The sequence below is a fragment of the Podarcis vaucheri genome (assembly GCF_965113315.1).
Source record: "Podarcis vaucheri genome assembly, chromosome: 13".
NCBI lineage: Eukaryota > Metazoa > Chordata > Lepidosauria > Squamata > Lacertidae > Podarcis > Podarcis vaucheri.
The window spans coordinates 10,599,979-10,672,067 of NC_138751.1; the positions used below are offsets into that span (position 1 = coordinate 10,599,979).

The 72,089-nt window shown below is 42.1% G+C and overlaps 2 protein-coding genes across 2 annotated transcripts; both read left to right on the forward strand.

Annotated features, from left to right (window-relative positions):
- Positions 1–4,503: 4,503 nt before the first annotated feature.
- On the forward strand, positions 4,504–12,915 carry LOC309517412 (vomeronasal type-2 receptor 26-like; the record flags this gene model as incomplete). Its single annotated transcript, XM_082196649.1, has 5 exons — positions 4,504–4,712; positions 5,222–5,513; positions 8,353–8,787; positions 10,389–10,560; positions 11,965–12,915. The coding sequence occupies 5 exons, from the start codon at positions 4,504–4,506 to the stop codon at positions 12,864–12,866; spliced, it is 2,010 nt and encodes a 669-aa protein (XP_082052775.1). The 3' UTR covers positions 12,867–12,915.
- A 19,958-nt stretch (positions 12,916–32,873) lies between these two features.
- Positions 32,874–60,518, forward strand: LOC309517413 (vomeronasal type-2 receptor 26-like; the record flags this gene model as incomplete). The annotated part of the gene is made up of 2 exons (XM_082196650.1): positions 32,874–33,650; positions 60,396–60,518. The coding sequence occupies 2 exons, from the start codon at positions 32,874–32,876 to the stop codon at positions 60,516–60,518; spliced, it is 900 nt and encodes a 299-aa protein (XP_082052776.1).
- Between the last annotated feature and the right edge of the window lie 11,571 nt (positions 60,519–72,089).

Sequence of the window (72,089 nt, forward strand, 5' to 3'; positions counted from 1 at the left end):
TATAAATAAAAGTTTATTATTATTATTACTTAGGGAGCCAGTTGAATCTGTTTCATGGGATGTGGCTGCTGTTGCATGCTGACCACTTCTAGGAGACACAGGTGAGAACTGAGTGCAGGGTGGGGATCTGAGGTAGACAAACTATCCCAGAAGGAGCACGACTTGTTCCCCACTAGAGTTACTACCCCTCCCTAACACTCCATACACCCCTGTCATGTATTACTGTATATTTAAAGCAAATGGAATCTTAATAGCAAAACTCTCCGCCTTTTATTTTAGAAATGGTTAATTTCAGTAGTTCAATGTTGTACATGTACTGTATGAATGATTGTTAATAAAAAGTCTCTTATCAATTACTTCATGGAATCTGCAAATTCATCTTGAAGACAACACAGGGTACCAGAAACAAAAAACATTGTGAAACAGTTAAGGGCTCTACATTCTTTATCTCTCACCCACAAAGCAGCTGATGAATAGAAGAAGGAGAAATTTAAAACAGCCATTTCCCTTGATTTTTAAATAGTTTTAACAAACTAACAAATTAGCAGAGATATGCAACATCATCTGGAGGAAAATACATTGGATAATACTAACACTAATAGGACAAACCTTTTTTTTCTGAATTATACTTCTAACCAGTTTGAAAGAGTGGTGGCAGAGAGTATCTCAAATAAGCCAAATGGCTTCAGAGAATACAGATGTGTTGTTTCTAAAGTTGATTTAAAGTCTATTTATGCTATTTCTTTTATAATAATTTTTATTTATTTTCAATTACCATCCTATAATAGCATCATTAAAACAATACCAAATTGTAAAACTAATACTAATCGCTCAAATACCGAATCATATAATTTAGGTGCCCCCCCACATGCTAGATTTCCTTTATTTCCGCATTCCAAAATCGTATTAATTTCTATTGTATTCCAGTCAAAATAATAATCCCTTATACAACAACTGCAAAATGAATAACTTCTTTTAAAAAAATATATATATTTTTTTATTAACAGGCCAATTACATCACATTATCCATATCACATTAATTCCAAATTATACAGCCAATTTTAAATTTTGTTGGGGGTACCCATACATCAAGCTCCGCTCAAGTCCAAAACAGCATCACTTATCTTACTGCTTTAATTAGACAGTTCTGTCCAGTTTGATCCGGATAGTCCTTTATTACTTCCTTTCTCTTCTTGTTGTTATCATAAATTCCTTTCTTTGCGATCTCTGATGATTTTCACAAGCAGGTTAAAAGCTGGCATTCTATGTGGATTTTGTACTCTTCCAAAAATCATATCGATCAGGGACAGCCTCTGTACAACACTTCCATACACAAAATTAATCTCTGATCTGTACTTTATTTTTCAAATAAATCAAATGAGTCTGGGGGCTCTGTCAGGCCAAACTCACATTCCAGCATTCCTTCTCAATCGAACAATCCTGATTCTCCTCCCCCAGTCCTTCTTCCTCCAGCAAGCCTGTCTTGGCGAGACGCCATTTTTTAACTGCGTCATAATTTTTTTTCTCTTTTCTCACCGTTCTCCAGTCTTCTTTCCTATTATAATCCATCCCACATAGTTCTTAAAGTCCTGCCTATGATTCATAAAAACGCGATGATCTTGTTTCTATCTGGAGTGAAGGGTTATTAATGTCACATCATGCAGAAAAAAAGAGTTTTTTCCTCCACCCACCCCCCTTCATTCCAAACATACAGTCTCCTTGTGGTAATTCATCAGAAGATTTACTTATCCGTTCGTCACTCCTGGTTGCAGAGATCCATTAATCAGCAGTCTTCTCAGTCGAGCTTTACTTGATGTATGTGCTTTCAGCTTCATTTCCAATCATATGTTTCCAATTATAATTCCAAGCTGTAGCAACCAGCACGCGCCAATTGGAATCGGCATCAGGAAGATCTGACTTCACCGAGGGCCTGTGCCAAGTGTTCGGCACCCCCATCGCTCGTATCAGGGGGTGCATTGTGAACACTGCTGGCAGGACAGTGCTCCCCCACATCCTGGGGGAGTTTAGGAAGGCTGCATACTTCCCATAGCAGCCCCTTAGTACCTCGTATGGGTCAGAGAGATGTTATTGTCGGCCATCTTCCAACGCGCCACCTGGTAGCCCCCCGCAATATGAATAACTTCTATTCGTGTTGACACATGAAATGATTCATAGAACTACAAATGTGGCACTCAAACTACATCCTTGTTCTTCCTGTGTGTGGCAATTATTCCTTCCGTCGTGTTTCTTCTAGTCCTTGTAAAATGTTGTGTCTATTGTGACGGTAAAGTTGGTTCCACAAGTATTTTTTTTTTAACTTTTTTCGCCTTCCAGCAAATGCTTAAAGAACAGCAGCCTCTGATTGGCTGTGGTTCTAGGAGGGAGAGTTTAAAAGGAGCGGATTTCGAGGGAGATGGAGTTAGAGTGTGGTTAAGAGGGGAGCTGAGTTGAGGTGGTTGAGGAGGGAGGCTGGAGGGGTTAGGAATTAGGGAGATAGGAGGTGGAGGAGGGAGAGTTGGTTCTGGAATAAAACATCCACTCTGAGTGTACAGTGAAGGACTGAGTATATTGTCCTGCAGGAGTAAAAGGACCACATCCTGCTGGGAGACTGAGGGTGAGGCAGGAGAATGAGAAGCTGAAAGAGATAAGTCTACTTAGGTCAGCTCAAACTAATCTGGAGGGGAGAGACTCTTCTGAGGAAAGAAGAGACTCCCAAATCCCAGTGAAGGAAGGGTGTGTGTGGTGAGCCCTTAAGACTATTACTGAAAGTACATCAGGAGTTGCATTTGTTAAAGGGGTGGGTAACTGAAGAAAGTACCGCCTTAGAAAGGAGCTGAACTATAAAGCAGAAACTTCTGAAAGTGAATTGAAGTGAACTAGAGCATTGTTATTAAAGAAGTAAGCTAAGTTTCTCCAAGGTATTATACTACCTTGTTTTAAAAATAAATCTTCATTGTTTATTTAAAGAACACCTGCTCCAACTTTGTGGTTATCACCCTCATAAATATCCCCTACAGGTATTCAGGGATAGTTAGCTTTTGTTCTTAAGCCTTCAGCTCAAAGGTTGTTCGATGAGGTGGGGACAATATATTTAAGTGAGAGCGGGCACATGGGCGTGAGCGGTAACTGAGGTGCCAAGTTTGTCACAACTACCTTTTCCAAGTTGTTGCTGTTCTCCATCATGCTTTGTGTGGCTCTGATACCCCATTGGTCTATTGGTGCTATAATCCAGTGTCCCCACTTCTTCGTAAGGCAAGGATGCTATCCAGAATAGCTGCCACCATTCAGTTAATATGATGGCAAACTATGTCTCATCAGTGTTACATAAGTGGGAGGGTGGTGGATACCACAGTACTAACAAATTAAGAAGCGGGGAAAGGATGGGACCAGCTCAACTCTAGCCATCCTGCTGACCTTGTAGGTTCATTCCTTGCCTATGATTTTGTGATGTTACAAATATAATTACATTGGCAGATCCGGCTTCCTGTCTACCAGCTGCAGTAATAGATGCTTTTGGGTTCAACATCTGTGGTCTGGATTCAGACCATTCCTCCTAGGCTGGAAAAAAATGGTGAACACTGCTTTTTTACTGGAAGCCAAACACAGGACAAAGTGATGAAGTGACCTTTGGAAACTGTGGAATAACTGCTTCTCCCAGGGCAGGATGGGAAATATCAACAGTTGCAGGAATGAAGGATCCAGCACCATATATGGATGGGAAAACATCTTGGGGGGAAATTGTCACACTCAGGAAGAAATAAGGATTAAACTTAGAGTTCCTCAATTGAAACTTTATAAATTACCTATTATACCAACAGAAATAGAAATCAGAAGACTGTAGCTGTTATCTAACAGGTTGCTATATGTACATGGAATGCAATGGAAGTTATTAACATAGTGGAACACAGAAATAATGAAGAAGAATGAAGCCTTCAAATTTAGCATGCAAGGGGAAACGTTTAATTAAATTATATAATCGACATTTGAATAATTGGCATTCATAATTGCATTAATTAGATAAAATTGGTATTGTTATATTGAGGTCGCTATTGGAACAATATTGGCAGTTCCCCTACTGCTGATGCGCCATAGAATCCAAAAACACTGCACAAGTGATTCTCTCCCCTATCATTACTCAAATTACAATAATCAAACTACCTGACTGAACCGCCAAATGCCACGGTGTAAAAAAAGAATCAACAAGCAAGCCTGAAATGATTATAAGCTCCTCTGTGCTCCATAGACAACTAGGCAGGGCTCTGTTACTTATCAGTTATCACTTTCCCTCTTTCATATCAAACCACTGCATCTTATTTGGTATCCAAGGCATTCTGTTGTTACAATGTTCAAGCTAACAATAAGGTGGATACATGTCCTTTAAAGTGCCAAATTGACAGAGTCAGCTGCCACCCAATTTGTCTTGTTCATATCAGGTGGAGGAGAGGAATAATACTGTCGAGAGAAGCAGGGGAGTCCATGCACACAAGGGTATTTACCATCAGGATGTTCCTCCTGCTCCTTCTGCTGCTCCCCAATATAGTGTCCCAAGGACAAAGTGCTAAATGCACAACAAATAATCCTGTTCATGTTCCACACGAGTGGTATGAGCCAGGTGACCTGGTCATTGGTGCAATGGCATCTCATATTTATTACATAGTCCGCAAGATTTCCTTCAAGAAACACCCTTCCCAGGACTTCATTGATGCCCCACTGTAAGTAAATGGTAATTAATATTATTTTAATTATTCCTTATATGCTAAATCGGACAGAAAATAACTTTGATTGATTGCTATAGAACTTTATTTTTTAAATGTGTGGAGACATTTTATTAGAAATCTCTGTACGTATAGGCTATGTGCATACTGTCAATGAACAATAAGCATTTTTGAGTCTAATTGTGTAAAGACAGATAGAAAAGAGAGTAGGAGAAGGAGAAAAGAGATGGCATAAAAATAGGAAAAGTATATTGCAAAGTAGTATGGTACTGAAGTTTTTGATGATACCTAAATTTTCAAGGTGGCAAATACAAACACAGGTTGCTGAAGAGATGAAGAAATATGCAACAGCTTTTAAAATTACACGGTATTCTTAGATTGTCCAAATAAGTAAATAAATTTGCTGGCTTCATCCTCTCCTTATATGCAGGCAGGTGAATCTCTTCTATCTAGATTCTGTGCACTGTTTAATTTTCCCATTAAAGAAAACCTCACTTCATTTGCAGGGTGTTGACAAAGTTCTACCAGCAAATCCTGGCCTTGGTCTTTGCTGTTGATGAGATCAATGAGAATCCCAGGATGTTGCCCAATGTCTCTCTTGGCTTCCACATCTATGATAGCTATTATGATTCAAAGATGACCTACCGAAACACTCTGGACCTGCTCTTTAAATCACGTCACTTTGTTCCCAACTACAGGTGTGGCATCCAGAAAAATGTCATAGGAGTCATTGGGGGACTCAGCTCTGATACCTCCTGGTGCATGGCAAACGTCTTAGGTCTTTTCAAGATTCCACAGGTAGAATATGGATTTTGAAAAACAGAGATTTCATGCTTTCCTTGCATTAGGAATCTACTGATTCATAAATATGGAGTGGGGAAATAGACAAAGTAAAAGGGCCATAATATGCATACCCAACAATGTGTGTAAGAAGGGACTGTATCTGTTTAATAGATGTAATAGAAGATTTCTCTAAAGCTGCCAGGTTTGTAAAGGAGGCACCTAGACTGGTTCATATACATCAATCCTGAATGAACTGCACTGGCTTCCTGTGAGCTACTGAATATATGACATTGACATTGGCTTCATAGGCAAAAATAGCTGAGAACACATTAACTAAAAATGTTCCTCCCTTTAAAAAGCAAAACAGTCCTTTCCCAAAGTATGGTGTTAATCAACATTGTTCACTTTCAGAGGCTAATAGGAAACACTGTTTTCTTGCTATTGTTCTGGCATTTGTTGTCTGTCACTTCAGAGCGTTATATAGTGGTGTCAGCATTGTGCTATTCTGCTACATTGTAGTATTTCATTTTAGTTGTTTTAAATAGTGCTGGTACAGTATTTTACTGATATTTTATATGATTTGGTTTATTGTGCTCAGAGATGAATAGTATTCACAATCTAATGGAGATCTTCTGGATTTCCCAGGAAATCTTCCTGAGAGAGTTCTTAGTAGATAGAGAATCAACCGCTCCCTAGAATCATTACAAAGGTTACAAATCATAAGTACATAATCAACAATTTCTATCACTCCACTTACACCTTGGAGTTTTGCTTAATCATCCACTTAGTATATTAACATCAGCCATGATAAATGCTCCCCTATTCTTTTTTTTTTAAAAAAAAATATTTATTAAATTTTCCACTTTAACAATCCTATCCAATGATATTAAATATTCCAAATTATACATATTATTCAACAATCAAACAGTCCAAATATTATGCCAAATTATATAAAAAAATTGGAGGTATCTTCCCATGTTCTGAGGTCGGGGGTGGTTCTGATCATCTCATATGTCTGCTGCTTTCATAATTTTCACAATAGTTCCCATAAATCATTTCGATGTTAATCCTCATTACATTTCACAGCCTCTGAACAAGCTAGATAAAACAAAACAATATATTCTGTGGGGAATTTACATCCCGAGTTCCCTCTGTATGTTCACGATGTCTCTTCACAAAATGATGTTTCCGCCAAGCCAGTCCAAAAATCTTCTCACCTTGGTCAGCAGCCAAGTCAGTCCAGATAAAATCAAAGCAAGGCATCTGCCCAATGCTTTAAGACCAGCTGTTCTTCAAATGGTTAACCTGTCCAGGGAAGGTTTTGCCATATAAAACTGGAAATGCAAATATTAAGTAAGATATTAAAAGGCACCTATCCCCCTAAGGCACCACATTTAATTTGACAAGCTGATCTACCTTGGGTCATGGCCGCTAGTTTAATTGGAGCTGCATCATTCCGATTCCAATTCTATGCAAATTTCCTAAGTTTTTTTGGTGTCTCTCCAGTCATTCTCCAAATCAAAGTTGGGAAAGTCTTTATCCTCTTCCAAATATATCTGCAGCCGAATACTTTGAACTTGGTTTTCCACTTTTGAATAATTGTTATTTCCACAAAATTAATGACTAACTATTATTGTAAAGGTAAAGGGACCCCTGACCGTTAGGTCCAGTCGCGGCCGACTCTGGGGTTGCGGTGCTCATCTCGCTTTATTGTCTGAGGGAGCCAGCGTACAGCTTCTGGGTCATGTGGCCAGCATGACTAAGCCGCTTCTGGCGAACCAGAGCAGAGCACAGAAACACCGTTTACCTTCCCACCAGAGCGGTACCTATTTATCTACTTGCACTTTTGACGTGCTTTCAAACTGCTAGGTTGGGAGGGACTGGGACCGAGCAACGGGAGCTCACCCCGTTGTGGGGATCCGAACCGCCGACCTTCTGATCAGCAAGTCCTAGGCTCTGTGTTTTAACCCACAGTGCCACCCAGGTCTCCTAATGACTATTAGACTCATATTATATCACCAAATACACCACCTCCCCAGTCTCACTTGCTATAAATAATCAGGCAGTTGATTCTTTCAGAGGAGGATTTTGCCATATAGCATAGCAAAACAAAATATTATAACAAAGGAGGCTCACTCCCCCCACACACACACACTTTCAGTTCCAGCATACCAAGTCTACATAGATGTTTATCCTTTTTCCGTTCAAACCCTTTTTAACACCTCAGTGGATGAATTAATTAGAAGAGTAGTTTCTTCCCCTTCACTCAGATCATGTTCAAAACTTAAATCCAATTTTTCATCTTAAGAACTGGAAGCTTGCTGCTAAATGGAGGCGACTTAGGAGAGTTCCCAAGAAACGATCCAGGTTTTCCATCCAGCCACCCCCAGCACCCCCCTTCCTTCTGAATTTGGGGCCAGGTGTTGGGCAATCTGTGGATGAGCTGCCACTCCCCAGCCTGGGGAATGTAGGGAGGCTGATTACTCCCTTCTCAGCCTCTGATTCCAGAACGTACGGCAGTGATGGAATTCAGCAATCCTCCAACGCAGCTCACCAGCAGCACCTCCCCCAAATGCTCCCCTGTTCTTCGATACAATCAATATGTACAAGAATGAAGCTGTGATGATGCCATAATAATAATAAATATCAACAGAAAACATTGAGCAAGGTTATCTGTGTTTTCCTATGTAAGCTGGGGTTTGTGCTGTCCCTAAACTTGGTAAACCTGGGATATAGATTCAATATATATTCAATATTTTAGTGTGTGTGCGTGCACATGTTTATATACAAATGTTTTTGGGATATCATGATTTCTTCTTTCCACTTGGAAACATTTGGCTTTTGCTTTTTCCAGATTTCATATGGTTCATTTGAACCAGCCATAAATTATGGAACCAAGTTCCCTTCCTTTTACCGCATGGTCCCCAATGAAGACCTTCAGTATCAAGGAATTATCCAGTTACTTCTGCATTTCAGATGGAAATGGGTTGGGCTCATCACTTCAGCTAATGAAGCTGGGGAACGTTTCTTACAGACAATTGAGCCAATGCTTTTCAAGAATGGAATCTGTTCAGCATTCACAGAAAGAGTGGAACTCAATATACATTATAACAGTAACTTACTAGAAATGGTGAACATAAAGGTTTTGTCACCAAGTTTCACAACAAGCAAAGCTAATGCAATTCTTCTACATGGAGGAAGTAGATTTAGTATATGGTTGTCAAGTGCTTTAATCATAATGGAGTTAACTCAGCTACTATTTCCTAAAAAGAAGTCACATGAAGGAAAAGTATGGATTACAACTACCCAAATGGATTTCATATTATATAGCGTTCAAAAAAAAATTAATGTTAATATACGAATGCTCCATGGTGCTATATCCTTTGCAATTCACTCCAAGGAGATTCACAACTTTAAAGACTTTCTTCGGAGTGTATATCCTCATTGGACAGAGACAGATGGTTTTATCCAAGATTTCTGGGAAGATGCATTCAGTTGTTCACTTCCAAATGCCACTCTCTCAACATCCAATGATCACATGTGTACTGGAGAGGAGATGCTGGAAAGCCTTCCTGCACCATTTTTTGAAATGAGCATGACTGGCCACAGCTACAGTATCTATAATGCTGTCTATGCTTTGGCACATGCCTTAAATAGAATGCACTTGGCTGCAGTCATCCGCGAAAGGAGACATGATGGGGGAAGACTCTCTCCTCAATATGTAGAACCTTGGCAGGTAATGTTCTCTGTTACAAAGCATTCACTTCATTGATACATTATGTGAGATAGCATTTAATTATCAGTAAAGAAATAAAAGAATAAAACTTAAGAAATTAAAAATAAACGTTAAGTAAATTTATTGTTTGAAAGATGGGAATTAGAATATTTCCTATAATGATACTAAACAGACTTTAAATGATACAGACTTTCAGAAGCAACAGACTACCAACAACTACCTCCTTCATGCTGCAAACCCCTCAGTTTTCTCCAAATATCCCTCCCCAGTTCGCTCTGTCTCTCGTACCTGTCCAGTTACCCAGTGGTGTAAGGTTGGGGGCATGGGGCGCATGGCCCCGGGTGCATAATTCTAAGGGAGCACAAACAGGACCCCAACCCCAGGCACTGGCTTTTGCAGGGATCCTCATATCCAAGAGAAAAAAGAAGAGCAGCCCATCAGGGAGCTGCCTCTACCTGGGCACCTCCTGGAAGGCCTTCTCCCCAACTCCTCATCTTTCCCTGTCTGTCAACCACCAGGGTTTTCTGGGCGCTGAATCACTGGTAGGTCCCCAGAAGAGGCTAGTAATTGTGTGATCACTGTCTCTAGACCCTGCTTTTCTCCCTTCTCCTCTTTTGGATTTCAGTCTGGCACATCCTCTTCCTGCTCCCTTAACCCTGTTGCCTTTTTTGCTTCTGACACCTCTTCCTCCCAGTCTGCTCCCTCTTCTCCCACTGATCACTCCTTGTCATCCCACCACCAATCCCCTGGCTCTGAGCCTCCTTTCCTTGGGGTCTCCCTTGGGGGTTCTCCAGCTGCTGCTCCCTATCACTTCTCTGCATCCAACATCCAACCATGCTCAAATCCACTCTATAAACTATGGAAAGGTCCAGTCCAATGTTCTCATGTTGCATTCCTATCGTTCGAGAACATGAGCTCCCATCTCTTCTCTTACATGACTTCTGAAATCCCTTCCCTTTCTTGGATACAAACAAAGGCTAGTCTCAAGCCAGCAGGTGTATGGTCTCATCTCTCCATAATATCTTTATGCAAGTCTGTTGAATGTTGAATTGGCACTGATTTATGATTCCCTACTCCATTTGTATGTGCAACTAAAATATGGATGCTCTTCGTTGTGAACTGAAGTGTTTAACTTTGATTCTCTTCCCACTTAGCTCCACTCATTCCTGCAGAGAATCTCATTCAACAACAGTGCTGGGGATGAAATTGCATTAAATGAGTACGGAGAGTTAGCAGCTGGCTTTGATATTACCAACTTGGTCACTTTCCCAAATAATTCCTATGTCAGAGTCAAAGTGGGCAGCTTGGATCCTCAGGCCACTCCAGGTAAAGAACTCACCATTAATGAAGACAGAATCAAATGGCACAGACGCTTCACTAAGGTATGGAAATAATGGCACAGTCCCTGAAAACCCAGAATTTGTGGTTATCCACAAAATGGGATGTAACAAAATCTTTTCATACATTATTCATTTTGAAATTCACTAGCACTTGAAACCACTTCAGGCTAGTGATGAGTTAGAATAGAGGAGTGCTCCCAGACCTCTTGCTTCAAATGGAATGCAACTCCTCCCAGAACAGGTCAGGCATAGGAACCCAAAGCATGTCTCTCTGAGACAGGATGTGGCCAAACAGGGAACCACTACCCAAAAGTCATGGAATGATTTCTTATTGCTAGTTGCTTGTACTGACCCTGCAGGTAGGAGCAGAACCACTATAATGGCTTACCTTTAATTCCTTGTGCCACACAAAGGAACAGCATGTGGACTCCTTGGAGCAAATGCCATTATGTGGTGACTCCATCAAAAGGCCAAGCCAGGGGTCAAATCTCACAGAATTCTTACACAGCTGTAAGGTTGGATGGTCCAGGCATCTTCTTAAGTTTGTGCCACTTGTGTAGCTACGGATCATTTCATGCTATTTGTCCTCCTATTTACTATTAAATCACCTGATATTGGATATTTGATAAATTCCCCAAAACAATATAATAATATTAAACTCTTCCTATCTCTTTGCATAGGTGCCACCGCTTTCTCTATGTAATGCCAACTGCCATCCTGGTTACGGGAAGAAAAAGAAGGAGGGGGAGAAGTTTTGCTGCTATGATTGTGATCCATGTCCAGAAGGAATGATTTCAAATGAGAAAGGTTAGAGATGACATCTTAAGATAGTGCTGAACCTCTGGGCTCCTGGCAATTTTGTTGACATTAAAATGCTGCAGGAGAGAAGGCTTAAATTAACAGATGTGTTCTTCTCATTGTTTATAGATAACATCAGTACATTTTAAACTTTAAAACATCTTGAAGATTTCTTTTTTAAATGGAAGCTAAAATATTTTACCTCGAACTTCGACAAAATTAGGGTGGACTAGAAGTGGTGTTTTCTCCTCTAAGAATTAGGTTGTTTGACAATAGGGGGAAAGTCTTATCAAACTCACTTTTCTAAGATCCAAGAATTTCAGCTGTAAATCATTTCTCATTTTGTTGTATTGTTTATGTGGCTATAAGAAAAAGCAGGGAGACAATAAAAAAAAGATGTCACCCATGTAGAAAATTCCAGAATGGATACACGCGTTTTATTTTTGATACACCTAGTACTAAAGCATTTGGGCTTGAAGCTTGTATAAATTCTGATGTAGAAAACACTATGCTAAATGGACTAGTGATGAGGAAATTCTTAAGAATACTTTTGGTTGCTTCAAATTGTCACACACTGTTTGTGTATTTTCAGACATGGAAACATGTGTCAGTTGCCCAGCACATCAGTATCCAAACAGCGGTCAGTATCTATGCATTCCTAAGATTCCAAACTTCCTAGCCTTTGATGAAACCTTGGCCATTGTTTCAACTTTTTTTGCACTTTTATTCGCTCTGATCACAAATCTAGTGCTCGGCATCTTCATTAAGCATCGCAATACAGCCATAGTCAAAGCCAACAACCGAAGCCTCACCTATGGTCTCCTTATCTCCCTCCTCTTGTGTTTCCTCTCTTCTTTGTTGTTTCTCGGAAAACCTAATAAGGTGACTTGCCTTCTCCGACAAACTGCTTTTGGCATTGTCTTCTCTGTGGCCCTCTCCAGCATCTTGGCCAAAACCATATTGGTGGTTTTAGCATTCATGGCTACCAAACCAGGATCCAACATGAGGAAATGGGTAGGCAAAGAACTGGCTTATTCCATTGTCTTTTCCTGCTCCATTGTTCAAGTAGGTATCTGTGTCCTCTGGCTGGCAACCTCTCCCCCATTCCCAGATGTGGACATGCACTCAATGCCTGAAGAAATCATATTTCTATGTAATGAAGGGTCAGTCTCCATGTTCTATTGTGTTTTGGGCTACATGGGCTTCCTGGCCACTATCAGCTTCACGGTGGCCTTCTTGGCCAGGAAGTTGCCTGACACTTTCAACGAAGCCAAGTTCATCACCTTCAGCATGCTGGTCTTCTGCAGTGTTTGGCTCTCCTTCATTCCAACCTACCTGAGCACCAGAGGAAAATACATGGTGGCTGTGGAGATCTTCTCCATCTTTGCTTCTGGTGCTGGGTTACTGGCTTGCATTTTCACCCCTAAATGCTACATTATTGTAGTGAGGCCTGACCTGAACAACAGAGAACAGCTAACACAAAGGAAGTTATAAATGACAGAAAAAGTTGTGGTTCTGTTGGCTCTGAGGCTACATGGACTTGCTAGAGGGTATAAATTTCCAGGTCCCTACTCTGGATCTTTGTAGAGTTTGCTTCTTAATTTTTTGTCTGCCAAAGTTTCCCAAAGGCAATGGGTACAGATTTTTCCTCATGTTCTACTCCCAAAGCCTTTTTCACAAATGAGTAATGCTGTAAAGCAGTGGAGATTTAGGTTCAAAGTTTCCTTCTCCTAGGTGGGCTCCCTTCCAAGGTTTACGAGACCCATCTGCCCCTCATTTCCCTCTACAGCACCTGCAGTAGCCACCTTTTTAAGCATTGGGCCCACTTTTGCTCTCATCTGCTATATCCCGTCTTTGCATGCAGAGAAACCCCCCAACTCACTGAGGATTTGAGGCCCATTGGCTGACCTCACCCTGGTTTAGGCAGTCAGTTGAATCTGTTTTGTGGGATGTGGCTGCTGTTGCAAGCTGACAACTTCTAGGAGCCACAGGTGAGAACTGAGTGCAGGGTGGGGATCAGAGGTAGATAAACTACCCTAGAAGGAGCACGACTTGTTCCCCGCTAGAGTTACTACCCCTCCCTAACACTCCATACACCCCTGTCATGTTTTACTGTATATTTAAAGCAAATGGAATCTTAATAGCAGAACTCTCAGTCTTTTCATTTAGAAATGGTTCATTTCAGTTGTTCAGTGTTGTACATGTACTGGATGAATGATTTTTAATAAAAAGTCTCTTGTCAATTACTGCATGGAATCTGCAAATTCATCTTGAAGACAACACAGGGTACCAGAAGCAAAAAAACATTGTGAAATAGTTGAGGGCTCTACATTCTTTATCTCTCACCCACAAAGCAGCTGATGAATAGAAGAAGGAGAAGTTTAAAAAAGCCATTTCCCTTGATTTTTAAATGGTTTTAACAAACTAACAAATTAGCAGAGATATGCAACATTATCTGGAGGAAAATACATTGGAGATTACTAACACTAATAGGACAAACCTTTTTTTCTGAATTATACTTCTAACCAGTTTGAAAGAGTGGTGGCAGAGACTTCCGGAGGCGGTGCCATCAGCAATGGCGGATTCCCTCTAGCTCTGAGGGAGTAGCTCCCCGGAAATCGGGTCTTGCCGCTACGGCGAAGCGGGGACCCCTTTGAAACCAAAGGCGGGTGAAGCCTGTGACCGTGAAACTCGGCGGGCACCCTTAGCGCCCCCCCAATCTGCGAGGGAACCCTGTAAAGGGTTCCAGAGCGAAACGGGGAGTTTGGCGCGGTGCTGAGAGTCAACTGCTTCTTCCGTGGAGTGAAGCCGCGCAGCTGTTGCCGGAGAGCACTGACCTTTTTCCTGTGACAATTCAGCTAACAAACAACTACCCGTGAGTAGGTTAAGTTTGAAGATTGGGAAATTTAAGGAAAAATTTGACTAATTTGGCACTGAAGCGGGAAGGCGCAAACAGGAAGTCCGCCTTCCGTTTTTCTGTAAATAGATCAAAGCGAAGACTGTCTAAGCTAAGACCCTGAAAATCGGGTTGAAAAAGACTTAAATCTTAACATCAATTAAAAGAGAACTCCCTCCCTGAGGTGCGGGAAAGGGGAGGGAGAAGGGGAAGTATTTGTTGCCTGCAGAAAAAGAAGACAGAAAGGGAACAAAGACCATCACTTAATACCTGGGAACGGACTGTCAAGGGACAATGGAATTGCCGTATTGTGAATCGCGCAGTTAAAAGATTGCAACTTTTTGACAGATAACTCTGTAAGAGAGATACTTTGATTCTGAAGGGTCCCTCCGGACCAGAAATTGTTGCATTTTTTGGCTAAAGGGGGGATCTTTGAAAGTTGGATCAATATGGAGGCCAAATGGCCAAAATATTGGGAAATTTTGGAACAAGAAGGAGACAAATTGAAATTGCAGAGTTTTGAGAAATTAAAAGATAAAGTGTGAGACTGGCTTCATTATTATCAGATAATGGAGGCTTATAATTTGGACAAGATAATTGGCTTCCAGGTGGAAAAATCAAAATTAGAAACAGAACTGTTAGAACCTAAAACTAAGATTTTGTCAAAGATGTATAACTTGCTGTTGAAATGGAATACTCAGGATGAAACGGTGAAATCTGCTATGATTAAATGGGCACAAGATGTTGGACATAACATTATGTCTGCTGACTGGGAACAGTTGTGGACCACAGGTATGAAATTTACGGCATGTAATGCCCTAAGAGAGAATATTATGAAAATGATATACAGGTGGTACATGACACCAGTCAAGCTTGCAAAAATCTATCACTTGCCCGATAATAAATGTTGGAAATGTAAAGAGACTGAAGGTACATTCTTTCACCTTTGGCGGACGTGCCCAAGGATTAAGGTTTTCTGGGAGATGATATATAATGAAATGAAAAAGGTATTTAAATATACCTTCTTGAAGAAACCAGAGGCCTTTCTCCTGGGCATGGTCAGCCAATTGGTGCCAAATAAGGATAGAACTGTCTTTATGTATGCCACAACAGCAGCAAGAATACTTATGGCAAAGTATTGGAAGACACAAGATCTACCCACCTTGGAAGAATGGCAGATGAAGGTGATGGACTATATGGAACTGGCAGAAATGACTGGCAGAATCCGAGACCAGGGAGAAGAGTCGATGGAAGAAGACTGGAAAAAGTTTAAAGACTATCTACAGAAATATTGTAAAATTAATGAATGTTAGAATGATGTTGGATAGAAATTAAGTGGTTTATAGCTGTAATGTTATAAGGGAATATGAGAAAATGGACTATTAATAGGTAAAAACCCAATGTTATAATATTTTAAGATTGAAGACTAGGATAAACAAAGAGGGGAGGGATTTGCTGAACTAACAACTGAAAAGGGAGGCGTGAGGAGGTCCGGGAAATAAGCAAATGAAAGATAAGTTATTGAAAGATTGAATTGTTTTTAACTATTTTTATTTTGTATTTTTCTTTTTTCTTTTTTATCTTTTTGTAATACTTTGAAAACTTTAATAAATATCTTATAAAAAAAAACAAAGAAAATTAGCAGAGATATGCAACATTATCTGGAGGAAAACACTATTTATGTTATAATAATTTTTATTAATTTACAATTACCAGCCAATAATACCCTCATTATAACAATACCAAATTATAGTACTAATACTAATTATTCAAATACTAAATCATATAATTTAGGTGCCCCCCCCACATGCTAGAAGTGCTGGTATTTCTGCATTCCAGAATCATCTTAATTTCTATTATATTCCGGTCAAAATAATAATCCCTTATACAACTGCAATATTAATAACTTCTATCTGTGTTGACACATTAATTAATTCATAGAACAAAAATGAGACACTCAAACTATATCCTTTCTCTTCCTGTGTGTGGCAGTTATTCTGACCCTAGTGTTTCTTCCAGTCCTTGTAAAATGTTGTGTCTGTTGTGACGGAAACATTGGTTCCAAGTATTTCTTTTTACTTTTTTCTCCTGCCAGAAAATGGTTAAAGAGCGGCAGCCTCTGATTGGCTGTGGTTCCAGGAGGGAGAGTTTAAAAGGGTCAGCTTTGGAGGGAAATGGAGTTAAAGTGTAGTTAAGAGGGGGGTTGAATTGAGGCAGTTGAGGAGGGAGGTTGGGAGTTAGGTAGGGAGATAGGATAGGAGTCAGGTTGAAATATAAAGAGTGTTGAGGAGGGAGAGTTGGTTCTGGAATAAGACATCCACTCCGAGTGTGCAGTGAAGGACTGAGTGTATTGTCCTGCAGGAGTAAAAGGACCAAATCTTGCTGGGAGACTGAGGGAGAGACAGGAGAAGGAGGAGCTGAAAGAGATGAGTCTACTTAGGTCTCAAACTAATCTGAAGGGGAGATACTCTTCTGAGGAAAGAAGAGATGCCGAAAACCCAGTGAAGGAAGGGGGGGTGAGCCCTTAAGACTATTACTTAAAGTACCTCAGGAGATGGATTTGTTAAAGGGGTGGGTAACTGAAGGAAAGTACCGCCTTAGAAAGGGACTGAACTATAAAGCCCAAACCTCTGAAAGTGAATTAAAGTGAACTAGCATATTATTATTGAAGTAACCTAAATTTCTCCACTTATATTATACTACCTTGTTTTAAAAATAAATCTTTATTGTTTATGTAAAGAACACCTGCTTCAACTTCTTGGTTATTCCCATCACAAAGAACCGCCCCAGGATATTCTAGGATAGTTAGGTTTTGTTTTTATTTATTTATTTTAATATAATATTTTAATAGGTTTTATCAGTAGAAAAGTGTAGAAAAAACAAAAAACAAAAGCAAAGCAGATATAAAATACAAGAGTACAAAAATACAAAATACAAAAATACACACACTAAACACAAAAAAGAAAAAAAGAAAAAACACATATAAAAGAAAAACAAAATTTCCCTCTTTCTTAATCTCTCCACTTTAGTTAACTTATTTTCCTGACTTCCTCACGTCTCCCATTTTTGTATCCCTTTTAAATTTGGTTCAGCAAATTCATATTCTATTAGTTTATCTATTATTAATCCCTCATACTTTTTGCCTTGTTGCTAGAGCCCCTTCAATTCATTTCAATGTCATCAGCATTCAAAAATTTTACAATGTTTCTGCAAATAAATTTTAAATTTCCTCCAATCTTCTTCCACCGACTCTTCTCCCTGGTCTCGGATTCTGCCAGTCATTTCCACCATCTCCATATAGTCTATTAGTTGCATCTGCCATTCTTCCAAGGTTGGTAGGTCTTGTGTCTTCCAATGCTTTGCGATGAAAATTCTTGCTGCTGCTGTAGCATACATTAAAAAAAATCTATCCTTCTTTGACACCGATTGGCCAACAATGCCTAGGAGGAAGGCCTCTGGTTTCTTCGGGAAAGTATATTTAAATACCTTTTTCAGTTCATTATATATCATTTCCCAGAAAGCCTTAATCCTTGGGCACGTCCACCAAAGGTGAAAGAATGTACCTTCAATTTCTTTACATTTCCAACATTTGTTATCGGGCAAATGATATATTTTTGAGAGCTTGACTGGGGTCATGTACCACCTGTACATCATTTTCATAATATTCTCTCTTAGGGGATTACATGCCGTAAATTTAATCCCGGTGGTCCATAACTTCTCCCAGTCAGCAAACATAATGTTATATCCTATATCTTGTGCCCATTTTATCATTGCAGATTTTACCGTTTCTTCCTCAGTATTCCATTTCAACAGCAAATGTTAGGTTTTGTTTTTAAGCCTTCAGATAAAAGGTTGTTCGGTGTAGTGGGAGCAATATATTAAAGTGAGAGCAGGCACATGGGCGTGAGCAGTAACTGAGCCGCCAATCTTGGCGCATCCATCTTTTCCATGTTGTTGCTGTTCTCCATCATGCCTTGTGTGCATCTGATATCCCATTAGTCAATTGATCCTATAATCCAGTCTCCCCATGTCTTGATAAGGCAAGGATGCTATCCAGAATGGCTGCCACCATTCAGTTAATGCTATGGCAAACCCTGTCTGATCAGTGTTACATAGTTGGGAGAGTGAAGGATGCCCCAGTACTAACAAATTTGGAAGCAGGGAAAGGATGGGGTCAGCTCAACTCTAGATATCCTGCCGATTTTGTAGGTTCATTCCTTGCCTATGATTTTGTGATGTTACAAATTTTATTACATTAACAAATTCAGCTTCTTGTCTACCAGCTGCGGCAATAGATGCTTTTGGATTCACTATCTGCAGTCTGGATTCAGACCGTACCTCCTAGGCTGGAAAAAATGGTGAACACTGCTTTTTTATGGGAAGCCAAATCACAGGACAAAGTGATGCAGTAATTTTTGGAAATCGTGGGATAACCGCTTCTCCCAGGGCATGAAATTGTGGGATAACCGCTTCTCCCAGGGCATGAAATTGTGGGATAACCGCTTCTCCCAGGGCAACATGGGAACCATCATCAGGCATCACTGAAACCTGGTGGGATAAGTCCCACGATTGGAATGTAATAATGGAGGGATACAATCTATTTCAGAGAAACAAACCAGACAAGAAAGGAGGAGGAGTGGCGTTATATGTCAGGGATGTGTATACCTGTGAAGAGATCCAAGATTTAGAACCTCAAAGCCAAAATGAGAGCATTTGGGTCAAAATTAAGGGAGAGAAGAATAACAGAGACCTCATTGTGGGAGTTTACTATAGATCCCCAAGCCAAACGGAGGACATAGATGATGCCTTCCTGGAACAGATGGCCAAGCATGCAAAAGGAAGGGAGATAGTAGTAATGGGGGACTTCAATTACCCGGATATTTGTTGGACGTCAAACTCAGCCAAGAGCATAAGGTCAAACAGATTCCTCACTGGCCTTGCAGACAACTTCATTGTTCAGAAAGTGGGAGAAGCAACAAGAGGAACAGCCATTTTAGATCTGGTCCTAACCAATGTTGATGACCTGGTTAGTGGGGTAGAAGTGGAAGGATCATTAGGCTCGAGTGATCATGCTCTTCTGAAGTTTACTATACAGCGGAAAGGAGCAGCCAAGCATACTAGGACTCAATTTCTTGACTTTAAGAAAGCCGACTTCATAAAACTTAGGGAAGTGCTGGGTGAGATCCCATGGACAACAATACTAAAAGGAAAGGGAGTTCATGATGGCTGGGAGTTTGTTAAGAGGGAGATAGTAAAAGCACAACTTCAGGCAATACCAATGAGACGGAAACATGGAAGGTGCCTAAAGAAGCCAGGGTGGCTATCTAAAGAACTTTTAACTGAATTAAGATTAAAAAAGGATGTGTACAAAAAATGGAAAAGGGGGGAAACCACCAAAGAGGAATTCAAACAAATAGCCAGCACATGTAGACACAAAGTCAGAAAAGCTAAAGCACAGAATATACTCAGGCTTGCTAGAGAGGTTAAAAGCCACAAAAAAGGGGACTTCTGGGTTGGTGCCTCCGCCAATGGCGGATTTCCTCTTATCGGGAGGAATTTGCTCCGTGGAAATTTGGGTCTGGCCGCCACGGCGAAGGCGGAGACCCGTATAAATCACAGGCGGGAGAAACCTGTGAACGTGGGATTCGGCGGGCACCTTTTGCACCTCCCCTACTCGCAGGGAAACCCGGTTTCGGGGATCCGGAGCGACGTGGGGTGAGCGGTGCGGTGCTTCGAATCGTCTGCTTCTTCCACGGAGCGAAGCCGCATAGCTGTTGCCGGAGAGCATTGACTTTTTCCTGTGGTCAATTTGACTCCAAAGTAATTACCCGTAAGTAGAGCTGAGACGGAAGAATCAGATTTTAGACGTTTAATTTGGCATCGAAATGGGGAGGTTCAAAGCAGGAAGTCCGCCTTCCCTACTTGTAAACAGACTGAGGCAAGGAGGCTGTAGGCTGAAGTCTTGGAAAGCCTTTTGTAAAAGCCTAAATTTCCATCGGTAAAGAGCATAAAACCCCCCTTGGGGGTAGGAGAAGAGGGGGGGAGTTGTGGACTGAGTATGCCTGCAGGAGAGAGTGAAGGGAGTTAAAATACCGCTGCTCTGACCCTGGAAATGGGCTGCCAGTAGGACTGGCGTTTTGGAATGTTCATTGACAGCACTTAGAACATTCCTTCACAGCTAGCAAAGGAAGAGAAATACATTGTTTCTATTGTCTCCGGCTGCTTCTAAAAAGGAGTAAAAAGTAACTGAAATCTGAAATTAACTTTGGATTGTATGAGTTGCATTTAAAGGGGACATTGTTGATTATTATAAACAGAAACTGTTTCCCCCTAGTGGAAGTCTCTGAAATTGGTTACTTTATAAGAGCTGGGCTAGGGGGACTTCCAGCTGCAAGATAAAAACTGTGAGACTCTGAGATTGACCTTGAATCTCCCAAGTGTTATGGTAAATGGAAAGGAAAAAAACAGATGAAATGTCGGCAGAAGTGGCCTTAGTGGTCGCATTAGTGAAAATAAACGATTCGCTGGAACAGCTTCACAGGAAAACAGACAATCTGGGACAAAAGGTGAACACCAACACAGAAACCATTCAGAGATTGATACAGGAATTTACCTTGACACGGCAAACTGTGGATGAAGTTATGGAGAAAACCCTTGCTGCTGAATGTAAAACAATACAACTGGAGTGTGAAAGAGCCCCATCCATTCAAAGGCAACTCGATGTGACATCTGTTATTATGGAACTTAAAGAAAAACAGATGAATTTGAGGACCAGAGCCCTACCTGAATTGGGAAAGGAAAGCTTGACAGAGCTTCAGGAGGAGACAGGACTAACATCGGTTGAGAAAGAGAGGCTTTGGGGGGTCAGTATGACTGCCAAAAATGTGAATTTACTTAAGGGTAACTGTGAAGGATGTTGGATTGAAGAGAAGGAGGATTGGGAAATATGGACAAATCTGAAGTTGCTATTGTTGGGCCGAGCTGTTGTGGTGGGGTGAGGGTTGCTGTGTTGCCGGGGATGTTGCTTTTGTTCCAAATAGTGCAAGTTTTGGATGGGATGGATTGTTTCAGGAGGTGGCAGAGGGATGTTTTTGGTTTTGTTTGGCAGGGCAGGAAGCCTCGAGTAAAACTTAAGATATTGACGGATGCTAAAGAAGGAGGTGGACCTGCCCTGCCAGACCCCTAAACTTTGTTGTGAACCATCTGCTTTTTGCTGGCTGAGAGAATGGTTGTCTCTTGGAAGCATTGAAGTGTTGGATAATGGCAGATGAAGTTGATGGACTAGATGGAATTGGCGGAAAAGACTGGCAATATCCGAGACCAGGGGGAAGAGTCGGTGGAAGAAGACTGGGAAAAGTTTAAAGATTATTTATAGAAATATTGTAAAATTAATGAATGTTAGGGGGACTTCCGGGGTGGCGCCATCGGCAATGGCAGACTCCCTCTGAACCGGAGGGACCAGCTCCGCGCGAAACGGGTCTTTTCCGCTGCAGCGAAGCGGGGACCCTTTCAGAAATCACAGGCAGATGAAGCCTGTGACCGTGGGACTCGGCGGGCACCTTTAGCGCCCCCCAACCCGCAAAGGAACCCACTAACGGGCTCCGAAGCGAAGAGGGGGAAGTGGCGCGGTGCTGTGAGTCAACTGCTATTTCCGTGGAGCGAAGCCGCACAGCCGTTGCCAGAGAGTGCTGCCTTTTTCCTGGGACAATTTGGCATCTAAAGTAATCACCCGTGAGTACTCAAATATTGAACAATTTGACTTCAAATAAGAACTGGGGATTAGAAAGGAATTGGACTTAAAAATTTACCTTAATTTAGCACAGAAATGGGAAGGTCTAAACAGGAAGTCAGCCTTCCGTTTCCTTGTAGTCAGAAGAAAGCAAAGACAACGTAAACTAGAGCTTAGAAAAATACTTTTAAAGGATTGGTTTTCACCATTTAAAACCGTTGAACCCCCCTTCGGTAGCAGGAGAAGAAGGGGGATCTTTTTTGGACTGTTTAAATCTACAGAAGTGAGTTTAAAGTAAAGTAACTTTCCACCATCCTGAACCTGGAGCGGGGTGTCAGAATTGACGTTTTGAAGCTCATTGATCAGATACAAATGCTTTCGACAGATAATTAAAAGAAGAGTAACATTGTGATTCCACTGTTTCCTTTCGCATTTTAAAGGAACTAATATTGACAAAATATCTTTAAAAAAGAAAAACTTTGTTGCTATTGTCCTTAAAAGAAAGAACAACCAGAAGTCCCCCCCCCCCTTAGAGGGCGACTGTGAAATTGTAACCAATTCTAGGGAGCTTGCAGCTGCCACAGATTACAACTGTGGGAAAGGAATTGTGACCTTGCAGGTCAATGTTATCAGAAGCACTGTTGGGTGCTTTCTGTAAAATAAATGCCCTATTGGATCAGTTAAGTCAGAAGACAGATTTGATGACTAATGCGGCCAGAACATTTGAACAGGTAGTGGGAAATTATATGGAGCCCACCCAGGAACCTAAACAGGAGTGTTTCCTGACAGAGCAGATGATAGAAGAGGATGTTGCAGAATCTTGGGCGCCAGAGATGGAGGTCAAAAACACTACCAAGCTGGAATTCCCACAAGTGAAAGGAAAATATGAAGAAGAGCTGTGGAAGGGACATGGAAGAGATTTGAAGGCCTCAGATATAAGATCACCAGGTTAATGTGCCAGACTAATGGGATAAAAAGGACTGACAATCCCGGGACCAGGGGGGGAGGGGACGCTGGAAGAAGATTGGATTGTTTTTATTCTCTTTTTTTATCATCAGAAATGTTTTATGAACGTTGGAAAAATGTTGAAATGAAATTACTTGACTCTTGTAAAAATGTTTAAAGAATTAGGTAAAAAGGTAATGGTTATGAGAAGCTGGTAAAAAGATTTAAGTCTTAAGTTTTAAGGTTTTTTATAAGATAAGATGAAAATAGAGTAAGGTAATGTAATGACAGAATATTATGAATTATGGAAAGGATTTGCTATGACAATTATTAATCAAGATACAAGAGATGGGAGGAGGAGGAGGTCATGGAAAAAAGGTAATGAAAGTGGAGAATTTGAAAAGGATGGTTTTATTTTTTCTTTTTATTTTTCTGTTTTTGTCTTTTTTCTTTGTAATTTTGTCTTTTTTCTTTGTAATTTTAAAAAATTCTTTTTTCAATAAATATCATTATAAAAAAATTAATGAATGTTAGAAGAATGTTGGAATGAAGTTATATGGCTTCAGAAGAAATGTTATAAAGAATTAAGTATAAAAAGATTAATAGAGTATTAAAGGAAAATAAGGTTAAAATGTGTTAAGATAATTATAGGATAGAAAACAGGGGAAGATGGAAAGGAATTGGAATTAAGTATAAATAGATTAATCGAGCTTTAAAGGGAAAAATATGGTTAGAATGTGTTAAGACAATTATAGGATAGAAAACAGAGGAAGATGGAAAGGAATTGCTGAAACAATTAACAGAAGTGGAATACAAAAAGGGAGGTGTGAGGAGGTCGAGGAAATAAGGGAAAGAAAGATAAGATGTTGAAATTGGATTGTGTTTTAAATGGTTTTGGTTTGGTTTTGTTTGTTTTTTTATTTTGTATTGTATTGTATTGTATGTTTTTTCTTTTTTGGTTTTTTGTAGTGTTGTGTTTAATTTGTTGGAAATTTAATAAATATTATTTAAAAAAAAATAAAAGCAACAAAAAAGGCTTTTATGGGTATGTCCGTAGCAAAAGGAAGAACAAAGTAACAGTGGGGTCACTCAGAGGAGAAGATGGTGAAATGCAAACAGGGGACACAGAAAGGGCTGAACTCTTCAATGCCTTCTTTGCCTCTGTCTTCTCCGATAAAGAAAACAATGCCCGACCTGAAGAATTTGGAGCAAATGATTCAGCAGAGGAAACACAGCCCAGAATAACTAAGGAGATAGTACAAGAACACTTGGCTAGTTTAGATGTATTCAAGTCTCCAGGGGCAGACGAACTGCATCCAAGAGTATTAAAAAAACTGGCAGATGTGCTCTCAGAACCACTGGCAGTCATCTTTGAGAATTCCTGGAGAACAGGCGAAGTCCCGGCAGACTGGAGGAGGGCAAATGTTGTCCCTATTTTCAAAAAGGGGGAAAGAGAGGACCCAAATAATTATCGCCCAGTCAGTCTGACATCAATACCAGGGAAGATTCTGGAGCAGATCATTAAGCAAACAGTCTGTGTGCACCTAGAAAGGAATGCTGTGATCACCAATAGTCAGCATGGATTTCTGAAAAATAAGTCATGTCAGACTAACCTGATCTCGTTTTTTGACAGAATTACAAGCCTGGTAGATGAAGGGAACGCAGTGGATGTAGCCTACCTTGATTTCAGCAAGGCATTTGACAAGGTGCCCCATGATATTCTTGTAAAGAAGCTGGTAAAATGCGGTCTTGACTATGCTACCACTCAGTGGATTTGTAACTAGCTGACTGACCGAACCCAAAGGATGCTCATCAATGGTTCCTCTTCATCCTGGAGAAGAATGACTAGTGGGGTGCCACAGGGTTCTGTCTTGGGCCTGGTCTTATTCAACATCTTTATCAACGACTTGGATGATGGACTCAAGGGCATCCTGATCAAATTTGCAGATGACACCAAACTGGGGGGTGGGGTGGCTAACACCCCAGAGGACAGGATCACACTTCAAAACGACCTTGACAGATTAGAGAACTGGGCCAAAACAAACAAGATGAACTTTAAGAGGGAGAAATGTAAAGTATTGCACTTGGGCAAAAAAAATGAGAGGCACAAATACAAGATGGGTGACACCTGGCTTGAGAGCAGTACATGTGAAAAGGATCTAGGAGTCTTGGTTGACCACAAACTTGACATGAGCCAACAGCGTGACGCGGCAGCTAAAAAAGCCAATGCAATTCTGGGCTGCATCAATAGGAGTATAGCATCAAGGGAAGTAATAGTGCCACTGTATTCTGCTCTGGTCAGACCTCACCTGGAGTACTGTGTCCAGTTCTGGGCACCACAGTTCAAGAAGGACACTGACAAAGTGGAACGTGTCCAGAGGAGGGCAGCCAAATGGTCAAAGGCCTTATGAGGAACGGCTAAGGGAGCTGGGCATGTTTAGCCTGGAGAAGAGGAGGTTAAGGGGTGATATGATAGCCATGTTCAAATATATAAAAGGATGTCATATAGAGGAGAGAGAAAGGTTGTTTTCTGCTGCTCCAGAGAAGCGGACACGGAGCAATGGATCCAAACTACAAGAAAGAAGAGTCCACCTAAACATTAGGAAGAACTTCCTGACAGTAAGAGCTGTTCGACAGTGGAATTTGCTGCCAAGGAGTGTGGTGGAGTCTTCTACTTTGGAGGTCTTTAAGCAGAGGCTTGACAACCATATGTCAGGAGTGCTCTGATGGTGTTTCCTGCTTGGCAGGGGCTTGGACTCGATGGCCCTTGTGGTCTATTCCAACTCTATCCAACTCTATCATTCTATGATTCTAACAGTTGCAGGAATGAAGGATACAACACCATATATGAACAGGAAAATATCATGGGGGGGAAATTATCACACGCAGGAAAGAATAAGGAAAGAATAAGGATTACACTTAGAGTTCCTAACTTGAAACTTTATAAATTACCTAATATAGCAAAAACAAAAATAAAACCACAAGACTGTAGCTGTTATCTAAGAGATTATTATATGTGCATGGAATGCAATGGAAATTATTAACATAGTGGAACACAGAATTAATGAAGAAGAATGAAGCCATCAAATCTAGCATGCAAGGAGAAACATTTAATTAAATCATATAATTGACATTTGAATAATTGGCATTCAAAATTGCATTAATTAGAGAAAATTGGTATTGTGATAATGAGGCTGGTATTGGAACAATATGGGTAAATCAATAAAAATATATGTTTTTTTAAAAAATAATAGTAATATTTTGGCATTTCCCCTACTGCTGAAGTGCCATAGAATCCAAAAACACTGTACAAGTGATTCTCTCCCCTATCATTACTCAAATTACAATAATCAAACTACCTGACTGAACCGCCAAATACCACAGTGGAAAATAGGAATCAACAAGCAAGCCTGAAATGATTATAAGCTCCTCTGTGCACCATAGACAACTAGGCTGCGCTCTGTTACTTATCAGTTATCAGTTTCCCTTTTTCATATCAAACCACTGCATCTTGTTTGGCATCCAAGGCATTCTGTTGTGACAGTGTTCAAGTTAAGAATAAGGTGGATACAGGTCCCTTACCGTGCCAAATTGACTGAGTCAGCTGTCACCCAATTTGTCTTGTTCAGATCAGGTGGAGGAGAGGAATAATACTGTCGAGAAAAGCAGCGGACTCCATGCACACAAAGGAATTTGCCATCAGGATGTTGCTTCTGCTGCTCCTCAATATAGTGTCCCAAGGGCAAAGTGCTAAATGCACAACAAATCATCCTGTTCATGTTCTACATGAGTGGCATGAGCCAGGTGACTTGGTCATTGGTGCAATGGCATCTCATATTTATTATATAGTCCGCAAGGTTTCCTTCAAGAAACACCCTTCCCAGGACTTCATTGATGCCCCACTGTAAGTAACCGTTAATTAATATTATTTTAATTATTCCATTTAGGCTATATTAGACAGAAAATAACTTTGATTGATATGAAGGGGGGGTTGCTTTAGAACTTTATTTTTTAAATGTGTGGATAGGTTATATTAGAAATCTCTGTGGATATAGGCTATCTGCATATTGTCAATGAACAATAAGCTTTTTTGAGTCTAATTGTTTAAAGAGAAATAGAAAAGAGAGTAGGAGAAAGAGAAAAGTGATGACATGAAAATAGGAAAGCCTATAGCCAAGTAGTATGGTACTGAACTTTTTTGATGATACCCAATTTTTCAAGGTAGCGAAAACAAATATGGGTTCCCGAAGATATGAAGAAATGTGCAATGGCTTTTTTAATTACACAATATTCTTAGATTGCCCAAATAAGTAAATAAACTTTGCTGGCTTAATCCTCGCTTTATAGGCAGACAGGTGAATCTCTCCTATCTAGATTCTGTGCACTGTATAATTTTCCCATCAAACAAAACCTCACTTCATTTGCAGGGTGTTGACAAAGTTCTACCAGCAAATCCTGGCCTTGGTGTTTGCTGTTGATGAGATCAACGAGAATCCCAGGATGTTGCCCAATGTCTCTCTCGGCTTCCACATCTATGATAGCTATTATGATTCAAAGATGACCTACCGAAACACTCTGGACCTGCTCTTTAAATCACATCACTTTGTTCCCAACTACAGGTGTGGCATCCAGAAAAATGTCATAGGAGTCATTGGGGGACTCAGCTCTGATACCTCCTGGTGCATGGCAAACATCTTAGGTCTTTTCAAGATTCCACATGTAGAATATGGATTTGAAAAACAGAGATGTCATGCTTTTCTTGCATTAGGAATCTACTGATTCATAAATATGGAGTGGGGAAATGAACAAAGTAAAAGGGCCATAATATGCATATCCAGCAATGTGGGTAAGAAGGGCAATTTGTGTTTAATAGATGTAATAGAAGATTTCTGTAAAGCTGCCAGGTTTGTAAAGGAGAAACCTAGATGGGTTCATATGCATCAATCCTGAATGCACTGCAGTGGCGTAGCGTGGGTTGTCAGCACCCGGGGCAAGGCAAGTAATTTGCGCCCCCTAACCCGTGGATTTTAGCACTCGAGTCTCTTCCACTAGATTAGTTAGTGCGAGCGAGCGCCCCCCAAATGTTGCGCCCAGTGCAGCCGCCCCCCCCCCTGCAGCCCCCACGCTACACCACTGATGCACTGCACTGGCTTCCTGTGAGCTACTGAATATATGACATTGGCATTGGCTTCATAGGCAAAAATAACTGAGAACATATTAACTAAAAATGTTCCTCCCCTTAAAAAGCAAGATAGACCTTTCCCAAAGTATGATGTTACTCAACATTGTTCACTTTTAGAGGCTAATTGAAAACACTGTTTTCTTGCTATTGTTCTGGCATTTGACACTTCAGAGCGTTATATAGTGGTGTCAGCATTGTGCTATTCTGCTGCATTGCTGTATTTCATTTTAGTTGTTTTTTATATTGTATTTTATATTTTACTGATATTTTATATGATTTGGTTTATACTGCTCAGAGAAGAATAGCATATACAGTGGTACCTCGGGTTACATACGCGTCAGGTTATATAAGCTTCAGGGTACAGACTCCGCTAACCCAGAAATAGTGCTTCAGATTAATAACTTTGCTTCAGGATGAAAACAGAAATCGTGCTCCGGTGGCACGTCAGCAGCAGGAGGCCCCATTAGCTAAAGTGGTACTTCAGGTTAAGAAATGTTTCAGGTTAAGAACGTACCTCCAGAACGAGTTAAGTACTTAACCCGAGGTACCACTGTACAATCTAATGGAGCTCTTCAGGATTTCCCAGGAAAACTTCCTGAGAGAGTACTTAGTAGATAGAGAATCAACGGCTTCCTACAAACATTACAAAGGTTACAGAGCAAAAGTACATGAACCACCTTCACTTTGGACTTTTGTTGAGTCTTCCATTTAGTATATTAACATGAGCAATGATCAATGCTTCTCTCTACTTGGAGACAATCAGTGTGTACAAGTATAAAGCTGGGATGATGCCATAATAATAACAGTAAATATCTACAGAAACCAAGAGCAAGATTATATCTATTTTACTATGTAATTTGGTACATTTGGGATATATATACAGTGTGTGTGTGTGTGTGCGTGTGTGTGTGTGTGTGTGTGTGTGTGTGTGTGTGTTTACAAATATTTTGAGATATCATGATTTCTTCTTTCCACTTGGAAACATTTGGCTTTTGCTTTTTCCAGATTTCATATGGTTCATTTGAACCAGCCACAAATTATGGAACCAAGTTCCCTTCCTTTTACCGCATGGTCCCCAATGAAGACCTTCAGTATCAGGGAATTATCCGGTTACTTCTGCATTTCAGATGGAAATGGGTTGGGCTCATCACTCCAAAGAATGAAGCTGGGGAACGTTTCTTGCAGAATATTGAGCCAATGCTCTTCAAGAATGGAATCTGTTCAGCATTCACAGAAAGAGTGGAACTCAATATAATTTATAACAGTAACAACCTCGAAATGCTGCAGGACGCAAGGATTTGGTTACCAACTTTCACAACCAGCAGAGCCAATGCAGTTCTTGTATATGGAGAAAGTAGATTTATTATATGGTTGTCAGGTGCTTTAATCACAATGGAATTAACTCGGCTACTATTTCCTCAAAAGAATTCACAAGAAGGAAAAGTATGGATTACAACTACCCAAATTGATTTCATATTATATAGCCTTCAAAAATTTGTTAATATAAGAAATTTCCATGGTGCTCTATCCTTTGCAATTCACTTCAAGGAGATACACAACTTTAGAGACTTTCTTCGGAGTATACGTCCTCATTGGACAGAGACAGATGGTTTTATCCAAGATTTCTGGGAAGATGCATTCAGTTGTTCACTTTCAAATTCCACTCTCTCACCAACCATGTGTACTGGAGAGGAGATGCTGGAGAGCCTCCCTGCACCATATTTTGAAATGAGCATGACTGGCCACAGCTACAGTGTTTATAATGCTGTCTATGCTTTGGCACATGCCTTAAGTAGCATGCACTTGGCTGGAATCATCCGTAACAGAAGAGATGTTAAGGGAAAACTCTCTCCTCGGTATGCAGATCCTTGGCAGGTATTGTTCTCTGTTACAAAGCATTCACTGCATTGGTACATTATGTGAGTTGGCAGTTAATCATCAGTAAAGAAATAAAAGAATAAAGCTTAAGAAATTAAAAAATAAACCTTTAGTAATTTTATCAAAGATGGGAATTATAATATTTCCTATAATGCTATTAAACTTTAGATGACATAAGGAAAAAACTACACATAACTGAAGCTATGCCAACCACCTTTTCCACACTGAAAACCCCTCCATTTTCTTTCCACATCCCTCCACAATTCTCTCTGTTTCTCTTACCTGTCAAATTACCCAGTGGTGTAAGGGTGGGGGCTTGGGGCCCATGGCCCTGGTACCATTATTCTGAGGGAGAACAACAAGGACCCCAACCCCAGGCACTGGCATTTGCAGGGATCCTCATATCCAAGAGAAAAGAGAAGAGCAGCCCATCAGGGAGCTGCCACTACCTGAGCACATCTTGGAAGGCCGCATTACCAACTCCTCATCTTTCCCTGTATGCCCACCACCAGGGAGGTTCTGCAGCCTCACTGGTAGGTCCCCAGAAGAGGCTAGCAACTGTGTGATCACTGTCTCTAGAAACTTTTCTGCCTTTAAGTCTGGATTTCAGTCTGACGCATCCTCTTCCTGCTCCGTTAACCCTGTTGCCTCTTCTGTTTCTGACACCTCTTCCTCCCAGTTTGCTCCCTCTTCTCCCACTGACCACTCCTTGTCGTCCCACAACCAATCCCCTGGCTCTGAGCCTCCTTTCCTTTTGGGGTCCCCCAGCAGCTGCTTCCTTCCACTCCTCTGCATCCAACATCCAACCATGCTCAAATCCACTCTATAAACTATGGAAAGGTCCAGTCCAATGTTGTCACGTTGCACTCCTATCCTTTGAGGACATAAGCTCCCATCTCTTCTCTTACATGACTTCTCAATTTCCTTCCCTTTCTTGGATACAGACAAAGGCTGGTGTCAAGCAAGCAGGTCTATGGTCTCTTCTCTCCATAATATCTTTAAGCAAGTATGTTGAATTGGCACTGATTCATGATTTCCTACTCCTCCTGTATGGGCAACTAAAATATGGATGCTCTTTGCTGTGAACTGAAGTGTTTAATTTCAATGCTCCTTCCACTTAGCTCCACTCATTCCTGCAGAGAATCTCACTCAACAACAGTGCTGGGGATGAAATTACATTAAATGAATATGGAGAGTTAGCAGCTGGCTTTGATATTACCAACTTGGTCACTTTCCCAAATAATTCCTATGTCAGGGTCAAAGTGGGAAGTTTGGATCCTCAGGCCCCTCCAGGGAAAGAGCTCACCATTAATGAAGACAGAATCAAATGGCACAGACGCTTCACTAAGGTATGGAAATAATGGCACAGTCCCTGAAAACCCAGAATTTGCGGTTATCCACAAAAAAGGGATGTAACAAAAGCACTTCATACATTATTCATTTTGAAATTCACTAGCACCTCAAACCACTTCAGACTAGTGATGAGTTAGAATTGAGGAGTGCTCCCAGACAGTGGCGTAGCGTGGGTTGTCAGCACCCGGGGAAGGCAAGTAATTTGCGCCCCCTAACCCGTGGATTTGCACCCCCTAACCCGTGGATTTGCGCCCCCTAACCCGTGTATTTGCGCCCCCTAACCCCCAGATGTTGCGCCCGGTGCGGCCGCCCCCCCTGCACCCCCCACGCTACGCCACGGCTCCCAGACTTCTTGCTTCAAACGGAATGCAACTCCTCCCAGAACAGGTCAGGCATAGGAACCGAAAGCATTTCTCTCTGAGACAGGATGTGGCCTAACAGGGGGAACCACAACCCAAAAGTCATGGCATGATTTCCTAGTCCTAGTTGCTTGTAATGAACCTGCAGGCAGGAGCAGAACCACTATAATGGCTTACCTTTAATTCCTTGTGCCACACAAAGGAACAGCATGTGGACTCCTTGGAGCAGATGCCGTTAGGTGGTGACTCCATCAAAAGGCCAAGCCAGGGGTGAAATCACAAAGAATTCTAACACAGCTATAAGGTTGGCTGGTCCAGGCATCTTCTTAAGTTTCTGCCACTTGTGTAGCTACGGATCATTTCACCCTATTAGTACTCCTATTTACTATTAAATCACCCGATATTGGATATTTGATAAATTCCTCAAAACAGTATCATAATATTAAAATCTTCCTATCTCTTTGGATAGGTGCCACCGCTTTCAGTATGTAATGCCAACTGCCATCCTGGTTACGGGAAGAAAAAGAAGGAGGGGGAGAAGTTTTGCTGCTATGATTGTGATCCATGTCCAGAAGGAATGATTTCAAATGAGAAAGGTTAGAGATGACATCTTAAGATAGTGCAGAACCTCTGGGCTCCTGGCAATTTCGTTGACATTAAACTGGTGCAGGAGAGAAGGCTTAAATTAACAGATGTGTTCTTCTCACAGTTTATAGATAACATCAATATATTTAAATCTTGAAGATTTCTTTTTTAAGTGGAAGCTAATATATTTTACCTCCAACTTCTACAAAATTGGGGTGGAATAGAAGTGGTGTTTTCTCCTCTAAGAATGAGGTTGTTTGACAATAGGGTGAAACTATTATCAAACTCGCTTTTCTGAGATCCAAAGATTTCAGCTGTAATGCATTTCTCATTTTGTTGTACTGTTTATGTGGCTCTAAGAAAAAGCAGGGAGACAATAAAGGAAAAAAAGATGTTACCCATGTAGAAAATTCCAGTTTTATTTTTGATACACCTATTATAAAAGCATTTGGACTTGGAGCTCTTATACATTCTGACATAGAAAACACTATGCTAAATGGACTAGTGATGTGAAATTCTTAAGAATACTTTTGGTTACTTCAAATTGTCACACACTGTTTGTGCATTTTCAGGCATGGAAACATGTGTCAGTTGCCCAGCAGATCAGTATCCAAACAGCGGCCAGGATCTATGCATTCCTAAGATTCCAAACTTCCTAGCCTTTGATGAAACCTTGGCCATTGTTTCAACTTCCTCTGTGCTTCTATTCTCTCTAATTACGATTCTAGTGCTAGGCATCTTCATTAAGCATCGCAATACAGCCATAGTCAAAGCCAACAACCGAAGCCTCACCTATGGTCTTCTTATCTCCCTCCTCTTGTGTTTCCTCTCTTCTTTGTTGTTTATTGGAAGACCTAATATGGTGACTTGCCTTCTCCGACAAACTGCTTTTGGCATTGTCTTCTCTGTGGCCCTCTCCAGCATCTTAGCCAAAACCATATTGGTGGTTTTGGCATTCATGGCTACCAAACCAGGATCCAATATGAGGAAATGGGTAGGCAAAGAATTGGCTTATTCCATTGTCTTTTCCTGCTCCATTGTCCAAGTAGGGATCTGTGTCCTCTGGCTGGCAACCTCTCCCCCATTCCCAGATGTGGACAAGCACTCAATGCCTGAAGAAATGATATTTCTTTGTAGTGAAGTGTCAGTCTCCATGTTCTATTGTGTTTTGGGCTACATGGGCTTCCTGGCCACTATCAGCTTCATGGTGGCCTTCCTAGCCAGGAAGTTGCCTGACACTTTCAACGAAGCCAAGTTCATCACCTTCAGCATGCTGGTCTTCTGCAGTGTTTGGCTCTCCTTCATTCCAACCTACCTGAGCACCAGAGGAAAATACATGGTGGCTGTGGAGATTTTCTCCATCTTTGCTAACCCAAAGAAAGGTATAAATGACAGTGGAATTTGTGGTTCTGTTGGGTCTTAGAATACATGGACCTCCTGGCTGGTATCACTTTCCAGGTCCCTACTCTGAATATGTGTAGAGTTTGCTTCTTAACTTGCCAAAGATGTTCCAAAGGCAACGGATACACATTTTTCCTCAGGTTCTACTCCCTAAACCTTTTTTCACTAATGACTAATGCTGTAAAGCAGTGGAGGTTTAAGTTCAAAATTTCCTTATCCTAGATGGGCTCCCTTCCTAGGTTTATGAGACCCATCTGCCCCTCATTTCCCTCTACAGCTCCTGCAGTAGCCACCTTTTTGAGCACTGGGCCCACTTTTGCTCTCATCTGCTATATCCTGTCTTTGCATGCAGAGAAATTCCCCAATTCACTGAAGATTTGAGGCACATTGGCTGTCCTCACCTGGTATGTCCCACAGAGGAACTTACGATCTTCAAACAAAAAACATCTTGGAGGTCCCAGGCCACAGAGAGGTTAGGCTGGCCTCAACCAGAGCCAGGGCTTTTTTGGCTGTGGCTCCAGTCTGCCACAAGAGATTAGGGCCCTGCGTGACATGACATCTTTCCGCAGGGCCTGCAAGACAGAGCTGTTCTGCCAAGCCTTTGGCCAGGGCACAGCCTCACTCCCTCCTTTGGCAATCTTCACAGAACTCTAGCCCAATGGTTGCCATCCATCTGATTTTTTAATGAAATGATTTTAGAATGTTAGCTGCCCTGATCCCGGCCTTGGCTGGGGAGGGCGGGATATAAATAAAAGTTTATTATTATTATTATTTAGGGAGCCAGTTGAATCTGTTTCATGTTATGTGGCTGCTGTTGCATGCTGACCACTTCTAGGAGCCACAGGTGAGAACTGAGTGCAGGGTGGGGATCTGAGGTAGACAAACTATCCCAGAAGGAGCACGACTTGTTCCCCGCTAGAGTTACTACCCCTCCCTAACACTCCATACACCCCTGTCATGTATTACTGTATATTTAAAGCAAATGGAATCTTAATAGCAAAACTCTCTGCCTTTTATTTTAGAAATGGTTAATTTTAGTAGTTCAATGTTGTACATGTACTGTATGAATGATTGTTAATAAAAAGTCTCTTATCAATTACTTCATGGAATCTGCAAATTCATCTTGAAGACAACACAGGGTACCAGAAACAAAAAACATTGTGAAACAGTTAAGGGCTCTACATTCTTTATCTCTCACCCACAAAGCAGCTGATGAATAGAAGAAGGAGAAGTTTAAAACAGCCATTTCCCTTGATTTTTAAATAGTTTTAACAAACTAACAAATTAGCAGAGATATGCAACATCATCTGGAGGAAAATACATTGGATAATACTAACAGTAATAGGACAAACCTTTTTTCCTGAATTATACTTCTAACCAGTTTCATAGAATCATAGAATCATAGAATCATAGAGTTGGAAGAGACCACAAGGGCCATCGAGTCCAACCCCCTGCCAAGCAGGAAACACCATCAGAGCACTCCTGACATATGGTTGTCAAGCCTCTGCTTAAAGACCTCCAAAGTAGAAGACTCCACCACACTCCTTGGCAGCAAATTCCACTGTCGAACAGCTCTTACTGTCAGGAAGTTCTTCCTAATGTTTAGGTGGACTCTTCTTTCTTGTAGTTTGGATCCATTGCTCCGTGTCCGCTTCTCTGGAGCAGCAGAAAACAACCTTTCTCTCTCCTCTATATGACATCCTTTTATATATTTGAACATGGCTATCATATCACCCCTTAACCTCCTCTTCTCCAGGCTAAACATGCCCAGCTCCCTTAGCCGTTCCTCATAAGGCCTTTGACCATTTGGTTGCCCTCCTCTGGACACGTTCCACTTTGTCAGTGTCCTTCTTGAACTGTGGTGCCCAGAACTGGACACAGTACTCCAGGTGAGGTCTGACCAGAGCAGAATACAGTGGCACTATTACTTCCCTTGATGCTATACTCCTATTGATGCAGCCCAGAATTGCATTGGCTTTTTTAGCTGCCGCGTCACGCTGTTGGCTCATGTCAAGTTTGTGGTCAACCAAGACTCCTAGATCCTTTTCACATGTACTGCTCTCAAGCCAGGTGTCACCCATCTTGTATTTGTGCCTCTCATTTTTTTTGCCCAAGTGCAATACTTTACATTTCTCCCTCTTAAAGTTCATCTTGTTTGTTTTGGCCCAGTTCTCTAATCTGTCAAGGTCGTTTTGAAGTGTGATCCTGTCCTCTGGGGTGTTAGCCACCCCACCCCCCAGTTTGGTGTCATCTGCAAATTTGATCAGGATGCCCTTGAGTCCATCATCCAAGTCGTTGATAAAGATGTTGAATAAGACCAGGCCCAAGACAGAACCCTGTGGCACCCCACTAGTCATTCTTCTCCAGGATGAAGAGGAACCATTGATGAGCATCCTTTGGGTTCGGTCAGTCAGCTAGTTACAAATCCACTGAGTGGTAGCATAGTCAAGACCGCATTTTACCAGCTTCTTTACAAGAATATCATGGGGCACCTTGTCAAATGCCTTGCTGAAATCAAGGTAGGCTACATCCACTGCGTTCCCTTCATCTACCAGGCTTGTAATTCTGTCAAAAAACGAGATCAGGTTAGTCTGACATGACTTATTTTTCAGAAATCCATGCTGACTATTGGTGATCACAGCATTCCTTTCTAGGTGCACACAGACTGTTTGCTTAATGATCTGCTCCAGAATCTTCCCTGGTATTGATGTCAGACTGACTGGGCGATAATTATTTGGGTCCTCTCTTTCCCCCTTTTTGAAAATAGGGACAACATTTGCCCTCCTCCAGTCTGCCGGGACTTCGCCTGTTCTCCAGGAATTCTCAAAGATGACTGCCAGTGGTTCTGAGAGCACATCTGCCAGTTCTTTTAACACTCTTGGATGCAGTTCATCTGCCCCTGGAGACTTGAAAGAGTGGTGAAAGAGTGGTGGCAGAGAGTATCTCAAATAAGCCAAATGGCTTCAGAGAATACAGATGTGTTGTTTCTAAAGTTGATTTAAAGTCTATTTATGCTATTTCTTTTATAATAATTTTTATTTATTTTCAATTACCATCCTATAATAGCGTCATTAAAACAATACCAAATTGTAAAACTAATACTAATCGCTCAAATACCGAATCATATAATTTAGGTGCCCCCCCACATGCTAGATTTCCTTTATTTCCGCATTCCAAAATCGTATTAATTTCTATTGTATTCCAGTCAAAATAATAATCCCTTATACAACAACTGCAATATGAATAACTTCTTTTTTTAAAAAAAATATATTTTTTTATTAACAGGCCAATTACATCACATTATCCATATCACATTAATTCCAAATTATACAGCCAATTTTAAATTTTGTTGGGGGTACCCATACATCAAGCTCCGCTCAAGTCCAAAACAGCATCACTTATCTTACGGCTTTAATTAGACAGTTCTGTCCAGTTTGATCCGGATAGTCCTTTATTACTTCCTTTCTCTTCTTGTTGTTATCATAAATTCCTTTCTTTGCGATCTCTGATGATTTTCACAAGCAGGTTAAAAGCTGGCATTCTATGTGGATTTTGTACTCTTCCAAAAATCATATCGATCAGGGACAGCCTCTGTACAACACTTCCATACACAAAATTAATCTCTGATCTGTCCTTTATTTTTCAAATAAATCAAATGAGTCTGGGGGCTCTGTCAGGCCAAACTCACATTCCAACATTCCTTCTCAATCGAACAATCCTGATTCTCCTCCCCCAGTCCTTCTTCCTCCGGCAAGCCTGTCTTGGCGAGACGCCATTTTTTAACTGCGTCATAATTTTTTTTCTCTTTTCTCACCGTTCTCCAGTCTTCTTTCCTATTATAATCCATCCCACATAGTTCTTAAAGTCCTGCCTATGATTCATAAAAACGCGATGATCTTGTTTCTATCTGGGGTGAAGGGTTATTAATGTCACATCATGCAGAAAAAAAGAGTTTTTTTCCTCCACTCCCCCCCTCGTTCCAAACATACAGTCTCCTTGTGGTAATTCATCAGAAGATTTACTTATCCGTCCGTCACTCCTGGTCGCAGAGATCCATTAATCAGCAGTCTTATCAGTCGAGCTTTACTTGATGTATGTGCTTTCAGCTTCATTTCCAAACATATGTTTCCAATTATAATTCCAAGCTGTAGCAACCAGCACGCGCTAATTGGAATCGGCATCAGGAAGATCTGACTTCACCGAGGGCCTGTGCCAAGTGTTCGGCACCCCCATCACTCGTATCAGGGGGTGCATTGTGAACACCGCTGGCAGGACAGTGCTCCCCCACATCCTGGGGGAGTTTTAGGAAGGCTACATACTTCCCATAGCATCCCCTGAGTACCTCGTATGGGTCACAGAGATGTTATTGTCGGCCATTTTCCAACACGCCACCTGGTGGCCCCCCGCAATATGAATAACTTCTATTCGTGTTGACACATGAAATGATTCATAAAACTACAAATCTGCCACTCAAACTACATCCTTGTTCTTCCTGTGTGTGGCAATTATTCCTTCCGTCGTGTTTCTTCTAGTCCTTGTAAAATGTTGTGTCTATTTTGACGGTAAAGTTGGTTCCACAAGTACTATTTTTTTTAACTTTTTTCTCCTTCCAGCAAATGCTTAAAGAACAGCAGCCTCTGATTGGCTGTGGTTCTAGGAGAGAGAGTTTAAAAGGAGCGGATTTCGAGGGAGATGGAGTTAGAGTGTGGTTAAGAGGGGAGCTGAGTTGAGGTGGTTGAGGAGGGAGGCTGGAGAGGTTAGGAATTAGGGTGATAGGAGGTGGAGGAGGGAGAGTTGGTTCTGGAATAAAACATCCACTCTGAGTGCACAGTGAAGGACTGAGTGTATTGTCCTGCAGGAGTAAAAGGACCACATCCTGCGGGGAGACTGAGGGTGAGGCAGGAGAATGAGAAGCTGAAAGAGATGAGTCTACTTAGGTCAGCTCAAACTAATCTGGAGGGGAGAGACTCTTCTGAGGAAAGAAGAGACTCCCAAATCCCAGTGAAGGAAGGGGGTGTGTGGTGAGCCCTTAAGACTATTACTGAAAGTACATCAGGAGTTGCATTTGTTAAAGGGGTGGGTAACTGATGAAAGTACCGCCTTAGAAAGGAGCTGAACTATAAAGCCGAAACTTCTGAAAGCGAATTGAAGTGAACTAGCGTATTATTATTAAAGAAGTAAGCTAAGTTTCTCCACTTGTATTATACTACCTTGTTTTAAAAATAAATCTTTATTGTTTATTTAAAGAACACCTGCTCCAACTTTGTGGTTATCCCCCTCAGAAAGATCCCCTAGAGGTATTCAGGGATAGTTCGGTTTTGTTCTTAAGCCTTCAGCTCAAAGGTTGTTCGATGAGGTGGGGACAATATATTTAAGTGAGAGCGGACACATGGGCGTGAGCGGTAACTGAGGTGCCAAGTTTGTCGCATCCATCTTTTCCAAGTTGTTGCTGTTCTCCATCATGCTTTGTGTGGCTCTGATACCCCATTGGTCTATTGATGCTATAATCCAGTGTCCCCACTTCTTCGTAAGGCAATGATGCTATCCAGAATAGCTGCCACCATTCAGTTAATATGATGGCAAACGATGTCTGATCAGTGTTACATAGGTGGGAGGATGGTGGATACCACAGTACTAACAAATTAAGAAGCGGGAAAAGGATGGGACCAGCTCAACTCTAGCCATCCTGCTGACCTTGTAGGTTCATTCCTTGCCTATGATTTTGTGATGTTACAAATATAATTACATTGGCAGATCCGGCTTCCTGTCTACCAGCTGCAGTAATAGATGCTTTTGGGTTCAACATCTGTGGTCTGGATTCAGACCATTCCTCCTAGGCTGGAAAAAATGGTGAACAGTGCTTTTTTACTGGAAGCCAAACACAGGACAAAGTGATGAAGTGACTTTTGGAAACTGTGGAATAACTGCTTCTCCAAGGGCAGGATGGGAAATATCAACAGTTGCAGGAATGAAGGATCCAGCACCATATATGGACGGGAAAACATCATGAGGGGAAATTGTCACACACAGGAAGAAATAAGGATTAAACTTAGAGTTCCTCAATTGAAACTTTATAAATTACCTAATATACCAACAGAAATAGAAATCAGAAGACTGTAGCTGTTATCTAACAGATTGCTGGAATGCTATGGAAGTTATTAACATAGTGGAACACAGAAATAATGAAGATGAATGAAGCCATCAAATTTAGCATGCAAGGGGAAACATTTAATTAAATTATATAATTGACATTTGAATAATTGACATTCATAGTTGCATTAATTAGATAAAATTGGTATTATTATATTGAGGTCGCTATTGGAACCATATTGGTAAATCAATAAAAATATATATTTAAAAAATAATAATAGTTATATTTTGGCAGTTCCCCTACTGCTGATGCGCCATAGAATCCAAAAACACTGCACAAGTGTTTCTCTCCCCTATCATTACTCAAATTACAATAATCAATCCACCTGACTGAACCGCCAAATGCCACAGTGTAAAAAAAGAATCAACAAGCAAGCCTGAAATGATTATAAGCTCCTCTGTGCTCCATAGACAACTAGGGAGGGCTCTGTTACTTATCAGTTATCAGTTTCCCTCTGTCATATCAAACCACTGCATCTTATTTGGTATCAAAGGCATTCTGTTGTGACAATGTTCAAGCTAAAAATAAGGTGGATACATGTCCTTTAAAGTGCCAAATTGACAGAGTCAGCTGCCACCCAATTTGTCTTGTTCATATCAGGTGGAGGAGAGGAATAATACTGTTGAGAGAAGCAGGGGAGTCCATGCACACAAGGGTATTTGCCATCAGGATGTTGCTCCTGCTGCTTCTGCTGCTCCCCAATATAGTGTCCCAAGGACAAAGTACTAAATGCGCAACAAATAATCCTGTTCATGTTCCACACGAGTGGTATGAGCCAGGTGACCTGGTCATTGGTGCAATGGCATCTCATATTTATTACATAGTCCCCAAATTATCCTTCAAGAAACACCCTTCCCAGGACTTCATTGATGCCCCAATGTAAGTAACTGTTAATTAATATTATTTTAATTATTCCTTATATGCTATATCTGACAGAAAATAACTTTGATTGATTGCTATAGAACTTTATTTTTTAAATGTGTGGAGACATTTTATTAGAAATCTCTGTACGTATAGGCTATGTGCATACTGTCAATGAACAATAAGCATTTTTGAGTCTAATTGTGTAAAGACAGATAGAAAAGAGAGTAGGAGAAGGAGAAAAGAGATGGCATAAAAATAGGAAAAGTATATTGCAAAGTAGTATGGTACTGAAGTTTTTGATGATACCTAAATTTTCAAGGTGGCAAATACAAACACAGGTTGCTGAAGAGATGAAGAAATATGCAACAGCTTTTAAAATTACACGGTATTCTTAGATTGTCCAAATAAGTAAATAAATTTGCTGGCTTCATCCTCTCCTTATATGCAGGCAGGTGAATCTCTTCTATCTAGATTCTGTGCACTGTTTAATTTTCCCATTAAAGAAAACCTCACTTCATTTGCAGGGTGTTGACAAAGTTCTACCAGCAAATCCTGGCCTTGGTCTTTGCTGTTGATGAGATCAATGAGAATCCCAGGATGTTGCCCAATGTCTCTCTTGGCTTCCACATCTATGATAGCTATTATGATTCAAAGATGACCTACCGAAACACTCTGGACCTGCTCTTTAAATCACGTCACTTTGTTCCCAACTACAGGTGTGGCATCCAGAAAAATGTCATAGGAGTCATTGGGGGACTCAGCTCTGATACCTCCTGGTGCATGGCAAACGTCTTAGGTCTTTTCAAGATTCCACAGGTAGAATATGGATTTTGAAAAACAGAGATTTCATGCTTTCCTTGCATTAGGAATCTACTGATTCATAAATATGGAGTGGGGAAATAGACAAAGTAAAAGGGCCATAATATGCATACCCAACAATGTGTGTAAGAAGGGACTGTATCTGTTTAATAGATGTAATAGAAGATTTCTCTAAAGCTGCCAGGTTTGTAAAGGAGGCACCTAGACTGGTTCATATACATCAATCCTGAATGAACTGCACTGGCTTCCTGTGAGCTACTGAATATATGACATTGACATTGGCTTCATAGGCAAAAATAGCTGAGAACACATTAACTAAAAATGTTCCTCCCTTTAAAAAGCAAAACAGTCCTTTCCCAAAGTATGGTGTTAATCAACATTGTTCACTTTCAGAGGCTAATAGGAAACACTGTTTTCTTGCTATTGTTCTGGCATTTGTTGTCTGTCACTTCAGAGCGTTATATAGTGGTGTCAGCATTGTGCTATTCTGCTACATTGTAGTATTTCATTTTAGTTGTTTTAAATAGTGCTGGTACAGTATTTTACTGATATTTTATATGATTTGGTTTATTGTGCTCAGAGATGAATAGTATTCACAATCTAATGGAGATCTTCTGGATTTCCCAGGAAATCTTCCTGAGAGAGTTCTTAGTAGATAGAGAATCAACCGCTCCCTAGAATCATTACAAAGGTTACAAATCATAAGTACATAATCAACAATTTCTATCACTCCACTTACACCTTGGAGTTTTGCTTAATCATCCACTTAGTATATTAACATCAGCCATGATAAATGCTCCCCTATTCTTTTTTTTTAAAAAAAAAATATTTATTAAATTTTCCACTTTAACAATCCTATCCAATGATATTAAATATTCCAAATTATACATATTATTCAACAATCAAACAGTCCAAATATTATGCCAAATTATATAAAAAAATTGGAGGTATCTTCCCATGTTCTGAGGTCGGGGGTGGTTCTGATCATCTCATATGTCTGCTGCTTTCATAATTTTCACAATAGTTCCCATAAATCATTTCGATGTTAATCCTCATTACATTTCACAGCCTCTGAACAAGCTAGATAAAACAAAACAATATATTCTGTGGGGAATTTACATCCCGAGTTCCCTCTGTATGTTCACGATGTCTCTTCACAAAATGATGTTTCCGCCAAGCCAGTCCAAAAATCTTCTCACCTTGGTCAGCAGCCAAGTCAGTCCAGATAAAATCAAAGCAAGGCATCTGCCCAATGCTTTAAGACCAGCTGTTCTTCAAATGGTTAACCTGTCCAGGGAAGGTTTTGCCATATAAAACTGGAAATGCAAATATTAAGTAAGATATTAAAAGGCACCTATCCCCCTAAGGCACCACATTTAATTTGACAAGCTGATCTACCTTGGGTCATGGCCGCTAGTTTAATTGGAGCTGCATCATTCCGATTCCAATTCTATGCAAATTTCCTAAGTTTTTTTGGTGTCTCTCCAGTCATTCTCCAAATCAAAGTTGGGAAAGTCTTTATCCTCTTCCAAATATATCTGCAGCCGAATACTTTGAACTTGGTTTTCCACTTTTGAATAATTGTTATTTCCACAAAATTAATGACTAACTATTATTGTAAAGGTAAAGGGACCCCTGACCGTTAGGTCCAGTCGCGGCCGACTCTGGGGTTGCGGTGCTCATCTCGCTTTATTGTCTGAGGGAGCCAGCGTACAGCTTCTGGGTCATGTGGCCAGCATGACTAAGCCGCTTCTGGCGAACCAGAGCAGAGCACAGAAACACCGTTTACCTTCCCACCAGAGCGGTACCTATTTATCTACTTGCACTTTTGACGTGCTTTCAAACTGCTAGGTTGGGAGGGACTGGGACCGAGCAACGGGAGCTCACCCCGTTGTGGGGATCCGAACCGCCGACCTTCTGATCAGCAAGTCCTAGGCTCTGTGTTTTAACCCACAGTGCCACCCAGGTCTCCTAATGACTATTAGACTCATATTATATCACCAAATACACCACCTCCCCAGTCTCACTTGCTATAAATAATCAGGCAGTTGATTCTTTCAGAGGAGGATTTTGCCATATAGCATAGCAAAACAAAATATTATAACAAAGGAGGCTCACTCCCCCCACACACACACACTTTCAGTTCCAGCATACCAAGTCTACATAGATGTTTATCCTTTTTCCGTTCAAACCCTTTTTAACACCTCAGTGGATGAATTAATTAGAAGAGTAGTTTCTTCCCCTTCACTCAGATCATGTTCAAAACTTAAATCCAATTTTTCATCTTAAGAACTGGAAGCTTGCTGCTAAATGGAGGCGACTTAGGAGAGTTCCCAAGAAACGATCCAGGTTTTCCATCCAGCCACCCCCAGCACCCCCCTTCCTTCTGAATTTGGGGCCAGGTGTTGGGCAATCTGTGGATGAGCTGCCACTCCCCAGCCTGGGGAATGTAGGGAGGCTGATTACTCCCTTCTCAGCCTCTGATTCCAGAACGTACGGCAGTGATGGAATTCAGCAATCCTCCAACGCAGCTCACCAGCAGCACCTCCCCCAAATGCTCCCCTGTTCTTCGATACAATCAATATGTACAAGAATGAAGCTGTGATGATGCCATAATAATAATAAATATCAACAGAAAACATTGAGCAAGGTTATCTGTGTTTTCCTATGTAAGCTGGGGTTTGTGCTGTCCCTAAACTTGGTAAACCTGGGATATAGATTCAATATATATTCAATATTTTAGTGTGTGTGCGTGCACATGTTTATATACAAATGTTTTTGGGATATCATGATTTCTTCTTTCCACTTGGAAACATTTGGCTTTTGCTTTTTCCAGATTTCATATGGTTCATTTGAACCAGCCATAAATTATGGAACCAAGTTCCCTTCCTTTTACCGCATGGTCCCCAATGAAGACCTTCAGTATCAAGGAATTATCCAGTTACTTCTGCATTTCAGATGGAAATGGGTTGGGCTCATCACTTCAGCTAATGAAGCTGGGGAACGTTTCTTACAGACAATTGAGCCAATGCTTTTCAAGAATGGAATCTGTTCAGCATTCACAGAAAGAGTGGAACTCAATATACATTATAACAGTAACTTACTAGAAATGGTGAACATAAAGGTTTTGTCACCAAGTTTCACAACAAGCAAAGCTAATGCAATTCTTCTACATGGAGGAAGTAGATTTAGTATATGGTTGTCAAGTGCTTTAATCATAATGGAGTTAACTCAGCTACTATTTCCTAAAAAGAAGTCACATGAAGGAAAAGTATGGATTACAACTACCCAAATGGATTTCATATTATATAGCGTTCAAAAAAAAATTAATGTTAATATACGAATGCTCCATGGTGCTATATCCTTTGCAATTCACTCCAAGGAGATTCACAACTTTAAAGACTTTCTTCGGAGTGTATATCCTCATTGGACAGAGACAGATGGTTTTATCCAAGATTTCTGGGAAGATGCATTCAGTTGTTCACTTCCAAATGCCACTCTCTCAACATCCAATGATCACATGTGTACTGGAGAGGAGATGCTGGAAAGCCTTCCTGCACCATTTTTTGAAATGAGCATGACTGGCCACAGCTACAGTATCTATAATGCTGTCTATGCTTTGGCACATGCCTTAAATAGAATGCACTTGGCTGCAGTCATCCGCGAAAGGAGACATGATGGGGGAAGACTCTCTCCTCAATATGTAGAACCTTGGCAGGTAATGTTCTCTGTTACAAAGCATTCACTTCATTGATACATTATGTGAGATAGCATTTAATTATCAGTAAAGAAATAAAAGAATAAAACTTAAGAAATTAAAAATAAACGTTAAGTAAATTTATTGTTTGAAAGATGGGAATTAGAATATTTCCTATAATGATACTAAACAGACTTTAAATGATACAGACTTTCAGAAGCAACAGACTACCAACAACTACCTCCTTCATGCTGCAAACCCCTCAGTTTTCTCCAAATATCCCTCCCCAGTTCGCTCTGTCTCTCGTACCTGTCCAGTTACCCAGTGGTGTAAGGTTGGGGGCATGGGGCGCATGGCCCCGGGTGCATAATTCTAAGGGAGCACAAACAGGACCCCAACCCCAGGCACTGGCTTTTGCAGGGATCCTCATATCCAAGAGAAAAAAGAAGAGCAGCCCATCAGGGAGCTGCCTCTACCTGGGCACCTCCTGGAAGGCCTTCTCCCCAACTCCTCATCTTTCCCTGTCTGTCAACCACCAGGGTTTTCTGGGCGCTGAATCACTGGTAGGTCCCCAGAAGAGGCTAGTAATTGTGTGATCACTGTCTCTAGACCCTGCTTTTCTCCCTTCTCCTCTTTTGGATTTCAGTCTGGCACATCCTCTTCCTGCTCCCTTAACCCTGTTGCCTTTTTTGCTTCTGACACCTCTTCCTCCCAGTCTGCTCCCTCTTCTCCCACTGATCACTCCTTGTCATCCCACCACCAATCCCCTGGCTCTGAGCCTCCTTTCCTTGGGGTCTCCCTTGGGGGTTCTCCAGCTGCTGCTCCCTATCACTTCTCTGCATCCAACATCCAACCATGCTCAAATCCACTCTATAAACTATGGAAAGGTCCAGTCCAATGTTCTCATGTTGCATTCCTATCGTTCGAGAACATGAGCTCCCATCTCTTCTCTTACATGACTTCTGAAATCCCTTCCCTTTCTTGGATACAAACAAAGGCTAGTCTCAAGCCAGCAGGTGTATGGTCTCATCTCTCCATAATATCTTTATGCAAGTCTGTTGAATGTTGAATTGGCACTGATTTATGATTCCCTACTCCATTTGTATGTGCAACTAAAATATGGATGCTCTTCGTTGTGAACTGAAGTGTTTAACTTTGATTCTCTTCCCACTTAGCTCCACTCATTCCTGCAGAGAATCTCATTCAACAACAGTGCTGGGGATGAAATTGCATTAAATGAGTACGGAGAGTTAGCAGCTGGCTTTGATATTACCAACTTGGTCACTTTCCCAAATAATTCCTATGTCAGAGTCAAAGTGGGCAGCTTGGATCCTCAGGCCACTCCAGGTAAAGAACTCACCATTAATGAAGACAGAATCAAATGGCACAGACGCTTCACTAAGGTATCTGTACATAAAGGCTATGTGCATATTGTCGATGAACAATAAGCTTTTTTGAGTCTAATTGTGTAAACAGAGATAGAAAAGGGAGCAGGAGCAAAGAGAAAGAGAAAAGAAAAGAGATGGCATTAAAAATAGGAAAAGCATATAGCCAAGTAGTATGGTACTGAACTTTTTTGATGATACCCAAATTTTCAAGGTGGCAAAAACAAACACGGGTTGCTGAAGATATAAAGGAATATGCAACAGCTTTAAAAATCACACAGTATTCTTAGATTGCCCAAATAAGTAAATAAACTTTACTGGCTTTATCCTCTATATGCAGGCAGGTGAATCTCTCCTATCTAGATTCTGTGCACTGTTTAATTTTCCCGTCAAACAAAACCTCACTTCATTTGCAGGGTGGTGACAAAGTTCTACCAGCAAATCCTGGCCTTGGTGTTTGCTGTTGATGAGATCAACGAGAATCCCAGCATGTTGCCCAATGTCTCTCTCGGCTTCCACATCTATGATAGCTATTATGATTCAAAGATGACCTACAGAAACACTCTGGACCTGCTCTTTAAATCACGTCACTTTGTTCCCAACTACAGGTGTGGCATCCAGAAAAATGTCATAGGAGTCATTGGGGGACTCAGCTCTGATACCTCCTGGTGCATGGCAAACGTCTTAGGTCTTTTCAAGATTCCACAGGTAGAATATGGATTTGAAAAACAGAGATGTCATGCTGTCCTTGCAGTAGGAATCTACTGATTCATAAATATGGAGTGGGGAAATAGACAAAGTAAAAGGGCCATAATATGCATAACCAATAATGTGTGTAAGAAGGGCAATTTGTGTTTAATAGATGTAATATATTTCTGTAAAGCTGCCAGGTTTGTAAAGGAGGCACCTAGACTGGTTCATATACAACAATCCTGAATGAACTGCACTGGCTGTCTTTGAGCTACTGAATATATGATATTGACATTGGCTTCATAGGCAAAAATAACTGAGAACATGTTAACTAAAAATGTTCCTTCCCTTAAAAATCAGGACAGTCCTTTCCCAGAGTATGGTGTTAATCAACATTGTTCACTTTCAGAGGCTAGTTGAAAAAGTGTTTTCTTGCATTGTTCTGGAATTTGTCATCTGTCACTTCAGAGCCTTATATAGTGGTGTCACTATATTTATTAATAATAAATATATAATATTTATTAAATTTTCCACTTTAACAATCCTATCCAATTATATTAAATATTCCAAATTATACATATTAGTCAACAATCAAACAGTCCAAATATTATGCCAAATTATAAAAAAAAAAAATTGGAGGTATCTTCCCATGTTCTCAGATCAAGGTGGTTCTGATCATCTCATACTTCTGCTGCTTTCATAATTTTCATGATAGTTCCCATAAATTATTCTGATGTTAATCCTCATTACATTTCACAGCCTCTGAACAAGCGAGATAAAACAAAACAATATATTCTGTGTGGAATTTACATTCTCTCTGTATGTTCACGATGTCTCTTCACAAAATGATGTTTCCGCCAAGCCAGTCCAAAAATCTTCTCATCTCGGGCAGCAGCCAAGTCAGTCCAGATAAAATCAAAGCAAGGCATCTGCCCAATGCTTTTAGGACCAGCTGTCCAGGGAAGGTTTTGCCATATAAAACTGGGAATGCAAATATTAAGTAAGATATTAAAAGGCACCTATCCCCCTAAGGCTCTGCATTTAATTTTGCAAGCCGATCTACTTTCGGTCATGGCCACTCAGTTGATTGGCGCTGCATCATTCCGATTCTAATTCTAGGCAAACTTCCTAAATTTTTTTGGCGTCTCTCTAGTTATTCTCGAAATCAAAGTTCGGAAAGTGTTTATCCCCTTCCAAATATATCTGCAGCCGAATACTTTGAACTTGGTTTTCCACTTTTGAATAATTGTTATTTCCACACAGTTAATTACTGTTGGAATAATATTATATCACCAAATAAACCACCTCTCCAGTCTCGCTTGCTATATATAATCAGGCTATATATAATCAGGCAGTTGGTTTTTTTCAGAGGAGGATTTTGCCATATAACATAGCAAAATGAAATATAATAACAAAGGAGGCTCAACCCCACCCCACACACACTTTCAGTTCCAACATACAAATGTCATGCATCAGGTTATGGGACCCAATGTTTTATGGATGGCGAATTGCTAAAGCTGGAAAATCAGGGTGCTGTTGGTGAGGACCTCGAAGGGACTGAAGGTCCAGTGGTGAGGCCGCTTACCGAAGAAGCAGACCTGGTGCAGCAAGGAGCAGAAGTCATGTCAGCTCAGCAACCTGCGCAGTTTATTAATCTTGGCAACACTGCCCAGATGGAACGTCTGAATGGTATGAACTACCTGACTTGGGGTCTTAAGCTTGAACTGGTTCTAAAACGTGATAGACTTTGGCACTGTGTGGAAACTGGTTTGAATCCACAACCCTCTGAGCAGGAACGTGAAGCAGATGATAGAGCCAGAACACACATTTTGTTGGCTCTAGAGAAACCACAGGTCCTGCACATTGCACATTTGGACTCTGCCAAAGAATATTGGGATTGTCTACGTCAGATACACCTGTCTGACAGTGCTTCTTCAATAATTGGATTAACTAGGAGACTGTATAGAACTGTGCTACCTGAAGGTGGATGTTTAACTACACACCTCCAGACTTTGCGCATGCTATTCCTCCAGTTGCAAAGGAGAGGTAAAAGATTTCCAGACCTGAATCAATTCTATATCCTGCTATCCAGTCTCCCACCAAGCTTTAATATTGTGATAACCTCTCTTGAAAGCATGTGGCAAGAAGATTTATTGATGGCGTATGTAACAACCCGTCTACAGGAGGAATCTGAAAAGTGCGTGGAAAAGCTGAGTGAGAAGGCAGACCAGAGGAGTTTAGTCGCCCTGCTAACCAGAAACCCAGATTCTCAGGAGGCGATGGGGCCGAAGAACACTCCACAGATCGTGCCATGTTGGAGCAATCCACATGAGACAGAAAAGCAGGCGCATTTCGTCTCGGCCACCGCAAGAAAAGAAAAGAATTTTTTTCCAGACAGCTACATTTTGGACTCTGGCTCTGCCAGAATCATAATGAACAGCCCTGACTGCTTTACAACACTCAGCAAATTGCCAAAAGGCAAGGACAGCATTTGTCTTGCCCAATATCAGGTATAGGTATGTGTTATTTGCCATGCCTAGATGCAGAATTGAGGAATGTATTGTTTGTTGAAGAACTAGAATTTTCTTTATTGTCAATTTCATGACTTATCAATGTTGGTTTTGAATTTATTTTTGAGGGTGATGAATGTTTTATTAAGAAACAGGGCAAGGTAATTGCTTCTTCAAAAATGGTGGATGGCTTGTACCCTTTACAGCATTCTCCACCAAGTGATGGGGTAACAGAGGGACCTAAAGCTGGAAAAAATGATGTGTTAATAACTGAACTATGTCAGCGAAACTCTAATTGCCCACATAAAAACTGCATCCATGCTTTGCACAGAAAAATGGGGCAAGCAAGTTTCACATATCTAGAGAACATGCAAAAAATATGTAAAGATTTAAATGTTAACCAGTGTAGCACATACCTTGATTGTGCTATTTGCAAGCAAGCAAAATCAAAGTTGCAGCCAATACCAGGTAGAAGTGATAGAATTTCTACACATGCTTTGCAACTTGTTCATTCTGACTTAGTGTATTTTTTGCTCTATAAGACTCACTTTTCCCTCCTAAAAAGTAAGGGGAAATGTGTGTGTGTCTTATGGAGCAAATGCAGGCTGCGCAGCTATCCCAGAAGCCACAACAGCAAGAGGGATCACTGCTTTCACTGCGCAGAGATCCCTCTTGTTGTTCTGGCTTCTGAGTTTCAGAATGTTTTTTTTCTTGTTTTACTCCTCCAAAAACTAGGTGCGTCTTGTGGTCTGGTGCATCTTATAGAGTGAAAAATACGGTAATTGGTCCTTTTCCAGAGAGTGAGGGAGGATCTAGATATGGCCTAATTATTGTGGATGATAAAACAAGGTATTCATGGCTATATCTATTGAGAAACAAATCAGAATGTGCTGATGCTTTTAAGTCCTGGAAGGTATGGGCAGAAAGACGTTTTCAAAGGCCACTTATTCAACTCCAAACCGACCGAGGAGGCGAATATTTAAGTAATCATTTCCAGGTATGGCTTAAACGCCATGAAATAATGCATCGTCTCACATGTCCAAATAGTTCCTGGCAAAATGGAGTTGCAGAGAGATGTGTGGGTGTCATACAAATTGTAAAGGACTGCTTGTTAACTGAGGCTGGATTGCAAAATGATGCAAAGCTCTGGAGAGAAGCTCTCTTGACTGCCAATTTTTTATTGAACCGTACTTTCACTACTGCCACGGGCGATATTCCCTACAAAATGCTTTTTGGGAAGGAATCCGATTACTCAGGTTTACATGTGTGGGGAAGTTGGGCTTTTGTTCATATCCCCAAGTCTCTGAGATGTAAAGGTGAGCCTAAAACCAGAAAGCTACGTTTCATTGGCTATCAGGGCTATTCTAGCTGGCATTATCGTTTTGCTTTGGGACGTGGCCAAGTAGTCATTTCACAAAATGCTGAATTTGCTGATCGGGATAGGTGGAAACAGGTTCATGCCAATCCTAGTATTTTAATTCCTCTCTCAGTACAGCCACAGGAGCCTCTCAGGCAGCCAGCTGCTGAGGAAAGGCTAGAAAGTGGGGGGAAATTGCCCTCAGACACTGATACTTTGCAAAGTGCCACAAGCAGTGAATCAGAGGAACAACAAAATGATGAACTGGAGGAGCAACAAGAGAAGGAAAGCCCAGTGGTTATTCCTAGGCGGTCCACACGGACTACCAAGGGTATTCCCCCCGATAAATTGACTTTTGGCGCAACAAAAGTGTGTCATGTTAATTGTACAGAGCCACAGGACTTTGCTCAAGTTCTTAAACTACCTTCTAAGGAACAAACCCAGTGGTTTGACGCCATGAAAGAAGAGTTGGGATCATTCAAAGAAAATAAGGTTTACACACTAGCCAAATTGCCACCAGGTGAAAAGTCAATTTCTAGCAGGTGGGTCTTTAAAAGGAAGACTCAGATGTCTGCTGGCACACATTTTAAAGCCAGACTGGTAGCAAAAGATTTTGTACAAAAGCCAGGAATTCACTATGATGAGCTGTTTGTACCCACTGCTAAGGCAAAATCAGGCAGGCTGCTTTTGTCTGTTGCAGCTGACGAGAAATTGGAAGTTAGTCATTATTATATTACTTCTGCATATTTAAATGCTCCTCTGGACCAGGTGATATACATGCGACAACCCCAAGGGTTTGAGGAGGGGAATGATTTGGTGTGGAAATTAGACAAAGCTGTTTATGGTCTTCGGCAAAGTGCTAAATGCTGGAACGATTGGAACAACTCTTAAATATTGGATTTAAAAGGAGCATTGCTGACCCTTGCTTGTATACAAGAGGATCAGGTGACAATTACATATTGGTTTTGATCTTTGTAGATGACTTGATGGTGGCAGGTGGTTCCACAGGTAAAATTTGAAAGATAGCAAATCAGTTGGAAAAACATTTCAAACTGAAAGACCAATATGTCACTATTTAGGGGTCCAAATAGGCAGAGAAGCAGATGGAAGTTTCTTAATATGCCAAGAGCAAAAGATTAAAGGTCTGCTTGAACAACTAGAAATGCAGGATTGTAATGCTCTGCAAACTTCTATGACTGTAGATTTTCAAAAGATTGAAAGTGATGTTTTGTTTGATCAAACAGATTTATACCAATCAGTAATAGTATCTCTTCTGTACCTGAGCCAATGGTCAAGGCCTGATACTTTATTTTGTGTAGGTACTCTAAGCAGAAAAGTAACTAAGCCTAGTATACATGATTGGGCTGCTCTGAAGCGAATACTGAGATCTGAAGGGTACACAGAATAAGTGTATAAAGTTATCTGCATCTAATTCAAGTGATTTGCAGGTGTTTGTGGACAATGACTTCACAAATTTCCATCCACGAGAAAATCAATCAGCGGTCTAGTGGTCATGTTTAGAAATTCACTAATTGGTTGGAAATCCAAAAAGCAAGGTTTTGTTGCCACATCTACATGTGAAGTAGAATTTTCTGCATTATATGAAGTGTGTAAGGAAGTCACATGGTACACCCAGGTATTAAATGATTTGGGATATGAAGTGCAACAGCCTGTGACAATCTATGGGGTTAATCAAGCTTGTATCATAATGGCTAATTCAAGGAACACTTCAGCATGTGCAAAACACGTGGCGATCAAATTTTTCAATGTTAAAGACTATACAACATAATGTGATTAAGTTGGTTTATTGTCAATCACAGGATAATTCGTCTGATTTATTTACAAAAGCGTTCCCTAGGGTGCAACATGTAGAATTGATTGCAAAGCTGAATCTTGTGGACGAAGGATATGAATAAGATAATTTTTCATGTTTATACTTCTGCTCTCTAGGTCTTTAGGGGAGTGTCATGTGACAAAGACACACGAGAGCAGAAGCAGCAAAGCAGGCTGGGAACTGCTGGGACTGCAAAATCATTTGGGCGTACTAAAGTTATTCAGGCCAAACTGCTAACTGTTGAGTCATTCTGACGTGTGACTTAATAGCCAGATTCACTTTGTGCTCTCTGTAAGATGTGAGAGTCGGTCTGCATTAACTGTGAACAGAGTCTGTATGTAATCTCAGTCAAACTGTTTGGAACCATGTTGTTTATGAAGACGTTTATTTTAACTCAGTAAAGCTTTTATTCTTTAAAAACTCTGCATTATTAATTTATGCTGCGCGTCAACGAGGTCTACGTAGATGTTAATCCTTCTAACATTCAAATACTTTTTAGCACCTCAGTGACTGAATTAATTGGCAGAGTAGTTTCTTCCCCTTCGCTCAGATCATGTCCAATATTTAAACCCAATTTTTCGTCGTAAGAAGTGGAAGCATGCTGCTAAATGTTGGTGACTTTGGAGTGTAGCCTTATGAGGCTTTGCCCTCGGGTGGGAAAAATATTGCGCCTGGGAAAGGGATGTGGGAGTCAACAGACACTCAAGGAATAGTTTCGGAGAAAAGGCTTTTATTTCTACCATCCATGAACTGGTAGAAGGAGCAAGTGTGATAAGTCACAAAAAGCATGCACGAGTTCACAATCATGTGCACAAGCATATATACCCCTTTCCAGTTCCCTCCCTCTTTCTCCTCCCTCAGGAGTTCCTCTGAGCATGAACAGAAAGCTGTCTTGGGACTATTGTGGACTCTTGGCACCCTTCCCAGGAAAGGGGGGAGGGGTGAGAAGCCAAGGGGTTTTCAGCATGTTCAGATAGGTTTCAATCTCTTGTTCTGGCATGGTTCCCGGACAGAAAGTAAGTTGCAATGTGGTTCTTTAGCAAGGGCAGAAGGCATGAGAAAGGCCTGAGAAACAATGGACTGTTCTCTACCTTTGTTACAGCAGAGCGGAAAGTTTCTGATGCTTAGCTGCTGAGAAAATGATTTTGAAAAGTTTTGAGAAGCTTTTGAGCCTGCTTTGGTGGGGGGTGACTTCGGGCCTAGGTAAGGTCACCTGTCCTCACCTTCCTTCAGGAGAGTTGCCAAGAAACATTCCGGGCTTTCCATCCAGCGCCCCCAGCCCCTCCTTCTGAATTTGGGGTGTTGGGCGATCTGTGGATGAGCTGCCACTCCCCAGCCTGGGGAATGTAGGGAGGCTGATTACGCCCATCTCAGCCTCTGATTCCAGAATATACAGCGGTGATGGAATTCAGCAATCCTCCATCGCAGCTTGCCGGAAGCTGCTCCTCTATTCTTGAATACAATCAGTATGTACAAGCTGGGGTTGGTGCTCTCCCTAAACTTGGTAAACTTCGGATATAGATTCAATATATATTCAATATTTAAGTGTGTGCGCGTGTATGTGTTTATACCTAAATAAATTAGAATATCATGAGTTCTTGTTTCCACTTGAAAACATTTGGCTTTTGCTTTTTCCAGATTTCATATGGTTCATTTGAACCAGCCACAAATTATGGAACCCAGTTCCCTTCCTTTTACCGCATGGTCCCCAATGAAGACCTTCAGTATCAGGGAATTATCCAATTACTTCTGCATTTCAGATGGAAATGGGTTGGGCTCATGACTCCACCTAATGAAGCTGGAGAACGTTTCTTGCAGAATATTGAGCCAATGCTTTTCAAGAATGGAATCTGTTCAGCATTCACAGAAAGAGCGGAACACAATATACAGTATAATACTAACTTACTAGAAATGGGGGACATAAAGATTTTATTACCAGCATTCACAACCAGCAAAGCTATTGCAATTCTTTTATATGGAGAAAGTAGATTTATTCTATGGTTGGCAAATGCTTTTATTGCGATGGAGTTTACTCAGCTACTATTTCCTCAAAAAAAGTCACACGAAGGAAAAGTATGGATTACAACTACCCAAATTGATTTCATATTCTATAGCTTTCAAAAAAATTTTAATGTTAATATACGAATTCTCCAAGGTGCAATATCCTTTGCAATTCACTCCAAGGAGATTCACAACTTTAAAGACTTTCTTCGGCGTATGTATCCTCATTGGACAGACACAGATGGTTTTATCCAAGGTTTCTGGGAAGATGCATTCAGTTGTTCACTTTCAAATTTCACTCTCTCACCAACCATGTGTACTGGAGAGGAGATGCTGGAGAGCCTCCCTGCACCATTTTTTGAAATGAGCATGACTGGCCACAGCTATAGTATTTATAATGCTGTCTATGCTTTGGCACATGCCTTAAGTAGCATGCACTTGGCTGGCGCCATCCGCAACAGAAGAGGTGCTAAGGGAAAACTCTCTCCTCGGTATGCAAATCCTTGGCAGGTATCGTTCTCTGTTACAAAACATTCACTGCATTGGTATATTATGTGAGTTGGCATTTACCGTATTTTTCGCTCTATAACACGCATATTTTTTCTCCTAAAAAGGAAGGGGAAATGTCTGTGCGTGTTATGCAGCGAATGTGTGGTCCCTGGAGCCAAAAAATTAGGCAAAAATCAAACTGCGCTTCAGGGAGAAGGGAAGCCTTGAAAAGAGGAAGTTGCTGCTTTCCTGCATTCTGCCTCAGGGTCTTACTGCCCACCCTCTCTGTTTCGTTGCTGTGTTTGCTCAAACGGAACAAAGAGCAGGGAAAGCCCCTCCCCTCCAGGCAAGTAGAGGGGAAAGCAGAGCGTCCCTCTAATTCCTCTCCATGCTCCGCTCCTTCCTCTCTGTGCTCCGGTGCTGCTGAAAACATGTAGGTGGGAGAGAGAGACAGAGAGACAGAGAGAGAGAGAGAGGGAGAGGGAGGGAGGGAGGGAGGGAGGGAGAGAGAGAGAGAGAGCTGGCTGGCTTGGGTGGGTGCGTGGGGGAAACTTTTGCCTTCCTTTCCTCCCTCCCGTTATACCCCAGTCCTGCATTCTTAGACCTTCTGTGTTTTTCCTTCCCTCCCCACTTAAAATGTGGTTAAAAAGCATGGATCCACATGGATCCTCAGGATTTTTGCACTGGGTCACCCCAAATTCACCATCAGAGCACATAGCATGTCCATGGCTACAGCCTGCCCCCCAAAAATCATGCACCCACTGTTGCCTGGGGCTGCAATGGTGCAAAAATGTGGTTAAAAAGCATGGATCCACATGGATCTTTGCATTGGGTCACCCCCAAATTCACCACCAGAGAACATAGCATGTCCATGGCTGCAGCCTGCCCCCCCCCAAATTATGCACCCACTGTTGCCTGGGGCTGCAACGGTGCAAAAATGTGGTTAAAAAGCATGGATCCACATGGATCCTCAGGATCTTTGCATTGGGTCTCCCCCAGATTCACCACCAGAGAACATAGCATGTCCATGGCTACAGCCTGCCCCCCCAAATCACGCACCCACTGTTGTCTGGGGCTGCAATGGTGCAAAAACGTGGTTACAAAGCATGGATCCACATGGATCCTCAGGATCTTTGCATTGGGTCTCCCCCAGATTCACCACCAGAGAACATAGCATGTCCATGGCTACAGCCTGCCCCCCCCCCAAATCACGCACCCACTGTTGTCTGGGGCTGCAATGGTGCAAAAACGTGGTTACAAAGCATGGATCCACATGGATCCTCAGGATCTTTGCATTGGGTCAGCCCAAATTCACCATCAGATCACATGTCTGTGGCCACAGCATGAAGCACAAAAATGATACATCCAATGTTTCATTCAGAATGTTTTTCCCTTGTTTTCCTCCTCTAAAAACGATGTGCGTGTTATGGTCAGGTGCGTGTTATAGAGCGAAAAATACGGTAATCATCAGTAAAGAAATAAAAGAATAAAGCTTAAGAAATTAAAAATAAACCTTAAGTAAATTTACTGTATGAAAGATGGGAATTAGAGGATTTCCACACTGTAAACCCCTCTGTTTTCTCCCCATATCCCTCCCCAATTCTCTCTGTCTCTCTTACCTGTCCAGTTACCCAGTGGTGTAAGGTTGGGGGCCTGGGGCCCATTGGCCCTGGACGCATAATTCTGAGGGAGAACAACCAGGACCCCAACACCAGGAACTGGCTGTTTCAGGGATACTCATATCCAAGAGAAAACAGAAGAGCAGCCCATCAGGGAGCTGCCACTACCTGGGCACATCTTGGAAGGCCCTGTCCCCAACTCCTCATCTTTCCCTGTCTGCCAATCACCAGGGGTTTCTGGCCTCACTGGTAGGTCCCCAGAAGACACTGGCAACTGTTTGATCACTGTCTCTAGACCCTGCTTTTCTCCCTTCTCCTCTTCTGCCTCTAAGTGTGGATTTCAGTCTGCCACAGCCTCTTCCTGCTCTCTTAACCCTGTTGCCTTTTCTGCTTCTGACACCTCTTCCTCCCAGTCTGCTCCCTCTTCTCCCACTGACCACTCCTTGTCATCCCACCACCAATCCCCTGGCTCTGAGCCTCCTTTCCTTGGGGTGTCCCTTTCAGGTCCCCCAGCAGCTGCTTCCTGCCACTCCTCTGCATCCAACATCCAACCATGCTCAAATCCACTCTATAAACTATGGAAAGGTCCAGTCCGATGTTCTCATGTTGCATTCCTATCCTTTGAGGACATAAGCTCCCATCTCTTCTCTTACATGACTTCTCAAATCCCTTCCCTTTCTTGGATCTTGACAAAGGCTGGTCTCAAGCAAACAGGTCTAAGGTCTCATCTCTTCATAATATATTGATGCAAGTCTGTTGAATGTTGAATCAGCACTGATTCATGTTTTCCTACTCCTTTTGTATGTGCAACAAAAATATGGATGCTCTTCGTTGTGAACTGAAGCATTTAACTTCAATTCTCTTTCCACTTAGCTCCACTCATTCCTGCAGAGAATCTCATTCAACAACAGTGCTGGGGATGAAATTACATTAAATGAATATGGAGAGTTAGCAGCTGGCTTTGATATTACCAACTTGGTTACTTTCCCAAATAATTCCTATGTCAGGGTCAAAGTGGGCAGCTTGGATCCTCAGGCCCCTCCGGGCAAAGAGCTCACCATTAATGAAGACAGAATCAAATGGCACAGACGCTTCACTAAGGTATGGAAATAATGGCACAGTCCCTGAAAATCCAGAATTTGTGGTTATCCATGAAATGGAATGTAACAAAAGCACTTCACACATTATTCATTTTGAAATTCACTAGCACTTGAAACCACTTCAGACTAGTGATGAGTGAGAATAGAGGAGTGCTCCCAGACCTCTTGCTTCAAATGGAATGCAACTCGTCCCAGAACAGGTCAGGCATAGGAACCGAAAGCATTTCTCTCTGAGACAGGATGTGGCCTAACAGGGAACCACAACCCAAAAGTCATGGAATGACTTCCTATTGCTAGTTTCTTGTACTGACCATGTAGGTAGGAGCAGAACCACTATAATGGCTTACCTTTAATTCCTTGTGCCACCACAAAGGAACAGCATGTGGACTCCTTGAAGCAAATGCCGTTAGGTGGTGACTCCATCAAAAGGCCAAGCCAGGGGTGAAATCACACAGAATCAGACTGAATTCTAACAAAACTGTAAGGTTGGATGGTTCAGGCATCTTCTTAAGTTTGTATGATGTTTAGAACAGCAGCTTTTTACCCCACTGTATGTGCCACTTGTGTACCTACGGATCATTTCACCCTATTAGTCCTCCCATTTACTATTAAATCACCTGATATTGGATATTTGATAAATTCCTCAAAACAATATCATAATATTAAACTCTTCCTATCTCTTTGGATAGGTGCCACCGCTTTCTCTATGTAATGCCAACTGCCATCCTGGTTACGGGAAGAAAAAGAAGGAGGGGGAGAAGTTTTGCTGCTATGATTGTGATCCATGTCCAGAAGGAATGATTTCAAATGAGAAAGGTTAGAGATGACATCTTAAGATACTGCAGTACCTCTGGGCTCCTGGGAATTTTGTTGACATTAAACTGCTGCAGGAGAGAAGGCTTAAATTAACAGATGTGTTCTTCTCATTGTTTATAGATAACATCAATACATTTTAATCTTTAAAACATCTTGAAGATTTCTTTTTTAAGTGGAAGCTAATATATTTTACCTCCATCGTCTACAAAATTAGGGGGGAATAAAAGTGGTGTTTTCTCTTCTAAGAATTAGGTTGTTTGACAATAGGGTGAAACTTATCAAACTCACTTTTTCTGAGATTCAAAGATTTTAGTTGTAATGCATTTCTTATTTTGTTGTACTGTTTATGTGGCTCTAAGAAAAAGCAGGGAAACAATAATATAAAAAAAATGTCACCCATGTAGAAAATTCCAGAATTGATACACAACTTTTATTTTTGATACACCTAGTACAAAAGCATTTGGGCTTGAAGCTCTTATACATTCTGACGTAGAAAACTCTGTGCTAAATGGACTAGTGATGTGAAATTCTTAAGAATACTTTTGGTTACTTCAAATTGTCACACATTGCTTGTGTATTTTCAGACATGGAAACATGTGTCAGTTGCCCAGCAGATCAGTATCCAAACAGCGGCCAGGATCTATGCATTCCTAAGATTCCAAACTTCCTAGCCTTTGATGAAACCTTGGCCATTGTTTCAACTTCCTCTGCGCTTCTATTCGCTCTAATCACAATTCTGGTGCTCAGCATCTTCATTAAGCATCGTGATACAGCCATAGTCAAAGCCAACAATCGAAGCCTCACCTATGGTCTCCTTATCTCCCTCCTCTTGTGTTTCCTCTCTTCTTTGTTGTTTCTCGGAAAACCTAATATGGTGACTTGCCTTCTCCGACAAACTGCTTTTGGCATTGTCTTCTCTGTGGCCCTCTCCAGCATCTTAGCCAAAACCATATTGGTGGTTTTGGCATTCATGGCTACCAAACCAGGATCCAATATGAGGAAATGGGTAGGCAAAGAACTGGCTTATTCCATTGTCTTTTCCTGCTCCATTGTTCAAGTAGGGATCTGTGTCCTCTGGCTGGCAACCTCTCCCCCATTCCCAGATGTGGACATGCACTCAATGCCTGAAGAAATCATATTTCTTTGTAATGAAGGGTCAGTCTCCATGTTCTATTGTGTTTTGGGCTACATGGGCTTCCTGGCCACTATCAGCTTCACGGTGGCCTTCCTAGCCAGGAAGTTGCCTGACACTTTCAACGAAGCCAAGTTCATCACCTTCAGCATGCTGGTCTTCTGCAGTGTTTGGCTCTCCTTCATTCCAACCTACCTGAGCACCAGAGGAAAATACATGGTGGCTGTGGAGATCTTCTCCATCTTTGCTTCTGGTGCTGGGTTACTAGCTTGCATTTTCACCCCTAAATGCTACATTATTGTGGTGAGGCCTGACCTGAATAACAGAGAGCAGCTAACACAAAGAAAGGTATAAATGACAGAGGAATTTGTGGTACTGTTGGATCTTAGAATACATGGACTTGCTGGCTGGTATCACTTTCTGAGTCCCTGCTCTGGATGTTTGTAGAGTTGGCCCCTTAACTGTTTTGTCTGCCAAAGATGTCCCAAAGGCAATGGGTACAGATTTTTCCACAGGTTCTACTCCCAAAGCCTTTTTCACAATTGAGTAATGCTGTAAAGCAATGGAGGTTTAGGTTCAAAGATTCTTTCTCCTAGGTGGGCTTCCTTCCTAGGTTTATGAGACCCATCTTCCCCTCATTTCCCTCTTCAGCACCTTCAGTAGCCACCTTTTTAAGCATTGAGCCCACTTTTGCTCTCATCTGCTATATCCTGTCTTTGCATGCAGAGAAATTCCCTAACTCACTGAGGATTTGAGGCCCATTGGCGGCCCTCACCTGGTTTAGGCAGTCAGTTGAATCTGTATTGTGGGACATGGCTGCTGTAGCAACCTGACAACTTCTAAGAGCCACAGGTGAGAACTGAGTGTAGGCTGGTGATCAGAGATATACAAACTGCACCAGAAGGAACACGACTTCTTGCCTGCTAGAGTTACTACCCCTCCCTAACACTCTTTACATCCCTGTCATGTATTACTGTATACTTAAAGCAAATGGAATCTTAATAACAAAACTGTCAGCCTTTTAATTTAGAAATGGTTAAGTTCTGTTTATGAATGTTGTACATATATGAATGTTAATAAAGAGTCTCTTATCAATTTCTTCATGAAATCTACAAATTCATCTTGAAGACAACACAGGGTACCAGAAACAAAAAACACTGTGAAATAGTTGAGGGCTCTACATTGTTTATCTCTCACCCACAAGGCAGCTGAGGAATAGAAGAAAGAGAAGTTTAAAACAGCCATTTCCTTTGTTTTTTAAATAGTTTTAACAAGGAAAAGTAGCAGAGATATGCAACAATATCTGGTGGAAAACATATTGGATATTGCACTAATAGGACAAACCTTTTTTTCTGAATTATACTTCTAGCCAGTTTGAAAGAGTGGTGGCAGAGAATATCTCAAGTAAGTCAAATGGCTTCAAAAAATACAAATATATTGTTTCTGAAGTTGATTCTAAAATCTGTTTATTTTTTATATAATATTTTTTATTAATTTTCAATTACTATCCAATAATAGCATGATTAAAACAATACCAAATTGTAATACTAATACTAATCACTCAAATACCGAATCATATAATTTAGGTGCCCCCCATGCTTGATGATTTCCTTTATTTCTGCATTCCAAAATCTTATTAATTTCTAATAATCCCTTATACAACAACTACAATATTAATAACTTCTATTCCTGTTGACACATTAAATGATTCATAGAACTACAAATGAGGCACTCAAACTATATCCTTGTTCTTCCTGTGTAGGACAATTATTCTTTCTGTCGTGTTTCTTCCAGTCCTTGTAAAATGTTGTGTCTATTGTTCTGGAAAAGTTGGTTCCACAAGTATTTCTTTTTACTTTTCTCTCCTACCAGAAAATGGTTAAAGAGTGGCAGACTCTGATTCACTGTGGTTCAAGGAGGAAGAATTTAAAAGGAATGGATTTCAAGAGAAATGGAGTCAGAGTGTGGTTAAGAGGGGGGTTGAGTTGAGATGGTTGAGGAGGGAGGCTGCAGAGGTTGGGAGTTAGGTAGGGAGATAGCATAGGAGTGTGGAGGAGGGAGAGTTGGTTCTGGAATAAAACATACAGTGAAGGACTGAGCGTAGTGTCGTGCAGGAGTAAAAGGACCAAATCTTGCTGGGAGACTGGGTGTGAGAGAGGAGAAGGAGGAGCTGAAAGAGATGAGTCTACTTAGGTCTCAAACTTATCTGAAGGGGAGAGACTCTTCTGAGGAAAGAAAGGACTCCCAAAACCCACTGAAGGAAGGGGGGGAGCCCTTAAGACTATTACTGGAAATACCTCAGGAGCTGCATTTGTTAAAGGCGTGGGTAACTGAAGGAAAGTAAAGCCTTAGAAAAGAACCAAACTATAAAGCCCAAACCTCTGAAAAGCAATTTGAAGTGAACTAGCATATTATTTATAGAATGATCTCGATACGAATCCAAGGCAGACCTTTTAACATCACAGTAATCCAAGTTTATGCACCAACTACTGGTGCTGAAGAAACTGAAATTGACCAATTCTATGAAGACTTACAACACTTTATAGAATTGACGCCAAAGAAGGATGTTCTTCTCATTATAGGGGATTGGAATGCTAAAGTAGGGAGTCAAGAGATAAAAGGAACAACTGGCAAGTTTGGCCTTGGAGGTCAAAACGAAGCAGGGCAAAGGGTAATAGAGTTTTGTCAAGAGAACAAGCTGGTCATCACAAACACTCTTTTCCAACAACACAAGAGACGACTCTACACATGGACATCACCAGATGGGCAGCATCGAAATCAGATTGATTATATTCTCTGCAGCCAAAGATGGAGAAGCTCTATACATGTGATGGCCTGGGAATCCGATTCAGAGGCTGAACCGAAGGAATCCCAGCCTGCACAGGAGTCCCCGCCTCCAGGGCCGGCTGAACTGGGGGAGGGCCTTGATTCTGAAGCACCTGCACCTGTGCCGGATCCTCAGGAGCAGGCACCAGGTGAATCCACTCTGGCTCCGGAGGTGGTTGAGGATTCAGTGCCTACAGGTGAGTCTCCCCCTGGGTCCAGGAAGCCTTCAGCCTCTCCTGAACTGCAGAGGCTCAGGGCAGAGAGGCGGAGGGAACTGGTTTCTCCCAGGAGGAGTGCTCGCCTTAAGGCCAGGAGAGGCGGGTCTCCCGGGGGCCGGGACCACCCCTGGCCTCAGAGAAGATAAAGGCCAGTCAGCCCGGTCCCAGGTTGCGGGAGCAACATCGTTGAAGAGCTGTTTCGGCCAGCACCCAGTCCGGTTCCCCCAGAGTTCCTGTCCTTGCTCGGCTCCTTGCTGCGGAGCCCGCTTCGCCCGTGGAGGACTGTCTGCCGACCCTCGACTCAGGTCCTGGACCTCGCCCCACGGTAACCTCCCCCCTGGACCAGCACAATACAGTCAGCAAAAACAAGACCTGGAGCTGACTGTGGCTCAGATCATCAGCTTCTTATAGCAAAATTCAAGCTTAAACTGAAGAAAGTAGGAAAAACCACTGGGCCGGTAAGATACAATCTAAGTCAAATCCCTTATGAATACACAGTGGAAGTGAGGAACAGGTTTAAGGATTTAGATTTGGTGGACAGAGTGCCTGAAGAACTATGGATGGAGGCTCATAACATTATACAAGAGGCAGCAACTAAAACCATCCCAATGAAAAGGAAATGCAAGAAAGCAAAGTGGCTGTCCAACAAGGCCTTACAAATAGTGGGGGAGAGAAGGCAAGCAAAATGTGAGGGAGATAGTGAAAGATACAGGAAACGGAATGCAGATTTCCAAAAAATAGCAAGGAGAGACAAGAAGGCCTTCTTAAACGAGCAAGGCAAAGAAATAGAGGGAAACAATAGAATGGGAAAAACCAGAGATCTGTTCAAGAAAATTGGAGATATGAAAGGAACATTTTGTACAAAGAATTCCATAATAAAAGACAAAAGTGGAAAGGACCTAACAGAAGCAGAAGACATCAAGAAGAGAAGGCAAGAATACACAGAGGAACTATACCAGAAAGAAATGGATGTCTCGTATACCCCAGGTAGTGTGGTTGCTGACCTTGAGATCTTCAGGGGAAGATTGCTGACCTTGAGCCAGACATCCTGGAGAGTGAAGTCAAATGGGCATTAGAAAGCACTGCTAATAACAAGGCCAGTGAAAGTGATGATATTCCAGCTGAACTATTTAAAAATTTAAAAGATGATGCTGTTAAGGTGCTACACTCAATATGCCAGCAAATTTGGAAAACTCAGCAGTGGCCAGAGGTTTGGAGAAGATCAGTCTACATCCCATTCCCAAAGAAGGGAAGTGCCAAAGAATGCTCCAACTACCGCACAATTGCACTCATTTCACACGCTAGCAAGGTTATGCTTAAAATTCTACAAGGCAGGCTTACGCAGTATGTGGACCGAGAAATCCCAGAAGCGCAAGCTGGATTTAGAATAGGCAGAGGAACCAGAGACCAAATTGCAAACATGCGCTGGATTATGGAGAAAGCTAGAGAGTTCCAGAAAGACATCTACTTCTGCTTCATTGACTATGCAAAAGCCTTTGACTGTGTCGACCACAGCAAACTATGGCAAGTTCTTGAAGAAATGGGAGTGCTTGATCACCTCATCTGTCTCCTGAGAAATCTCTTTGTGGGACAAGAAGCTACACTTAGAACTGGATATGGAACAACTGATTGGTTCATAATTGGGACAGGATTACAGCAAGACTGTATATTGTCCCCCTGCTTATTTAACTTATATGCAGAATTCATCATGCGAAAGGCTGGGCTGGATGAATCCCAAGCCGGAATTAAGATCGCCGGAAGAAATATCAACAACCTCAGATATGCAGATGACACAACCTTGATGGCAGAAAGTGAGGAGGAATTAAAGAACCTTTTAATGAGGGTGAAAGAGGAGAGCGCAAAATATGGTCTGAAGTGCAACATCAAAAAAACGAAGATCATGGCCACTGGTCCCATCACCTCCTGGCGAATAGAAGGGGAAGAAATGGAGGCAGTGAGAGATTTTACTTTCTTGAGCTCCATGATCACTGCAGATTGTGACAGCAATCACGAAATTAAAATACGCCTGCTCCTTGGGAGAAAGGCGATGGCAAATCTAGACAACATCTTAAAAAGCAGAGACATCACCTTACCAACAAAGGTCCGTATAGTGAAAGCCATGGTTTTCCCAGTAGTGATGTATGGAAGTGAAAGCTGGACCATAAAGAAGGCTGATCGCCAAAGAATTGATGCTTTTGAATTATGGTGCTGGAGGAGACTCTTGAGAGTCCCATGGACAGCAAGAAGATCAAATGTATCCATTCTTAAGGAAATCAACCCTGAGTGCTCACTGGAAGGACAGATCATGAAGCTGAGGCTCCAATACTTTGGCCACCTCATGAGAAGAGAAGACTCCCTAGAAAAGACCCTAATTTTTGGAAAGATGGAGGGCACAAGGAGAAGGGGACGACAGAGGACGAGATGGTTGGACAGTGTTCTCGAAGCTACAAACATGAGTCTGACCAAACTGCGGGAGGCAGTAGAAGACAGGAGTGCCTGGCATGCTCTGGTCCATGGGGTCACGAAGAGTCGGACACGACTAAATTACTAAACAACAGCAGCAGCAGCAGCAGCATATTATTATTGAAGTAATCTAAGTTTCTCCACTTATACTGCCTTGCTTTAAAAAATAAATCTTTATTGTTTATTTAAAGAATAAACAATAAGAGATTCCAGCTTTTTGGTTATCCCCCTCACAAAGATCCCCCACAGAATATGCTGGGATAGTTAGGTTTTGTTTTTAAGCCTTCGAGTCAAAGGTGGTTAGTGTGGTGGGAGCAATATATTAAAGTGAGAGCAGGCACATGGTTGTGAGCGGTAACTGAGGTGCCAAGCTTGGCACATCCATCTTTTCCAAGTTGTTGTGGTTCTCCATCATGCCTTGTGGGGATCTGATATCCCATTGGTCTATTGATGCTATAATCCAGTGCCCTCACTTCTTGATAAGGCAAGGATGCTATCCAGAATTGCTGCCACCATTCACTTAATGTGATGGCAAACTATGTCTGATCAGTGTTACATAGGTGGGAGAGTGATGGATACCCCAATACTAACAAATTAGGAAGCGGGGAATGGATGGGGCCAGCTCAGCTCTAGATATCCTGCTGACCTTGTAGGTTCATTCCTTGCCTATGATTTTGTGATGTTACAAATATTTCAATCAATATTTATTACGGTCCAGAGACCCAACAAATCATTACAAATCAATGCACAATTGTGGGTGAAACCTCAGTGCCTAGGACTTGCTGATCGTAAGGTCGGCGGTTCAAATCCCCGCGCTGGGGTGAGCTCCCGTCGTTCAGTCCCAGTTCCTGCCAACCTAGCACGAAATGGCACATTTTGGTCAAGTAATCAACCACCACCATGACCACTGTCTTCCCCTTACATCTGGGCAGATCAGTGATAAAATCTACACCCACCACCTCCCACGGCTTCCCAGGTGTGGGCAATGGTTCCAGCAACCCCGCTGGTGCCGCCCTTTCCCCTTTGGCCCTCTGTCATGTGTCACATCCTCGCACATATTCCTTTACATCCTCTCTCACCCTTGGCCACCAAAATTCCCTCGTGACCAGTAGCATGGTCTTATGCTGTCCAAAATGCCCCGCCGTACAACTGTCATGGAGTTGCTTGAGGATTCGGCCCCGAAGGTCTTCTCCTGGAACATACAAGGCCCCTTTGTGGTACAGTAACTCCCCTTTCACTCCAAAACCACCCTCGGCACCCCCTCTTCCTCTTAACTCCCCCATCTTTTGCCTGGCAAAGGCATCGTCTCTGAGCATTTGCATCAGTTCGTCATCCTTGACCAACATCCCCCCGCACAACAATTTGCTCTCCGGGAACATCAGTCTTGCTACAGGTGGCCCTTCCCCCATCATATACTCGGGTTTCCGGGAGAGCGCATCCGCCCTCGCATTCTGCTCTCCCGGCACGTATTGGATCTTGAAGTTGAAGTTGGCAAAGAACTCTGCCCATCTTATCTGTCTCTGGCACAACACCCTTGCCGTACGCCAATACTCCAAGTTTTTGTGGTCAGTGCACACCAAAATTTGGTGCTTTGCCCCAACCAGGAAGTGCCGCCATTGTTTAAAAGCAGCCACGATTGAAAGCAATTCCTTATCGTAGACGGTGTAGTTCTGCTCTGATTTGTTGAGCTTCCGCGAAAAGAAGGCACACAGACACCATTCCCCTTTTTGATCTGGCTGCAGCAGCACCGCCCCAATCGCCCGATCCGACGCATCTGTTTCCACCCGTAGTGGTTGAGCCGGGTCGACGTGGATCAGTTGCTCCTCTGAAGCGAAAGCCCTCTTTAGTTTCTCAAACCCCTCTTGGGCCGCCTGCGTCCACTGAAACTTCTTCTTAACACTGAGACAGTCCGTGATTGGCGCCGTCAATTCTGCGAAATTCTTTATGAATTTCCTGTACAAATTGCTGAAACCCAGGAAACGCTGAACATCTTTCCTGGTTTTGGGACTCTCCCATTCCACCACTGCCTTCACCTTCCCTGGGTCCATGGTCAACCCCTGGTCCGACAGCTGGTACCCCAGGAATTCGACTTCCTTTGCGTGGAACTGACACTTCTCCAGCTTGACCCACAAGCGGTTCTCCTTGAGTTTGCTCAGGACATGACATACATCCTTCACGTGCTGTTGTTCGTCTTCCGAGAACACAAGAAGATCATCTAAAAAGCAGACACAGTTTTTGTAGAGCAAGGGTCCTAACACGTGGTGCATGAAGGCTTGGAAACAGTGACTTCCGCACTGCAAACCGAAGGGCATGACCAAATACTCAAACGCCCCCATCGGGGTGAACATGGTGGTCTTCCACTCATCGCCTTCTCGTACTCTGATAAGGTTGTAAGCCCCTCGGAGATCCAGTTTGGTGAAAATCATCCCCTTCTGCACCCGTGCCAAAACGTCGTCGATTCTCGGCATCGGGAAGGCCACCGGTTCCGTCTGGCTGTTCAAAATTTGAAAGTCCACCACTAGGCGTCTCTCTTTCATCAATCTCTTGTCGACGAAAAACACGGGACACCTGCCTGCAGCCTTGGACTCCCTGATAAAACCCCTTCTCAGGTTTTTCTCAATAAACTCTTTTAGGTCCTTGAGCTCTCCCTCCGACATGGAATAGGTTTTCCCCACCGGCAATGTGGCCCCCGTTACCAGGTTGATCTGACAGTCATACGGCCGATGGGGTGGCAACGCATCTGCCTCTTTCTCGCTGAACACCTCCTGTGGATCCCTGTAACACGACGGAATCTCACTCGTCCCCGCTCTGCATGCTGCTGCCCTCCTGCCCTCGCTTTGTCAATATAGCCCTTGGGCTAGCCAGTTCTCCATGCAGTGCGTCGAGCCAAACGTCAGGGACCGTTGGTGCCAGGAGACCATCGGATCATGCAACGTCAACCAGCTCATGCCCAATATGATAGGCGGCCCCGCGAGTATGACCACGTGACAAGTGATGACCTCAGAGTGTGTGGCCACACGCATTCGCATTGGGGGTGTTCGATGCGTCACTTCACCTCCCAGCAGTTCTCTTCCATCAATTGTTGTCACCTGCAGCAGAAAATCCAAAGGCCACAGGTTCCGTTTGTGTCGCGACGCTGAGGCCCCAGAAGCAATTAGCGCCAACTCCTCCACTGTCTGTCCATTCGGGAGTTCTAGCACCACCTTCAACATTATGCTTGCTTTGGAGTGTCCAAGCCGGGGACTTTCTGTGTTGCTCCCGCCTGGCTGTTGCTCCGGTTCCCCACCAGCCAGGCCTCTTCGTTTTCCGAATGCTGAGGCTCCTCTCCCTCTGCCTGCTGGGTGGCCCCCACCATTCCCTGCCAGTTACGACGCTCTCGACACACTCTGGCAAAGTGCCCAGTTTTCTGACACACAAAACATCTTTTTCCCGCTTACCAGTCTTTTTTTCCCTTCCCGCCAGACCGTTGGGCTTTCAAACTCTCCCGCGCCCTGGCTGTGCCTATCTCCATAGGCTCCTGCGTTTGTTGACATTCTGAGGCAGCTGCCGGAATTTCAGGAATGCAGTCACCATGGAAACTCCGCTCTCTGCCTTGCTTCCTTTCCTGCCATCTGGCTTCTTGTCTCAAACCCACCCCAAGAGCAGCCTTTGTTAATTCGTCCATATTTTTAGGTCGTGGCCCCCTTGCCAGCTCGTCCTTTATTTCTGGATTAAGTCCATTTTTGAATATATCGCTTGTACTGGGTCCGCCTCTAAATCCCACCCCAGTTTCTGTACAAGCATAGCAAACTCAGACCAGTAACTGCGTACCGTGGATTTGCCTTGTCTCAAAGCCAGAAGCTCCTCCTGCGTTCTGTCAATTAAACTCTGATCTGCATAGATAAAATCCATTGCTTGCCAAAATTTGGCTTCATTTCTGAGGGCTTCATTCCCCGAGGCTATTAACGGCCTGATCCAGCTTCTAGCCCCTCCTCCCAGATGCCTAATGATGTGAGCAACCTTTGCTGCATCGTTCTGAAACTTATCTACTTCCAGTTCCAGAAAATATTTCATCTCTGTCTTGAAATCAAAGTAACTTTCCGTGTCTCCCTGGAACCGTTCCACCCACACGCACCTGCCCCCATCTGGGTTCCTCTCTGAGCTGTCCGGGCTTCTTCCAAACAACTCTGCAGGTCTTGTGATCTTTGCTCCAGAGCGACATTTCGCTTTTTCAATTCCAACAGCTCCTTTTCCATGTTGGAGCTATTTCCTTATTCCACCAGCTTTCCAGCACAGAAAAGAGGAGAGGGAGCAAGCTGTCAGAGGCTTAATGCTGGCCAACTGGCATAGATAAGACTCCGGGCTCCCAGCCAGTTCCAAACTATTTGATTTATTTGACAAAGTTCAAACGTACATCTCCAGTGTACGATTAGCGTCCTTCCCTTGTGCGCAGTTGCTCCCTCTAATCTTACTTCCTCCTTTTCCACACCCAGCATGCAAGTCTGTGAAAACTCCTCCCCTTACTTCCTCTGTGTACAGCATGACTTGTCCCAGGCTCATCTTCCTCCCCCTCTACGTCAGACTATCAGAAGACAAGCTGCTGATAATCTCTCTAGGCTCTCTATAACTGCTAGTTTCTGTCCTTTCATCTTTTCCCGTTTGCCTCTCCCTGACATCCAGTACAAACCCTTCCGTAGATTAAACACTGAAATCCTGAGCCAATGTTCTAGGGCAGCCCACCACGCTTTAGTTGAAATTGGGCATTCAACAGCTTCTAACAGAAGTACGGAGTTGGGGACGCAGTTAGGTACCTGCAGCAGAGATCGTAGAAATTTTGCCTGGAAGCCATCAAGCTTTGGCAGGTCCCCATTATGCCAGACATTTGCTGCATACAGGAGTTGGGAAACGGGCTTTGAGTTGAAAACTCTTAAGGCTGCTGGAACATATTTGCCGCCCTTTGTGAAGAAGAATCTAAGTATGGCTAGCTTTGTAATCTCTGCCTTTTAAAGGGAGGTTTGCCAATGGTGCTTCCAAGATCCTGTATGATGGAATGTGACACCCAAGATAACTGAAGTATTTTACCTGTTCAAGGTTATGGCCATCCAGCACCCATTTAGACCGGGAGAAGCTTCTTTCGAACACTAAAATTTTAGATTTTTCATAATTAATGGATAAACCATTTCCAGAACAGTAATCAGATTTCCTCAACAGATAATTCAAACCCGGTCTGGAACGTGAGATAATGGCTGCGTCATCAGCATATAACAACAAGGGGTCCTTCTCATTCCTATTTTTGGAGTGTGTCCATCTGGGTCCATTAAGTTCTCTTCTAGGTCATTTAAGAATAGACAAAACAATGTGGGGGCCAAAATACAACCCTGTCTCACCCCCCTAGTCATCTCGATGCTATTCAATAGCTGTCCCTGTCGACCGCATCGGACCTGCAGTTTGGTTCCATTATACATGGCTTTTATGAGAAAGAGGAGTCGTTTGTCCTGCAGAATCAGACTTAATATGGACCATAGCTGGGATCTGGGGATGGAGTCAAACGCTGATTTCAGATCCATGAAGGCCACAAAGAGTTTACCCTGTAGAGGCCTGGTATACTTCTCAGCTAGGAAGGACAGCATTAGACAGTGGTCTGTTGTTGAATGGTTCTCACGGAAAGCTGCCTGGGCTTCAGATAGTATATTGTGTTCATTTAGAAAAGTTGTCAGTTTGCTACTGAGGAAACGGGCATACAGCTTCCCAATTATTGAGAGCAGGCTAATTGGCCTATAATTGGAAGGTACATTTGGGTGGCCTCTCTTAAAGATTGGAACAACTATAGCATGTTTCCAGCTATATGGTACCTTGCTCGAGTTATTTACTACTGTAAAGAGTGCTGCCAGAAGCGGAGCCCACCAGTGCTGGTTTGATGTAATCAACTCTGCTGGGATAAAGTCTTTCCGCGGAGCCTTTCCACTCTTCAGATTCCCAATTAATGTATGGACTTCCTCCACAGTAACCGGCCTCCAATTAGGGAGCAGTGACAATTCTGCCCTGTCATCATCCTGTAAGCTGGAAGGGAGGTTTGGAATTTCCATAAATATATTTCTGAAGTGGTTCTCCCAAACCTGAGCTGGAATGACACAGCTGGGGGCTGAAGAACTGTTTTTCATTGAGTCGGAGACCAGTTGCCAAAAGAGATCCTGCTTCTTGTCTACCAGCTGCGGCAATAGGATGCTTTAGGATTAGCTATCTGCAGTCTGGATTCAGACCGTTCCTCCTAGGCTGGAAAAAAATGGTGAACACTGCTTCTTTACTGGAAGCCAAATCACAGGACAAAGCGATGCAGTGACTTTTAGAAACTGTGGGATAACCGCTTCTCCCAGGGCATGGTGGGGACCATCAACAGTTGCAGGAATGAAAGATACAGTACCATATATGGACAGGAAAA